Raw genomic sequence first — 72,089 nt, forward strand, 5'->3', positions numbered from 1 at the left:
CAGACAAATTGCGCAAGAATCGGGAATCTCAAAAACGTCGGTGTTGAAAATGCTACGTCAACATCGATTGCACGCGTACCATATTTCTATGCACCAGGAATTGCATGGCGACGACTTTGAACGTCGTGTACAGTTCTGCCACTGGGCACAAGAGAAATTACGGGACGATGACAGATTTTTTGCACGCGTTCTATTTAGCGACGAAGCGTCATTCACCAACGGTAACGTAAACCGGCATAATATGCACTATTGGGCAACAGAAAATCCACGATGGCTGCGACAAGTGGAACATCAGCGATCTTGGCGGGTTAATATACGGTGCGGCATTATGAAAGGAAGGATAATTGGCCCCCATTTTATCGATTTCAATCCAAATGGTGCAAAGTATGCTGATTTCCTACGTAATGTTCTACCGATGTTACTACAAGATGTTCCACTGCATGACAGAATGGCGATGTACTTCCAATATGATAGATGTCCGGCACATAGCTTGCGTGCGGTTTAAGTGGTATTGAATAGCATATTTCATGATAGGTGGATTGGTTGTCGAAGCACCATACCATGGCACGCACGTTCACCTGATCTGACGTCCCTGGATTTCTTTCTGTGGGGAAAGTTGAAGGATATTTGCTATCGTGATCCACCGACAACGCCTGACAACATGCGTCAGCGCATTGTCAATGCATGTGCAAACATTACGGAAGGCGAACTACTCGCTGTTGAGAGGAATGTTGTTACACGTATTGCCAAATGCATTGAGGTTGACGGACATCATTTTGAACATTTATTGCATTAATGTGGTATTTACAGGCAATCACGCTGTAACAGCATGCGTTATCAGAAATGATAAGTTCACAAAGGTACATGTATCACATTAGAACAAACGAAATAAAATTTTCAAATGTACCTACGTTCTGTATTCTAATTTAAAAAACCTACCTGTTACCAACTGTTCGTCTAAAATTGTGAGCCATATGTTTGTGACTATTACAGCACCATCTATCACAAAGCGAAAAACGTCCAACTGAAACATTCATACTTTTTTATGTACTACACGAATATGTAATAAAAATGGGGTTCCCTATTTTAAAAAAACGCAGTTGATATCCGTTTGCCCAATGGCAGCGACACCTAGCGGGCCAACCATAGCGCCATCTGGTTTCCCCCTTCAATCTAGACAAGTTTCATTCTTTGTAGTTTTTTCGTTTGACGCTTATTTCGTGAGATATTTGGCCTGGTCACGATAAATGGACCACCATATATATATATATATATATATATATATATATATATATATATATATATATATGTGTGTGTGTGTGTGTGTGTGTGTGTGAGAGAGAGAGAGAGAGAGAGAGAGAGAGAGAGGAGGGTGGGAGTGGGGCGTGGGGAGAGGGGGAGGGAGGGACGTTCATTAATTATTTATTCATTTCGGATTTCTGTTTGTTATTGTTTTGGTGGCTGGCATGATCAGAGAGTTATTGCCTATATATGTTTTGTGACTGAATACCGTCTTTTCCACTGCAATGGCTCTTTGTATGTGAAACTTTTCTTGCAGTGTCAGGAGCTTTTTTGTTGTGATTATTCACTCTTATAATTGTCACATCACGTTTCAAGTTGGATGGTTCGTGTCCATGTTTTATCAGGCGTTCGGCGAAGGTAGATTGCCAATTTTCATATTTCCAGCTTCTTATATGTTCTTTATATCTAGTTTTGAAGTCGTTGCTCTTGTCAGCCCCAGGTATACTGATTTACATTCTTGGCACTCTAGCTGGTATATACCTGCTCCTTGGTAACTACCTGGTTTGTCTGTAAATGTGATTGGAGTGTGTTTGTTGTTCTGTAAGCTATGTGGAATCCCTGTTTCTTTTGTATGTCTGCTGTCTTGTGTGTTGCTTTGTGTCTGTATGTAAGAGTCTACCTTTTCTCTGTTATTCATGTCATGAGTGTTACTGTTTCCGTGGGGTGCTTTGGTGTTTGTGTTCTCTGCTTGTTTTCATTTTTATTTAGTTGTGTTTTAATGTTTCGACTGGGTTTTGTACTATATGAGTGTTGTAGCCCTTGTTGGTGACTATGAGTTGTATTGTTTGTAATTCTTTTTCATGGTTTTCTTTGCTAACCGGGATGTTATTTAGTCTGTGTAACATGTGTCGTAAGGCCACTAATGTTTGGTTTTGTAGGTGGTTGGATGAAGAATGTATAATTATGTCTCTGGCTGTTGGCTTTCTGAAGATGTCACATGTGTGTTTATTGCTGTCAGTCTTTATTGTCATGTCCAAGTAATGTATCTGCTTTTGTGTTTGTTTTTCTATGGTGAATTGAATATTTTTACGTGCGTTGTTTATATCTGCATGAAGTTTATCAATTTTCTCTGTTGGTTCATCTACCATACAGATTATGGTTCAAAAATGGTTCAAATGGCTCTGAGCACTATGGGACTCAACTGCTGTGGTTATCAGTCCCCTAGAACTTAGAACTACTTAAACCTAACTAACCTAAGGACATCACACACATCCATGCCCGAGGCAGGATTCGAACCTGCGACCGTAGCAGTCGCACGGTTCCGGACTGCGCGCCTAGAACCGCGAGACCACCGCGGCCGGCTACAGATTATGTCATTCACATATCTGTACGAGTAAACACTTTTGTATCCTTTCTTTGTGATGACTGTATCAAAGATTGTGTTGTCTATGTGGCTGATGAATATGTCTGCCAGTGTTCCTGACACTGGGTATCCCATTGGAAGCCCATCTTCTTGTAAGTAAAATTTCTTTTCAAAGTGGAAGTAATTTTTGGATGTGATTGCTTTGAGGGTTCTAGTTATTTCATTAATATTGTCTGCAGGTAGTTTGGTGTATGTCAGTAAGTCTTCTTCAATTGGTTTTATTGTGTCTACAGTGGGTATTGAAGTGTACATGTTCTCTATGTTTATTTCCATTCATAGCTAAAAGATCCCTCCTCCCACAAATGTATCTATGTGAGTGATGTGGTGCCCATTTGTTTCATGTTTATTGGGGCCACATTTTATCTTGATTTAAAAAAGACGTTTTCTATTGTGCGATTGTATACTTGTTTTGAGCTGTTTTGCATGTTCATTTGGGGCGGTTCCTCATTCTGTTGGCACTAGAATTAGGTTTTGTGCATCCTAGAGATATACTGCTACCACAACAGATAGCCCACAACAGTGCTGTGCAAAACTTAGGGACGAAAGCCTCTCTCACATGACGTGTCGCTATCTTGTAACATAGCTCGGTGAGAAGTTCTGCCATATGTAGAAAGAACTCCTACAATATAGTACAGATGGAAACTGAAGGAAATGCTCAATGAGACGAACATAAACGACACTTTCGTTCAACGGCAATAATTGGACTGAAGTCACCGCGACTTATGAAGGCTCCCTGGACGTCACAAAAGGTGGGACATGATCCTTAATTGTGTGAGTGTTCACCAGTGACGTCAGCGCGTGCTCTGGCCTCGATGCTGGTAAGGAGTCCTTGCGGCAGGGTGTCCCACCCCTCCACCGTCGCGGCAGACGACTGCTGGGCGGTCGTTGTTACGTTTGGCCGTATTGCTGTTTGCCTCCCCACTTTATCTCATCTGCTCGACGGGATTTAAGTCTGAGGAGCAGGCAGTCCATTCGCCGAATATCCTCTAGTTCCAAGAGCTCATCCGCCTCTGAAATTAAACGTGGTCGCGCATAGTCATCCATGAAAATGAAGTCAGCCTGTACTGATAGTTCATCTACAGATTTTGATGAGTGAGTCTGCGAGTGTCAAAATACGTGATACATATGACCATATCTTTTGATTTACTGACTTAGAAGCTTCAGTTATTTACACCGACAAGACAGAGCAGATCACAGTAATTGACCTAAATTTCAACTCGATACCTCTACCCGCTTCTGAACAAAAGTTGTCTCTACGCAGGTGCAGACAGAGAGATGTACATCAAACGCCAGAATAATTCTTTTATTTGATATAATAAAAATTAACAATTTTCGATTTTTTTCCATTACTTTTACTGTGAAATCTTCCTTCTTACCAGATTTATAACTACGTTTCGATGTGCGAGTTTGCGAATTTCGAAATATGTGACAGAAATAGCCGTAGCCTTTGACTGTATTCATTTAGATGCTTAAATTGTTTTAACGCCAAGGGACCTTAGACATTAGTGCTTGACTTACATTTCAGCTCGATACCCCTACGCTTTTGTGCGGAAAGGTCTTAACACAAGAACAGACAGACATATGAGCAACAAATGCCAAAAACAATATTTTTTATGTGGTATAATTTGCAAATTAAAGATTTTCGAATTTTTCCTTTTACTTGTACTGCAAAACCTTTCTTCTTGTTAGATTTCATGAATCTAGGTCAACGGGCAGTGCCTACACGTTTTGATGAGTGAGACTGCGAGTATCAAATATTCGATGTATACTGAAGCACCAAAGAAACTGGTATTGGCATGGGTATTCAAATACAGAGATATGTGAACAGGCAGAATACGGCGCTGCGGTAGGGAACGCCTCTATAAGACAAGCGTCTGGCGCAGTTGTTACACGGGTTACTGCTGCTACAATGGCAGGTTATCAAAGGTTAAGTGAGTGTGAACGTTGTGTTATAGTCGGCGCACGAGCTATGGGACACAGCATCTCCGAGGTAGCGATGAAGTCCGGACCCGTATGACCATTTCATGGGTGTACAGTGATTATCAGGTATCCGGTAAAACATCAAATGTCCGACACCACTACGGCCGGAGAAAGAGCCTGCAAGAACGGGAGCAAGGACGACTGAAGAGAGTCGCGCAACGTCACAGAACTGGAACGCATCCGCAAACTGCTGCAGATTTCAATGCTGGGCCATCAACAAGTATCAGCGTGCGAAACATTCAACAAAACATCATCGATATGGGGTTTCAGAGCCGAAGGCCCATTACTGTACACTCGATGACTGCACGACACAAAGCTTTACACCTCACCTGGGCCCGTCAACATCGACATTGGACTGTTGATGACTGGAAACATGGTGCCTGGTCGGACGAGTCTCGTTTCAAATTGTATTGAGCGGATGGAAGCGTACGAGTACCTCGAGACAACCTCATGAATCCACGGACCCTTCATGTCAGCAGGGGGCAGTTCAAGCTGGTGGAGGTTCTGTAATGGTATGGGGCGGGTGCAGTTGGAGTGATATGGCACCCCTGATACGTCTAGATACGACTTTGACAGGTGACACGTACGTAAGCACCCCGTCTGATCACGCGCATCCATTCATGTCCATTGTGCATTCCGACGGACTTGGCAATTGCAACAGGGCAATGCGACATTCCACACGTCCAGAATTGTTACAGAGATGCTGCAGGAACACTCTTCTGAGTTTAAACACTTCTGCTGGCCACCAAACTCCCCTGACGTGAATGTTATTGAGCATATCATGGATGGCTTGCAACGTGCTGTTCAGAAGAGACTCCACCTCCTCGTACTCTTACTGATTTGTGGACAGCCCTGCAGGACTCACGGTGTCCTTTCCCTCCGGCACTACTTTAGACTTTAGTCGAGTCGATGCCACGTCGTGTTGCAGTACTTTTGCGTGCTCACTGGGGGCCTACACGATATTAGGCAGGTGTACCAGTTTCTTCGGCTCTTCGGTGTAAATGACTGCGTTTTTTAACTGCACTCACCTAGAATCTTAAATTTTTCATACCGCCAAGGACCCTACATCTGAGTATGTGACGTAAGTTTCAATTTAATATCTGTACGGTACCCGTTCCTGAGAAAAAAGGCCTTAACAGTCGGACAGACAGACAGAACAAACTGAGCCTATAAGGCTTCCGTTTTTACCAAATTATACACGGAGCTCTAAATATGAAGTCATGACCGAATGCACCTCTGGAAAGACACACAAGGGAGAGGAGTAGAGTGCCACAATAACGCTGGTCAGTGAGTCAGTACACCCGTGCAACATTATGCCATCCCGCATCATAGTACTTGGACCACCAAAATGATCGTGCTCGGCAATGTTCCTGGGTGCATTACGCGTTCCCACCAGTCGCCATATGAGGCCACGTCCAGCATCACTACTCAGACTGAATCTGCTCTCATCTGAGAAGAGCACGTGACTCACTCGTCGTTGGTCCAGTCCTGATGGTGTTGTGACCATCAGAAACTGTGCCACCGATGTGCCGGTGTCGTCGGAAAACAACGTACTGGTCGTCGGACAAGGGGATCCCCCCCCCATGTAGTCGCCACGCCACTGTGGAGAGTGAGACTGTCTTCTTGCAATTAAACACGCGCTGTCTGACCTGGATCCCTTCTTGGCTGCTGTTAAGCGTAGCTGTCGTCCGCTACTGTAGTCGACCGCGGTCGACCACTTCCTCTCCTTCGGGCAGCAGTGACGTAGTTCAAAACGCTTCAAATGTACGTGAAACAGTATTGTAAGTAATGCCAAACTCTCGTACTACACTCGTCACACTTCGCCCCTCCAGTTGCCCGATGATTCTTTCCCTGTGAAGCCATCCAAATGTTGTCCGTTATGCCTTTGTATGGTCCTTCCAAGAACGTCGTTCACTTCTGCCAGGTGGTTTCCATTCACAAATTTCTTGAGTCGCCGATTATCTGACAATCTCAAACGATTTTTTTTCCCTCCTGCCTGTCACAGCTTTACTGTATGATTAAATGATGATGGCGTCCTCTTGGGTAAAATATTCCGGAGGTAAAATAGTCCCCCATTCGGATCTCCGGGCGGGGACTACTCAAGAGGATGTCGTTATCAGGAGAAAGAAAACTGGCGTTCTACGGGTCGGAGCGTGGAATGTCAGATCCCTTAATCGGGCAGGTAGGTTAGAAAATTTAAAAAGGGAAATGGATAGGTTAAAGTTAGATATAGTGGGAATTAGTGAAGTTCGGTGGCAGGAGGAACAAGACTTCTGGTCAGGTGACTACAGGGTTATAAACACAAAATCAAATAGGGGTAATGCAGGAGTAGGTTTAATAATGAATAGGAACATAGGAATGCGGGTAAGCTACTACAAACAGCATAGTGAACGCATTATTGTGGCCAAGATAGATACGAAGCCCACACCTACTACAGTAGTACAAGTTTATATGCCAACTAGCTCTGCAGATGACGAAGAAATTGATGAAATGTATGATGAAATAAAAGAAATTATTCAGATAGTGAAGGGAGACGAAAATTTAATAGTCATGGGTGACTGGAATTCGAGTGTAGGAAAAGGGAGAGAAGGAAACATAGTAGGTGAATATGGATTGGGGCTAAGAAATGAAAGAGGAAGCCGCCTGGTAGAATTTTGCACAGAGCATAACATAATCATAGCTAACACTTTGTTTAAGAATCATGAAAGAAGGTTGTATACATGGAAGAACCCTGGAGATACTAAAAGGTATCAGATAGATTATATAATGGTAAGAAAGAGATTTAGGAACCAGGTTTTAAATTGTAAGACATTTCCAGGGGCAGATGTGGACTCTGACCACAATCTATTGGTTATGATCTGTAGATTAAAACTGAAGAAACTGCAAAAAGGTGGGAATTTAAGGAGATGGGACCTGGATAAACTGACAAAACCAGAGGTTGTACGGGGTTGCAGGGAGAGCATAAGGGAACAATTGACAGGAATGGGGGAAAGAAATACAGTAGAAGAAGAATGGGTAGCTTTGAGGGACGAAGTAGTGAAGGCAGCAGAGGATCAAGTAGGTAAAAAGACGAGGTCTAGTAGAAATACTTGGGTAACAGAAGAAATATTGAATTTAATTGATGAAAGGAGAAAATATAAAAATGCAGTAAATGAAGCAGGCAAAAAGGAATACAAACGTCTCAAAAATGAGATCGACAGGAAATGCAAAATGGCTAAGCAGTGATGGCTAGAGGACAAATGTAAGGATGTAGAGGCTTATCTCACTAGGGGTAAGATAGATACTGCCTATAGGAAATTTAAAGAGACCTTTGGAGATAAGAGAACGACTTGCATGAATATCAAGAGCTCAGATGGAAACCCAGTTCTAAGCAAGGAAGGGAAAGCAGAAAGGTGGAAGGAGTATATAGAGGGTCTATACAAGGGCGATGTACTTGAGGACAATATTATGGAAATGGAAGAGGATGTAGATGAAGATGAAATGGGAGATACGATACTGCGTGAAGAGTTTGACAGAGCACTGAAAGACCTGAGTCGAAACAAGGCCCCCGGAGTAGACAACATTCCATTGGAACTACTGACGGCCTTGGGAGAGCGAGTCCTGACAAAACTCTACCATCTGGTGAGCAAGATGTATGAAACAGGCGAAATACCCTCAGACTTCAAGAAGAATATAATAATTCCAATCCCAAAGAAAGCAGGTGTTGACAGATGTGAAAATTACCGAACCATCAGTTTAATAAGTCACAGCTGCAAAATACTAACACGAATTGTTTACAGACGAATGGAAAAACTAATAGAAGCCAACCTCGGGGAAGATCAGTTTGGATTCCGTAGAAATACTGGAACACGTGAGGCAATACTGACCTTACGACTTATCTTAGAAGAAAGATTAAGGAAAGGCAAACCTACGTTTCTAGCATTTGTAGACTTAGTGAAAGCTTTTGACAATGTTGACTGGAATACTCTCTTTCAAATTCTAAAGGTGGCAGGGGTAAAATACAGGGAGCGAAAGGCTATTTACAATTTGTACAGAAACCAGATGGCAGTTATAAGAGTCGAGGGGCATGAAAGGGAAGCAGTGGTTGGGAAGGGAGTGAGACAGGGTTGTAGCCTCTCCCCGATGTTATTCAATCTGTATATTGAGCAAGCAGTAAAGGAAACAAAAGAAAAATTCGGAGTAGGTATTAAAATCCATGGAGAAGAAATAAAAACTTTGAGGTTCGCCGATGACATTGTAATTCTGTCAGAGACAGCAAAGGACTTGGAAGAGCAGTTGAATGGAATGGACAGTGTCTTGAAAGGAGGATATAAGATGAACATCAACAAAAGCAAAACGAGGATAATGGAATGTAGTCGAATTAAGTCGGGTGATGCTGATGGAATTAGATTAGGAAATGAGACACTTAAAGTAGTAAAGGAGTTTTGCTATTTGGGGAGCAAAATAACTGATGATGGTCGAAGTAGAGAGGATATAAAATGTAGACTGGCAATGGCAAGGAAATCGTTTCCGAAGAAGAGAAATTTGTTAACATCGAGTATAGATTTAAGTGTCAGGAAGTCGTTTCTGAAAGTATTTGTATGGAGTGTAGCCATGTATGGAAGTGAAACATGGACGATAACCAGTTTGGACAAGAAGAGAATAGAAGCTTTCGAAATGTGGTGCTACAGAAGAATGCTGAAGATAAGGTGGGTAGATCACGTAACTAATGAGGAGGTACTGAATAGGATTGGGGAGAAGTTTGTGGCACAACTTGACTAGAAGAAGGGATCGGTTGGTAGGACATGTTTTGAGGCATCAAGGGATCACAAATTTAGCATTGGAGGGCAGCGTGGAGGGTAAAAATCGTAGAGGGAGACCAAGAGATGAATACACTAAGCAGATTCAGAAGGATGTAGGTTGCAGTAGGTACTGGGAGATGAAGAAGCTTGCACAGGATAGAGTAGCATGGAGAGCTGCATCAAACCAGTCTCAGGACTGATGACCACAACAACAACAACTGCCTGTCACTGCTTCGTGTGTCCTCATTCTAGCTCTTACTTCATCATTATTTTTATCTCGATTCTTGACATTCTGTAAGAAGTAAGAAAAATACACACCTAAAATGCATGTTGTAGAATTTTGCATATAGCACTCCTTTGATGCTTGTTAGTTGTTAAAATCCGCAATATACAGTAAAACCTTTTAACAACTGACAAGCATCGAAGGAGTGCTAAATTTGTAGACGTGCCAAATTCCATGCGGTAAATTTAGTTGTGTATATTTTTACTTGTGAAAAACCTGGTCGTAATATTATTTTTGACAAATCTGTGTCGAATGTGCAATATACTCTCCACAAAAATCTTAACATGGCATAAGAAATGAATGCACAGTGAAACATGACATACAATAAAGAAAAATTTTTTTTGAAGAGCTGAAGATGAGAGTCTGTGTATCGAAAACGCCCAGTAAAAAAAATAAAAAAGTTCTGAGCGCGATCATGGCTATATAAATTTTCTTCAAATGCCCTCTTATCGTAATTTCTAGTTGTTTGTTCCGTTTTAGTTTCTCCCTCTTTTGTGTGCCAGTAAGAAGATCTACCTAACGCTTTTTTTCCGTTCCTTAAATGAAGCCAGCCAGTGTGGCCGAGCGGTTCTAGGCGCTTCAGTCTGGAACCGCGCTACCGCTATGGTCGCAGGTTCGAGTCCTGCCTCGGGCATGGATGTGTGTTAGGTCCTTAGGTTAGTTAGGTTTAAGTAGTTCTAAGTTCTAGCGGACTGATGACCTCAGATGTTAAGTCCCATAGAGCTCTGTGCCATTTGAACCATTTCAACCTTAAATGAATTGTGTTGTCTACTACTTTGTTTACTGGTGTTATTTTCATAAAATTAAATTTTACCAGGAGTGTTCTTGTGTGTGACTGGCAACGCGCCCTCGCGTTCTGTACAATTACGTTATCGGGTGCTAAGGAAGAGTGAAGACGGCTGAAACACGACAGAAAATACTGAAATATCCGATCAGTTTTTAAGACAATGGCGTTCATATACATACAAATGTCAATAGGTAAAAGGCAAAGTCCTGACTTACTGACTGTCTCATCATCGCCCTGCCATAAACGCTAAGGGTAGAAACGTGGAATTTGGAGAAGGTGTGGATCTTACACTTGTAAGCGTCGTCTAAGAAGGGATTTTACGAAATTCCAACGCTAAAGGAGTGAAGTAGAGGATGAAGGATTATTTTGAAAAGTGTCGCAATTAAGGCACTTTTGAAGCTAGAACAACGAAAATAGGTATTGGTTTCTTGGTGAGAAATAAAGAAATAAGTGACATCTTGGGTTGTCGGGTGTTCTGCCGGATATCAGCGTCGTACTTGCACGATATTTCGGTCACGTAGCTCGTAACCTTCATCAGGTGCGACCTGAGACTGCTCCTCGAGTTTTTTTTTTTTTTTTTTTTTTGGATGGGGCCCCTCCACGCCCGCACCAACGTGGTGACCAACACAAAAGTTTTACTGTCACCTCCGTAAGCATGTTAGTTTTGAATCAGGCGTCACAGGATGCAGGCTGTGATGTTATCCATGCGTCTGGGTAAGACTACTCATTAACATGGTCCATCAGGAGATAGTAGTGGTCGAAAACGATCGAAGGGTAGCGGTTTTAAGAGCAGAGGAAAAAAAGTGCCATGGCCAGCGCCAAGGGAAAAAAACCTCTGCGACAGTAGGACGGGTGGTAAGGGCAGTAGCGGCTTGCTAGCTGCGACAGAGCATGCAAGGTGAGGGGTGGTTAGCGTGAGGTATCGTGCAACGTTACCTATGTACTGCGTGGTCGTTAGCTGGGTCAGGCCGGTGCTGCGGCTGGGCTCGCTTGTATTCTCCTGGGCCGGCCGCAATGGCTTCCTCTCTGTAACATAAAAGTTCGGCGCGGCAACGCATGCGCTGCTGTTAGGCCCTCTGCTGCGCCTTGTCGTCAGTGACTTGGTGCAGCTTCATCAGGCTGGCGCAGAACGACGGCGATCGGCTACAGCGTCCTCCTCTACTGCACGGCGCAGCCCTTCTGCACTGCAGCTGTGAACTGGTCCGCTGTTCCAGTGATCTGCGCCGCTTCAGCGTCGGAGAGATGCAAGCCGCTCGCTCGCGCTTGCGCGATGACGGCTGCCTTCCTCTCTTCTCGGCCCCTTGAGGGGTCGAATCCCGCAGCGGGCGGCGTCGCCACCGGCTCCTCTGGGGCGGCGGTTGTCTTCCCTGCGCCTCTCACCTGCGGTGCTGCTGGAACAAAAGCAGGGATAGGGGCGCGAACTTCCTTCTGCGAGGTCGCAGGAGTGTTCGCGGGTACGACTGCACTGAGGCCTTGGGCGAAAACTGCTCGCAGTTGCCTCAAGGCCTCTTCCTTCTCTGCAGCCACGGCGGCTGCGAAGGCAGCCCTCTCCGCCGCCATTACGGCTTTGAGGGCTGCTGTGGCCTCCTTCACGGCGGTGCCGAGTTCGAGGTCACATCTCTTCGCAGGAAGGCGAGCTGCGTCCTGGCTGTCCGTTTCCGAGCGGCCGTCCCTGCCCCTGGCAGGTGGATCTGCTGCTGCGCCGTCCCTCAGCTGCGCCGGGCTGTTCTGCGCCCTACGTCGTTTCCGACGTCGTCTTCTCTTCTGCTGCTGCGTCGGTGCGGCCGCGGCCGCTTCGCCGCCCCCGGCACGGCTGCGGCTTGAGAAAGCCGCACAGCCGCGCCAACTGGCGACGTGCGGGCCGCCACACCGGACACATGTCGGCAGAGCGTTGCTGCCGCGGTCGCAGGCGCGGCTGTCGTGCTCACCTGAGCACTTGACGCACCGCGCCGCGTTGCGGCAATACTTCGGAACATGGCCCTCGCCCTGGCACCTGAAGCACTGGGGCTGAGGATCCGTGGCGGTCGGGAGAGCCTCCGTCGTAACCGGGAAGCCCAGCAACTTCCGCAAGTCGAAGATGTCACTCCCGCCGTCGACCGTTTGCACGGTCACGGCATAGAGCGGCGCCCTCTTCTTGTTGGTTCGGTTGTGCAACCTTGCGGCTGCACTTCCAAACCCGGCTCGCAGCAGCCCTTCCCGGACCGCTGCCTCGTCACAGCACCAAGGCAACCCCCTGAGGAGTGCCTTAGTCGTCTTCACCCTTCCTACGGAAGGTGCCTTCTCTCGCGCCGGCGGCGCGTCGACGATGTGGTCGGCCACTGCGACCTTGATCGCCCTGTGGTCGGCCACGTTTGCGGCTCGAACGCAGATCAGCGAGTCTGTATCGACAGACTCGTAGACCACCTCGTTCCGAGCGCAGCTCGTCATGGTGTCGAACAGCGCTGTCCACCCGCCTTTGCACTTGACATACAAAGGGGGGACAGGCCGCGACTCGTCTTCTCTAGAGTTCCTTGCACGGTCGGCAGACTCAGTGAGTTGCACAACCGAAGGACCCTTCGTAGCGGCAGGTTTCCCTTGCGCACGCTTCTTCCCCACACTGCGAGGCGCGGAACACGACAATTTGCACGCGTTGTCAAAACAACGCACGACAATTTGCTCTCCGCAGCGCCCACAGCACAGAAAACCTCTTCACGAGCTCTCAACGGCCGAGTAAGCGAAGCGCGCAACACCAGCGATGCGCTCACCTCGCCAGCTCAGGCCGCTCTCTGCTCCTCGAGTGGACCTGGTCCAGTATTTATGCCTATGACCTTCCCCCTCCACCAACGGCTGCAGGCGCTTCCTCTGTGGTCCGCGCCCATTCCCTGCGACCTGCTGGAGCGTTGCTGCTCCGTTTTCCGTCCGCTGCGGTTCTAGGTGTTCCCTCTGCGGTCCGCGCCCACCAACCCCGCTCCTGGGGTTTCATCTACGGTCTGGGGTACCAAGCGTTCCCCCTGCGGTCCGCGCCCGCTCACCACGACCTGTTGGAGCGTTGCCGCTCCGTTTTTCGTCCACTGCGGCTCTGGATGTTCCCTCTGCGGTCCGCGCCCACCAGTCCCACTTCTGGGTGTTCCATCTTCGGTCTGGTGCTCCTGGCAGTCCGTCAGGGGCTCGTTTTCCATCTCCATGTCTCTGGTTCTTCTGTTTGTGCAGTGTTGCAGCTGGCCCCGTTGCTCCTTTAACAATTCCAGAGCCGGATCCCAGGCTCTGCTTAGCTGGTACCCTGTGTCACGGTTCATAAGATCGTCAGCCGGTTACAAATAAAAAACTCTGTTCTGTGTTTTTGGAAATTGAATCATTAAGGGGTGAAATAGGAGATGAGATATTTTATGAAAATATTTTATTATGGAAGTATTTTTAAAGCCAGATCTACGAAAATCTCCTGAGTTAGAAGTTTCACTGTTTTTGGACATTCAACCCTTATAGGGGTGAATCGGGCGATGAAAGTTTTCAAGAAAAAATTTGAACCTAAAGCTATAAAAACTTGTATTTGGCTTCTCTGTTAGAAATAAAACATGCGGATGTCACTGTTTTTGGAAATTCAACCCCAAGGCGATGAATTAGGGAGGGAAACGTTTTATGAAAATATTTCATTGCCAAAGCATTTTTAAAGTTAAATCTTTGAAAATTGGTATTTGGCTTCTCGGTTAGAGATGAAAAATGCGTGTTTCGTTTTTGGTAATTGAACCTCTAAGGGGATGAAATAGGGTGAGACTGATTCACTGTTTCATCGTAGCCCAGACCAAACCTCTAAGGATAGAAACTTTAAGTTTGGAGAGAGTGTGGATCTGATACTGTAGGCATAGTTTAAGAAGGGACTATCCGAAACTCCACTCGCTTTTTGAAAGTATGTCGCTTTTAAGGGATTTTCTGAAGCTAGAACTACGAGCAATTTTGGAAATTCAACCATCAAGGGGGAAAATAATGGATCAAAGTTATTTTTAAATAAATAATTAGTAAAGAACTACCAAAGAATTTTTCAGGCTACATCTATGATTACTGGTATTCGATTTATGGGACAGTAATAAAAAAAAAAGTGTGTTTCTGAAACTTAAAACCCTAAGGGGGTGCAATAGGGGATGAACATTTTCAAGAAAATATTTCGCTACTCTGAAAAAAATTTACAGCTAAATTTATGAAAATTGGTATATTACTTGACCGTTAGCCATAAAGAAATATTTGTTAGGAGATGAAAGCTGCTATGGAAATATCTCCACAAGACCGCAAGAGGCATGATTAACAAAAACTGGACTACAGCTACCAGAATCGCGTTTTGGCCAGAAGTACCTTCGGAAAACTCCTTACTTAAATGGCCTTAATTAGTGTGAAAAGCTTAGGTGTTGCGATTTGTGAAGAACATAAAAATTCGATTGAATAAAAACAAAAACATCTCTTCAGGCCTTACAGTCTACGCGAGCGAAGCAGGGGTGCTAAGCTAGTGATGCTATAAATGTACTAGTAGACTGGCCTTGCTGTGCAGAAGCTATAGGGCTGGTGTGGCTCCAACATAAACCACGTGACTCTTGGCAAAACGTGGCGGGATTTCAAATCAGCGGTCTGCCATCATATGTTTGTATTGTATTTTACCCACATTTCTCAATTGACTGTCAAACGCTTCCAACAAAAATTACTTTTTTATTTGCGAAAAATTATGTCAGAACTACATTTGACCTAGGTTTGTACACAGTACCATTTATAAAATCTAACAAATACATCGAACGCCCCTCTGGTGGGCAGCGGGACGAAATTACTATAAACTATCAATTAAAGTAAAATGTCGTTCAAATTCTTTTAAACAGTAAGAGTGGGCTCGTGTCTAAACTTTAAACATTGGATTCGCCGCGTTTTGAGCTCTAGTCACTTATAAAAGAAAATGGGGTATGGGAGTTATGTCAACTATAGGTGCCAAAATTGTCGACTTTAGGAGCAGGTCCATTTAAGAGTATCAATTTTAGGTTCACTTCAAAGGTTCAGTTCCTACTATTTTTACAAAAAAAATGATATTTTAGATGAAAGGTGAGACTTTGAAGTTTCAGAAAATAATTTTGGAGCCTACATTTATTTAATAGTTTTAGAAGTTAGAAAAAAATTTTCTTCATGTGTCGACTATAGGCGCTCTTACCTTATTATAATCTCACTTGTATATACAAAAAGGCGCGTATGTGCAGATGGCTTAAAGTTTTTCCGTTTCAGGGCCTGTATCGAAAGCTGCCTTCGGTTTTCATCCTTAGGAAACCTATGAATATGAACGAGAAACAGTTATACTTACTTCTGTAACCGAATTATCACAGATACTTTCCAAAATGTAATATGAGTCTGACTTAACAGGCATCACTTTCAACACTTTAATTTACGTGGTACTCTATTTCAAGTGTAAAAAACATATAAAAGTCACGTCAGCAGATTTCAATAAAAGCATGTGCACTATCATAGAAACACTTACACGTGAAATGTAATGTCATTTCCCCCGAAAAAACGCTGAGTACAGCCATAAGCGCAACACGAAACAACCATGTTTTGCCAACACTCACGTGACTTAATTTAGCCCAGAGATGTTGGAGCCACGAAAATGACGCCTGGGACAGTCTATTATATTTATGGTCGAAGGTTGAGGCTGCTTGGCTGCTACAAACTGCATACAGTTGTTGTTTCTCTGTACGTACGGATAAATCGAAAATTTTCTTCGGCTTCTCATTTGTGAGCTTGAACGCGTACTCGGCGTGGTGAGTGAAACAGAAAGACGAACAACGGCGCCTCTCTTGCACCCTAGCGGGCAGTAACTGCGGTTGCACCGCGTACTGTGCTGTACCGTGCTGCGAGGGACTGCGTTGCCAGCCAGTCCGCAACCAGTCGCCAATTCAGATCGGCCAGCCGTTCCGTTCCTTCTTAGTCGCTCCGTGTCCGGGCGGCCTAACTGACATTCACGGCGACAGAAAGGCATCAGGACGCGTAATTAAAAAAAACAAAAAAGCAGTCTAATAGGCTACTGGCCGTCGCGTGCTGAGTCTGCGATAGTCGAGGCAAAAGCTCAACAAAAGCAGGTTTTATTTACGCAGACACGTATGTCGGACATGACAGCCTTTGAACAGTTACCTGGACCGTTGTTGTATAGAGGAGACAAGGCCAGTATTCGTTCGGATCGGTTTCGGGACTCTGGACTCCCTGAACCTTGTCCCGCCTGCTTGCAATTCTTCTGCATTTATGAAAACATGCGGACGGAGTTCGGTATCGCTTCTCAGCTGATATCGAGCACGATGGTCAAGAAACACTAGTCCGTTCGATAAGATAACGTGAAAGTACGAGCGTAGACGACTTGCTGAAGAGGTGATGCAGAAAGTGTGCTCGGAGACTACAGGATATTCTGAAACAGAGTTGAAGGAAGAAATAAACTACTTGCACAGCAATATTAAAAAAAAAAAGACGTATGTAAAACGGCATAGTATACCGCGAAGAACTGATAAACATATCTTTGTTACGAACAGTCCTCAATAAGATATTTAAAACAGCTCACATCGCGACATAAATCTTATGGCGCCAATTAGCGTAAAATCCGTCATAAGACACTGTTGTCATGTACTAAAATGTACTGCACTGTCAATAATAAAATGTACCAGTCAATGTCGATCTTATTTCGATACGCACGCTGTTTCACCATTCCTGTTACAGGATTCTAAACGGTTGTACAGCGGACTTAGTAGATGAAGTTTTGATAAGAATCTACTGTTTGGATGTACAGCGAGTTTGAAGGCCGGGTCACATACAAACGTCGTGCTCCACACTACGAACTCGACAGAGTCCATGAGCTCGGGTCTAGTGCAGCAGGGGATACAACCCGTCGGCTTTGAACAATGACGTCATTCCTTAGTCATAGATCGTAATGTCTTCACTTCGAGGCATAGATAATAAAGCAGTTCTGTGTTCTAATAAGCACTATCATTAAAATAATTGAATGTTAATCTAAAAGCGATCGCTTGATATTCGGTGCATCATTAAATGTGTGATTTAATTAACTTAATTGTTTGTTTTTTATTCGTCCGGTACTTAATATTTTTCATAATGATATTGAGGTAATGTGGATTGTGTTTTTTGGCTTTTTTTTTTTTAAATCTCACGAGATAGAATAAACTGATCCTACTTTATTATCAATCAATAAAAAAAACTAAACTAAAACATAACAGCTTTCGCTGTTATCTTTCCATTTCGTTTTTTTACTGATTGCTTAATAAAGTAGGATCAGTTTATTCTATCTCGTGAGATTTTTTTCTTTTTAAAGCCAAAAAACACTTATCAGCTACTGAAGGCAGCTACAACACTACGAAGAATCGCTTCTCGGCTTCTGACAAGATATTGCTTAATAAAGTAGGATCAGTTTATTCTACCTCGTGAGATTTTTTTTTAAAAAGCCAAAAAACACTATTGCTTAATAAAGTAGGATCAGTTTATTCTATATCGTGAGATTTTTTTTAAAAAAGCCAAAAAACTCTTATTACGTACTGAAGGGAGCTAGAACACTAAGAAGAATCGCTTCTCGGCTTTTGACAAGATATTGCTTAATAAAGTAGGATCAGTTTATTCTATCTCGTGAGATTTTTTTTAAAGTCAAAAAACACTTATTACGTACTGAAGGGAGCTAGAACATTAAGAACAATCGCTTCTCGGCTTTTGACAAGATATTGCTTAATAAAGTAGGATCAGTTTATTCTATCTCGTGAGTTTTTTTTTTAAAGTCAAAAAACACTTATGCTTTTGACAAGATCAATGTTTATCTCTCTCGCATTCCTTTGTTTCTCAACATTCTCCTCAGCTGTTTCATCTCTGTAATACATGCTCTCTGGCGACTTGTGACGTCATTGTTCAAAGCCGACGGGTTGTATCCCCTGCTGCACTAGTCCCATGAGCTCTGACCCCTGTGGTCTAAGAAGGCCACAGCGTGGGCAATGTTTCGTGTGTTCGTCGCCGGGCTCTCTTCCACGTGATGGATGACATCCTCTTCGAAGTAGAGTGTGTGGCGCGATCGTGGAGCACCACAGTCACCCCTCCCCACTGCAAACGTATCAGTTTTTCGCAGCCGTTGTTGTAGTCGGTCGGGTCGTCATTACTACAGGGACTGAATGGTGTGCGTTGTCATCGTTACAAAATGGTTCAAATGGCTCTGAGCACTATGGGACTCAACTGCTGAGGTCATTAGTCCCCTAGAACTTAGAACTAGTTAAACCTAACTAACCTAAGGACATCACAAACATCCATGCCCGAGGCAGGATTCGAACCTGCGACCGTAGCGGTCTTGCGGTTCCAGACTGCAGCGCCTTTAACCGCACGGCCACTTCGGCCGGCGTGTCATCGTTACAACAGGGACTGAATGGTGTGCGTTGTCATCGTTACAACAGGGACTGAATGGTTTGCGTTGTTATCATTACAATAGGGGCTGACGGCGGTGGCCTCTTCCCAATCTGTGTGCGTACCGTCAAGCTAGGATTTCAAAGTGACCTGTCACAGACTAAAAAATTGCGCGTCACGAAGGAATCATCCGAACGGGACAGAAATCTGTAGATGTGATGAACGTATACAGACAAACAAATGATTACAATTTCAGAAAAAATGTATGATTGATTTTAGAGAAAGAGCTTCACAAACTGAGCAAGTCAATGAACGTTGATCAACCTCTGGCGCTCTCTGTCCTCAGTCACGTCATCGTAAGTCATCGGCGCTCATTTCGAAGCGCGTCTCGTCACTAAAGACAGTCCTACTCCAATCAGTGGAACTCCAGTCGTAAGATGTGTCTAGAGACGCCCTGGACAGCGATGAAATGCCAGCCTGACTGTCCCCACCACACGGCCTGACAACCAGGGCTGATATTCTGCCATTTCTTTACGTAGTAGGACCCCTGTGGTTGTCATCCTCGACACCCTTGCAGCAGAGCGGTACGTCACGCCCCGTTTGGTGTAGGGAGTGCCTATATTGTTGGCGACACCCCAAATCGATTTCGGCTTCCCGACCAGTGTTCGGTTTTTACTGCGGAGCTTTACGCTGTTCTCCAGGCTGTCCACTTGCTCCACTTGGGGGGGGGGGGGGGCGTCTCTGTGGTGTTCCTCTGGATCCCAGGACATGTTGGTATCTGTGGAAATGAGGTGGCTGATATAGCGGCCAAGGCTGCAGTCTCTCTTCTTCAGCCTACTGTTTGCATGGTGCCCTTCGCTGATCTACGGAGTGTTTTATGTCGTCGTCTTGCTCTTTTATGGCACGCACATTGGTCGACACTTCCCAATAATAAATTGCGGGATCTGAAAGCTCTTCCTTGTGCTTGGACCTCTTCCTCCCGAACTCGTCGTCGGGAGGAGGTAATTTTAACTAGACTCCGGATAGGGCACTGTCTTTTTAGCCATCGACATCTTTTATGTGGCGATACTCCCCCACTCTGTCCCCAATGCTCTCAGCTGTGGACGGTGAGACACCTTTTAATGGAGTGCCCCTATTTTACTCAGTTACGCGCCCGTCTACAGCTGTCGCCTGATATATCTTCCATTTTAGCAGATGACACGCGCTCAGCCGATCGCGTTCTCGAGTTTATTAGTGCCAGTGAGATGACGTCAGTCATTTGAAGCTCTTTTTGGGGACAAACAACCCCCCTTCTATAGTGGTTTTTTAAGCTTTCCTTCGTTTTTTGGTTTCCCCACTTTTTTGAGTTTTGCTCCCATTGCTGCTGGTTTCCAGTTTCGTTTTTTTAGCTTTTCCTAAGTCACAGACCGGGCGCTAATGACCGTAGCAGTTTTGCGCCCTACTACCATAACAAAAAAAACCGCCCCGTTTTGTTGCCCTTCACGGCGAGCCATCCTGGGCCAACATTTCAGCACGACAATACCTCGTGTTTGCCAAACCCTACCTTGACCACCAAGGTCGCCGGAGATCACATCTACGTGTTTCTGTGCCGTTCGAATAATTCTTTTCTGATGCGTCGTTTTTCTTTCTTTTTCTTTTTCTTGTAGTGTAATTGAGGCACTAAAACTCTACTCACTTTTGCTTTTCATCTTCCGACCGGCATCACGTAAGGATACATTTCCTTGTTACTTGTAACGTTAGTAATAATAATTGTGATATGTAAGTTCGACTACGATTTTATTTAGTGATATTTGTTTATAATCCGTTTACTAACGATATATTCGGAATTTGTTCACCTTACAGCTATCTTACTACGTTGGTTTCGTCTCTCGTCGTTTCCACGCCCTCAGCGAGCCTTATAAGCATGTCTGCGTTTTCTACAACCCGAACCTTACAATATAATGTAAGGTTATAGTATTTTAAACATAGCTGCGATACAGCAACGGTTCCACGTCAAAAGATTAAAAAACAGCCGACCAGTTGCAAAGGATAAAGTAATCTTTACCTAGGTTTCAATAGATATAAATCTATCTTCTTCAGAAGACGGCAATATTACAGTAACATGGAGTGAAGTATCTTAGTCATTTTTGCAAACATCAACTGAGTTATGTAAATGTTTGCAAAAATGACTAAGATACTTCACTCCATGTTACTGTAATATTGCCGTCTTTTTAAGAAGATAGATGTATATCTATTGAAACCTAGGTAAAGATTACTTTATCCTTTGCAACTGGTCGGCTGTTTTTTAATCTTTTAAGGTTATAGTGTTTTTGTGTTTTGCAAATCATTTGGATGCATTGCGTATCCCGGTCCGTCATCACGAACATTTTCTGATCCCTGATGACGTGACACGAAAAGAAATCTCAAAAAACTCTGGCAAAGGAGCTGTCTTTGGCTGAGTAGGAGTTATAACAATATTTAAAAGTGAAATTCTAATTATTTGGGTTCTTTAATGTGCTTCTGCTGTGGCCGTTATGATGTATCCCACTTCCGAACATTGGCTTTCGCAAAATTCAAGTTCAATCATTTTACCACACCATCATTCCGCACCCTTTTTAATGAGATACATTACAGATCCAGTCTTCAAAGTTTTATTGTGTCCAACCGGTTTATTTCCGCACATGAGTCCCTGCTCAAAATTTTATCTAGTAAGTCCCCGCTACAACCCATAGAAGCCTGTAATAGGACTTTTGAAACAACCTGCCCATAAAACTTCCTGACAGATTAAATCTGTGTGCCGGACCGAGACTCGAACTCGGGACCTTTGCCTTTCGCGGGCAAGTGCTCTACAACTGAGCTACCCAAGCACGACTCACGCCCCGTCCTCACAGCCTTACTTCTGCCAGTACCTCGTCTCCTACCTTCCAAACTTTACAGAAGCTCTCCTGCGAAACTTGCATAACATCATATCAGCACACACTCCGCTGCAGAGTAAAAATCTCATTCTGGAAACATCCCCCAGGCTGTGGTTAAGCCATGTCTCCGCAATATCCTTTCTTTCAGGAGTGCTAGTTCTGCAAGGTTCGCAGGAGAGCTTCTGTAAAGTTTGGAAGGTAGGAGACGAGGTACTGGCAGAAGTAAAGCTGTGAGGACGGGGCGTGAGTCGTGCTTGGGTAGCTCTGTTGTAGTGCACTTTTGCCCGCGAAAGGCAAAGGTCCCGAGTTCAAGTCTCGGTCCGGCACACAGTTTTAATCTGCCAGGAAGTTTCATATCAGCGCACACTCCGCTGCAGAGTGAAAATCTCATTCTGGAAACCTGCCTATAGTCTGGTTCTAACAACCTGCGTGCAGACACTCAGCACATGCCAGAAATCTGCACATAACTTTGCAGAATCTTTGAACGACATGTAAAACTGACTACCGCAATATATGCTGATTCCAAAGTCGCCGCAAAGCAGTCTGCAGACAGGACCAAAGCTACAGTGATTTTTTAAAATATGCTCACACCATACTCTTTGTCCGATTGCATAAAACAATTGGAAGAACTTTCATTTTATGGCATAGGCACCGATGACACCCTGTGTCCGAATGCGTAACACAGTTGGAAGAAGTTTTATTTTACGGCATAGGCACCGATGCATTGAACCACAAGGCTGAAAAGGTTTCCTTTAGTTGCTCAATACTTTACTGTAAATGACAGAATCCAACAAAACCTGTTGAAGTTTGATTCGTTGAATAGCGAAACATGGGAGACAGTTGAAAGTAGTGGGGCTAGGAGGCTTCCAGGACAGGTAATTTATTCAAAATGGCGGCTGATCCCTGCCACACCCTCTATGATGTCACACCCCCTCCACCCCTGGAAGTGGCAGTCTGCCCAGCACCACTAACCTAACTCCCCTCACCCCTCTGCCCCCCCCCCCACCAATCCTATGACATCACCATCACTCCGCCACCACCTGCCACTGGAAATGGTGGGAAATGGTCAGTCTCTGTTCAGCAGCTGGAGAGGAAGATTAGGTTAGTGTGCTTTATTCATTATTATTTTTGGCGCAAACCTGACTGCTGGACTATCCTCCACACTCAACTGGCCACACCCCCACTTTCTACCACCCCGGCCCCTCTTTTTCCGATCATGTATGTATATGTTCGCTTGGAGTTTGAAGCCTGACTGCCTTAGTTCACAATACAGCCACCAGAGTGAGTTCAAACAGTTCTACAACCACCCCCACAGTCCACCACCCCCTGCCCCTCCTTTCTACAAGCCCCACCCTCACATTTTATCAATCCCATGTGCGACTCAGGTAGCAATATCATTTGGAATTGTACTACATCCGCTCCACTGACAAAAAAAGCTCAGCTGTTGGTGCAGGTATTGCTACATTTGTGGGAAACGCTCTGTGTGTGTTCGCCTGAGATCACCTCCAAAATTTTGGCACTCAGTTCATTCATTTACAGTACTGGATCAACACTCCCTGCACTCATACATCGTTCAAGACACTTTGAGCCGTGCACGCCTCGTGTTCGTGCCATTTATTATTTTTTTTTTTCATCTTCTATAACTGTAGTGCCATCTCGTTTTCTTATTCCATTTACTGGCATCACTAATGTTGTGGTTGGCAGGAAAACCAATACCGTGTTACTAGAGGAAGCCGAAAAGCACGCGTTTTAGCTCACGCAGACTGGCGTGAGGTCTGGAACAGGACAAGGAAATTAGAATTTAGAAAAAACAGACGTAGCTGGTGGAATACTTAAATTTACTCCATTAATGGTGAACGTCGCTCTTGACGGTACATGATTCACAGTATCAATAGTAACTGGTAATGGCGCCTTCCTAGGTCGTAGCAAATGACGTAGCTGAAGGCTATGCTAAACTATCGTCTCGGCAAATGAGAGCGTATTTTGTCAGTGAACCATCGCTAGCAAAGTCGGCTGTACAACTGGGGCGAGTGCTAGGAAGTCTCTCTAGACCTGCCGTGTGGCGGCGCTCGGTCTGCAGTCACTGATAGTGGCGACACGCGGGTCCGACGTATACTAACGGACCGCGGCCGATTTAAAGGCTACCACCTAGCAAGTGTGGTGTCTGGCGGTGACACCACAACTAACTTCCTGCCTTACTTGCCTGTAAGTGGCAGCAGGAGCACGTATCGATAAGTGCACTGTCGTACCATCTCTGGAGCGGCCGATAGTATTTCCGGGTCGTCGTGTGTCTGACAGTCAGTTGGAGCAGCGGTGAAGTCGGGACGCAGCAGCAGTGAAGTCGGGGACGGAGCGCCGGTGAGGCACCGACAGCCCGCCCTCGCCAACTGCTGGCGACGCCCATTTACTATCCGATGGAGGTCGATTGGCGTGGAGCAGTGAGGAAATCTCCGCAGCGCGTAATTTGGCTGGGCCCACTGACGGCCTCTATGCAGTGTTGGAGTGTGTGGTGCTACAAGGACCGTGGCTCACAGATCCTGGACATGACAGTTGAGTTTTGACTTACTCTACCAGCAAGTCACGACTGTTCACATTGTGTCGTTTGGAGTTCTTTGTCGGCTGTTGGGATATTCCCGTGAGCATCAACGTGTGTTTTCAAGTCGTCAGATTTTAGCCCCCCCCCCCCCCCCCCCCGCCCCCCAGTGGAGTTTAACTGTACTTGGTTATTTGAACTGAAGTGCAGCAGCGGAATTTTCTGCCTTGTGGCAGTTAACATTCCGGTTACCTACCCTGGCCATTGACGTAAATTCAGGCAGTATATTTTCCTCATCATGTTGTCGGTTTCCAGCACGGTGTGTAGTTTGACAGCTCAACGTATGATTGGTTGTGGGCGCTAATACCTTGTACGTTGTTCCATTGAACTCCCTGTTGCACGCTGGTAGGGCGAAGCGGAGGTTATCTTTTCAGTGGGTCTGTTGACTGTCTGTCGTTTGGGTTGTCGTCAGAACGACAATGGTTGGGCTGACTGCCTGTCTCACCTAAGTGAGCGTTAGTGTTTGAATTCCAGGCCGACCCTCGGAACTTGTGAGTGCCCTTGGGTGTACTGCCTTTTCTTGTTTGTTCTTCTTGTTTGTATTTGTATGGCTTCTTGCCGATTTTTAGATTAAGGTTGTTTTGTCCTTAAGGCGTCAGATGGTTCGGGTCTTCAGCCTCATTTAAGAACTATTTTATATAAAGTCTTTGGCATTTTTTTAAAATTAATGTTATTGGTCTTAAGTGTTGGGCCTTCAGCCGATTTTGAATTTAAGTTGTTTGCTCTTAAAGTGTCCGATTCTTTGGGCCTTCAGCCTAATTAAGAAACTGTTTTAAGATAAGGCTCTACCTTTTAATTTTCTGATTTTGGTTGAGCTTTAAGTTATTGGCTTTCAGTCGTTTTTAAATTAAAGTGGTCTTGCCCTTAAGCCATGACACTGTACAATGCATTCAGCCACTAATTAAGTTCCAAAAAAAAGCTATGTTTTTCTTAAAAAAAAATTCTTGGCTCTTGTAAAGCTTGATCAAATAAAAGGTTGTATGTTCGAGTTTAACTGACAGCCGTTTATTTTGGCCCCTTTCCACAACTTAAACTTCCTGTTCTGTCCTGCGGGCTCAGCAGGGCGTCTTACACTTAGTATGAAAGAATGGGACAGCAAACTATCACAGATGCATTTTGCAACTCATGCAGATGGCTGTCTGTGCTGGAACTGTCTACCTTTTTGTGATGTCATCAGTCATACGACCACACCTCCGCCTGAGAGATCGATCCGCCGGATGCGATTCTCTCGATAAACGGAACAGAAGAACGGCTGTGTTAGCCAAAGAGTACACAACCAGTCGCAGTACTTATGCTCGCAGCGAGGCGCCGCTAGGCCACTTCATGTGCAGCAGGAGTGTAGTGCAGTTTGTAGCCTCCCCCTCACTTATCGACCTTAATGACAGTGAAAAATTAAACCGCGTGTACCTAATGGAAATTTGGGAAAAGCAATCGTCACCGAAGTCAATTTGTCGGTAAAGAGGGAGGAAAGGGTTACATCTAAATGAAAGGAAAAATGCAAATGTTATTGTTATTGTTGCCATTGTTGCGGTATGCATTATTCCCATGGTTATCGTTGTTTTGGTTGCTGTGGTACCCGTTGTTGTTACCACGGCCTCTACCAATATCGCTATTATTGCGCCAATTGTCCTCGTCCTCAACTCTTTCCAGGAAATCATTGATTGTCCTGTAATTGCTTCCTATGTAGCGTTTTGTATCATCTGGAAGCTTCTTGTAGAGTTCCCAGACTATTTCGGATTCCGTGCGGCGATCACGCAAATATTCCAACTTGCGAATCCAGCCCTCACAAAACTCCTTCATCTAGCCGCGCGAATTCGCATCGAAAGGCCTCGATACGACAAATTCGCGCCAGACACTTTGCTGTTTTTGCTCTGACCAGTATTCAGCCAGAAACAAATTTTTAAACTCGTCAAAAGTCAGGTTGGTAATGTTGAGGTTTAAGCCCCAACGCTTGGCATCACCAGCCAACACATCAATAACCGCATTAATTTTTCTCTCATTAGTCCATGATCTGGGTAAAACTCTTTCACAATTTTTAATGAAATCCGTCGGGTGCATACCGCCTTTTTTCAAGGGGTCGAACCGCTCCTCTTTCGTCAACAATTCCGAACTATGTGCACAGATTGGCACATAGCTCTGTTTATCGTCAAGTTTCTTTTCTACTTCCGACACTCTCGTAATTACTTGGCAAGTGGTTGTCGCAAGCGTTTCTACTTACCTTTTTTTTTCTTCGCAGGTATTAGCCTGCTTCGTCACTTTGGTATCTACTTCGGATACTACAGCCTTTAAAGTTTCCACCTTCTTTTGATCCTCTTTTTTCACTAATTGAATTTGTTCCGTCACCTTATTCTCGATGATCGGAGCAACTGCTTCTCCTACACTTTTCTCGATTCTGCTAATTTCGGAATAAAAACGAGTATTTATGCTCGCAACTTCCGCCTGAACGCCTATCATTTCCTGTTTAAGATTAGCGATTTCGGTGTTAATCACAACAATATCTTCTTTGATTTTATCAACTTTTGTGTTAACAACTCCAACATTGTTGTTAACAACATTAATAGCTTTGTTCTGATTGCCTAGCTTCCGTTCAATTTTTTCAGACTGACTCGTGATTTCGTTAATTAAAACATTCAATAAATCAGTTAAATTCCCGGAAACTACCGGTTTTACTTCCGTAGCGGCTTCCTCTTTAACTGTCCCCCCGTATTCGTCATCAAGGTATTCACATTTGATTTTCACTTCAGATTCCGAAACATTTTCTAAAGCTCGGAATTCCATTTCTGCTCTTTGTTGCGTTTCGGCGGTCGCGTCTTTCATGCTAGCCGCCTGCCCCTGAACAATGGGTTCCGCGGTGCGCGTTTCCCACTGTTCGACCGATTGTTCCGTATCCAAGTCTACCAAATTTTGGTAATTGTTGCCTTCACACATTTTAATAATTTTCGATATAAATGCCAAATCTCAAATCTAATTAGGATTCCTCACACTAATATTCTCGCTGACGTATCGACCATTTCGTAACCAGTACTTTGTTACGAGATTTGCACAATGCAAAATTCGTGTCCAGAACAACCCCAAATCTGAAGACTGTCCTGTCACCAGGTGGCCACGTGTAACCTCCCCCTCGCTTATGGACCTTAATGACAGTGAAAAATTAAACCGCGTGTACCTAATGGAAATTTGGGAAAAGCAATCGTCACCGAAGTCAATTTGTCGGTAAAGAGGGAGGAAAGGGTTACATCTAAATGAAAGGAAAAATGCAAATGAAACTGGTGGAAATTATTTTTGAAAAGGGGTAAAGTTAATAAAGAAATTAAATGTGCGGCCGTTATGTTAACAATTAACTAGCGGTAATTAGATATTTGAGATTTGGGGGAAATTACGGTCCCCAGTCCTAAGGACAGTTAATATAGTAACAGAAAAAAGAAAGGTTATTACACATATAATTAGCACTAGAAGCGTGGCAACTGAAGGTTGACACATGTAGTGTGAAAACTGAAAGTTTGTCAGAAGTAATAAATTTCGCTACACTGTGACTTAATTTAGCAAAAGAATTAATAAAACCGGAAAATCGAAAGTTAATTTAGTGACTGAAGTTAACAGTGATCTTCCTTTCTGAAGCACATCGAAATTCAGTAAAATACGGTTAGTCTTGGACTACCTCAACAATCATTTCAAAAGCTACTTGAATCTACGCAATTTAGAAATAAGAGATTTAACTTTGAACTTGAATTAAATGATTCTGAACAATTAGCAATAGCAAAATTTAGTACGTACCAAGCTGAGCTGCAGTCACAGGTAAGCTAAAATACGGTAACAAAACTCGCACTCTTAATTTGTGCTTGTGTAATCTAAATATTGTAGCCAGCTATGAATACCTTAACTGAACTTTGAAATTAAAGCAGTGAAATCGAATGATGCTGGCGTTTGAATTTCAACGACACTCGGGTTCATTCCGGAAAAGGAAGGGACCCTGCTTGGTAATGCAATTGGGACAATGAGCAACAACGGTTCATGCTACGTTGCTGTAATTTTGTGATTTGAATAGTTTGAAAAGCTGAGGTCTGCCATACAGTTCTAAAACTTTACGTGCTTCCAGTCTTCCTTGTTGGTTGATTGAAGGTTTGATGCCGTCGATCGAGGAGGTGGCGACAGTCACTCATTGTCGGCCGTCGCTGTTGCAGAAGCTGGATGTTGGCGCGCCTTCTTCTCGACACGGTCACCAGGCGAAACGGGCTCTTGATGTGCGCCAGCTAATGCTTCCCGTCCGCGACACCGTGTCAGAAACTATCATAGCAAGTCGAGCGCAATTACATGCTGCCCAACCCCGAAAGCGCGGCAACTCGCGGGAGCGTCACACAACACACCTGCTCCACTGCACCACCCCAGACAGACTCCCGCTGCTCTGCCCGCGCTCCACGCGGCAGAGTTAACACTACCAAAGATCCTACACACTTTGGTTCTCCACACGACCTATCGATGTAATCGTTCGATAGCATAGTTTTCCCTAGGCCAGACCCAGCGTAAAAATATAAATAATATTTACAAAACAAACCAATTATACATCGACATAAATGCATAAATAAATATATACAAATAGTAAAACAATTACAATATATAAAGACACAGAAATGTCATATCTTCGGGTAACAAAATAAGGATAAATCTATAGTACAATAGATGGAAATAGAAGGATATGCATTTCCGGCGTTACAAGTTGTGCCAGTCTGCAGTTCGTAGCCGCGCTCAGTTGTCAGCCAGCGCCGATGTTAGGCATCGCCTGCAGCTCAGTCACTGCTGACATCAAGTCTTTATAGCTCCGTTCCAAGTTAGTCTTCAAATTCACCAGATGCGACATTCGAGATTACGAGGGATTAATTCGTCACTGCAAGATTTGTGACTTGTAAATTACGTCATTCTAGAGACGCTTAGTCTAGTCGCGTCTTCTATAATTGTCAGCCAGTTAAGTGATAAATACTTTCTTATTTTGTACTCCTGCTAATTAATTGTGTTTTCCTGTTGTAGCTACCAAGCAGTCTTGGCATAGTAGAACCCACGTTTGCCACCTCCTTGGCTACCTTATATTTGCCACCTCATGTTGATGGACCCGATTATGGTGGAAGATCGAGAGCCATCACCTTTGTGAAACGCCCTGTCAATACGTCTAGGAGATGTGTGTGTGTTCACCTCAACATTCGGGGACAGCATAGCTAGTTCGCAAAACTGCCACAGAGGGTACTTGAAGTGGTACTTGCTGCTTCTCAGGGAGCCAATAGGAATGCAGCGTACCCCCCTCTTCACATGACAATTGGAGTGGGCCAGTGGGAATGCATGACTACTACATCTGGTCATGTGATCATGACAGCAGGGGTGATATAAGTCGAACGGGGCAGTCAACCAGTCTTAGTCCGTGGAGTAGTACTAGCCATGAAACGGCACGTAAAACTGGCCTATAAAGTCAACAAATGAACTTAAAATGAACTGTAATGTAATGTCTTGAATACGATTACTCACCTTCACATTAGGTGCTGAAAGTGTCCTCCACCGACTTCTGCACACATGTGAGCACGCTTGAGGAAATACATGTACACCCTTTTCAGTTCTTGTGCTGTGATGCTATTAATGACATCGTGGATCCTGGTCTTGAGTTCTTCAGTTGTGTGTGGATTTGTTTCGTATACTCTTCCCTTTAACAGTCCCACAAGTAAAAGTCATAAGAGGACGTGTCTGGCGACTGAGATAGCCACAAGGCTTTACTGACTGTCCTCTCTGGTGTAAACATCTCATGCACACGGGACAGTGATGCAGCTGATGTGTGGGCATGTCGCACCATCCTGCTGAAAGTAACTCAAGCTCCTCTTCTGTCAAGTTTGAGTAAGACTCCTCCGGGTTTCCAAATTACACGTCAGTGTCCGCTGTCGTCTCAAAGGATATAGACCCCTTAAGGCGAGTGGCGTAAATGGCACGCCAAACACCGATCTTCTAGTCATGCAATGGCACCCGGCGGAACGCGTGTGAATTTTCTATCGGTCAGTACTAGTTGTTTTGGGAATTTATGTACCCAGACAGGTGGAACCACGGCTCATCACTCATGATGAGCCTTAGTGGGTCCAAGACACCACTGCCAACATTTCCCAACAGCCACGAACAAACAGGTTTCTGCAGGTCAGGCTCCTTCAGTTATTGCACAACACTGATCTGGTACGGTTTTAACTTCAGTCCCGTTAAAATACACCTGGAACTCCTCTCGCTCGCACGAACCTACTGACTCATTCTTCTGGTTGACTTACGAGGAATTCTTGTATTATCTCCTGCACCTGCCTCTTTAATTTAGATGAGCAGGCAGATCAGGTGGTGGTCTGTTCCTGGGAGCATTTTGAACCGATGCTGTACGCCACCATTTGTCGATCAATTCGCGTACGGTGCTTTTTGCTGGCACAGAACGTCCTGGAAATTTCTCCTGAAACAAATTCTTTGCTTTCACGAAAGATCCAGTGCGAATGAACGCGTCAACAGAGGCATCACGCTCGGGTAACGAATCGGGCATTATCAAACATGAGCCGAGGCGGCCGGCGCTAGGGTGTTCCACTTGCATCGCTGATATCGACATTCGGCTGTCCTGCTATCTTTGACTGCTCCCCCCGGCGGTTTTCCGGGTGAACGTGTGACGAGGAAGTCTCCGGTCGGCGTTCAACGAGCCAACTTGTGTTGAAAACAAGACCGTGGCCCTAGCCGCGGTGCACGGGCCTCGCCGTGCTCGCCGCCCTTGTCTTTTGTCGTGTCGGATGTACGGTGCCGATCACTGGCTGCCTTGACGTGCAAAATTGTGGTCGGTTCGTCGTCTCACGCTGAACAGCTTTCCAGCTCGTAATTTGCAAGCTCCAAGTTCTACATCTACATATATACTCCGCTAGCCACCAAGCAGTGTGTGGCGGATGGCACAACTCGCGCCAAAGTCATATCGCCTCCCCCCCCCCTCCCTCCCTCTATTCTACTCGAAGATTGTGCGAGGGAAAAACGACTGTCTGAACGCCTCAGCACGAGCTCTTATTTCCCTTATCTTTGAATGGTGATCATTGCGCGATTTGAAAGTTGGTGGTAATAATATATGCTCTACATACTCGGTGGAGATCGAATTTCGGAATTTAGTGAGCAGCCCCTTCTATTTGGCGCGGCGTCTATCTGCAAGTGTGTCCCACTTCAAACTTTTTACGAGATTTGTAACGCTCTCGCGATGGCTAAATGTACCAGTCACGAATCTTGCCGCTCTTCTTTGGACCTTCTCAATCTCTTGGATCAGACCCAAGTGGTAAGGGTCCCAAACTTTTTACGAGATTTGTAACGCTCTCGCGATGGCTAAATGTACCAGTCACGAATCTTGCCGCTCTTCTTTGGACCTTCTCAATCTCTTGAATCAGACAATGTTAAGGGTCCCATACAGACGAACAATACTGCAAGACTGGACGAACTAACGTATTGTAAGCTATTTCCTTTGTTGAAAGACTGCATCGCTTCAGAATTCTACCAATAAACCGCAATCTAGAGTTCGCCTTACCCGTTACTTGTGTAATCTGATCATTCCATTTGAGATCATTTCGAATAGTCACACCCAGATACATGACGGACGTTACCGCTTCCAAAGACTGGGCATTTATTTTGTACTCGTACATTAATGGGGATTTTTCGCCTTGTTAGACGCAGTGGGTTACACTTATTAATATTGAGAGATAACTGCCAGTCATTACACGACTCATTTATTTTCTGGAAATCCTCATTGATTTATTCACAACTTTCGTGTGATACTACTTTCCTGTAGACTAATATTGAGAGATAACTGCCAATCATTACACCACGCATTTATTTTCTGCAAATACTCATTGATTTATTCTGTGCGGCTGGTCCCGGCGGAGGTTCGATTCCTCCCTCGGGCATAGGTGTGTGTGTGTTTGTCCTTAGGATAATTTAGGTTAAGTAGTGTGTAAGGTTAAGTCCCATAAGCTTAAGTCCCATAAGATTTCACACACATTTGACAATTTTCGTGTGATACTGCTTTCCTGTAGACTACAGCATCATCGGCAAACAGTCTCAGGCTGCTGTCAATACCATCAACCAGATCGTTTATGTAAATCGTAAAAGGTACGTATGACTTTTATTCTGTGTTTAACTAAGAAGATTGTTGAAACTTATTGTGGCATGGGTAGCTGCCGGAGATGGTTCTGAACTTGGTTCCACAGTGGCTATTTTAAGGTTCAAATGGCTCTGAGCACTATGGGACTCAACTGCTGTGGTCATAAGTCCCCTAGAACTTAGAGAACTACTTAAACCTAACTAACCTAAGGACAGCACACAACACCCAGCCATCACGAGGCAGAGAAACTATTTTAAGGAGGCTGATGTTCTTCATTTCGTTTCTCATCATCCGTGGAGTGTCTGTTTTAAGTAATTTTCATGCAAATTTCACCTTATTTTAGGACACATTGTCCGCTTTGGGACTGTTTGCGGTTGTGTACGTGCCCGGCAGCCGTAAAGTTAATGCTTTAATCATTTGTCACGGCACCATTTGGTACGTTTATTTAATGTTGAAAGTGCCTTAAGGCAACTGGAAGTGGTCTCTAAGTTTCCTGCTAATTTACTGGGAGACGGGTAATGTTAGAGTATTGCTCCATAAGAATTTGGGGGCGAGCTTATTACATTTTCCAGTGTGGCTGTGATTTGACCTCCTTTCCATTACAATCTATCTGTGCTGCAGGCCATTTGTTAAGACTGCTCGTTCCCTGGCGTCGGCGCGGTTATGGATTCTTGTCAGGACCGCTCGTTGTGGGGCCGGTCGGATTATATATAAATATATACCGCCTGGTAGTGAGCCTGTGCACAAGCCGTGGCGAGTGAATTCTCGTATTGCCTGCCGGCCGTAGCGTTATTGCTTCCAAACACTGCTATGGGCCTTAACGCTGTTCTCTACAGTTAAGTGCAATTTGGGAACATTCTAAGTCATTATGTCCGTTAGTTAAGTGAGGCCACTTTGTTAATATTAGCGTTTCTGTAGGTCATTTTACTGATTGAATTATTACTAGCCGCCGGCCGGAGTGGCCGTGCGGTTCTAGGCGCTACAGTCTGGAACCGGGCTACCGCTACGGTCGCAGGTTCGAATCCTGCCTCGCGCATGGATGTGTGTGATGTCCTTAGGTTAGTTAGGTTTAATTAGTTCTAAGTTCTAGGCGACTGATGACCTCAGAAGTTAAGTCGCATAGTGCTCAGAGCCATGAACCGTTTTTTTTATTACTAGCCATTCTTATTTTAACACTTATGTTAATCATTTGTGTATCTTTAATGAACGTGCAACTTGTTATTAATCCTGTGTGCAAGTTTTGCCACCTTGGTTGGCCCAATTTGTATTTTTAGTATAAGCATGTTTCACTGTGGACCTTTATGTGGGTAGTTCAGTTTTATTAAGCTTTAACATCTCTTTGTTTTTTTATGAAGCTGTGGTATTATGTGGCTGTGTAACTTTGGTTGGAAGTGTTTAGTGTTACTAGTCTCTTCAAATATGTTTAAACAAGAACGATTGTTCATGGTTGATTATTCACCGTGACTACTATCAATGATTTTGGTTGCGGTCGCAAAATAATATGATTCTTATTCGTGTTCATGTAATTAAATCAAAGTGAAGATTTGTATATTGCACCAGTAAAAAGGCAAATGTCCGAATTTAAGTTTATAATAAAGTCTGTTTTGAGTCAAATTGAAATTGTAAAACAATCACAATCTTGTGCATCACCAGTGATCCCGGGCTTCCTATGTCCTTTAAATACCTGTGGTGAGACTGTAATTTTGATTTTCTAATGAACTGAGTAGTGCCACGGTACAACACACTCGCACTAACCCGGTTTCACACAACGAGTCCCTTTCTCAATTGGTTTCGACAAGTTTCACTGGTTGTGGCTGCAGCTGCCTTACACAAAACAAAGTTCGTGCAGTGTCGTTACATCAGAGGAGACGGTTAGTTCGTGCGCGACTGTATGGACAGCATTTCTCGCATTCCATTATTACTGACGGGTGCGCACGCACTGGAACATCTTCGCTGGATACGACGGGCCGGTTTTACGTACAGCACCCTGCATATCAAGCGCTGCCAGATTTGAAATATATTTAATTATTTGTCAGTATGCACAGTAAGTCAGAGAAGCTGAAAGAGTTCTGCTTATATGCTGATGTCCATCACCAGACTCTTTCGTCTCACTCAAAAACCAAATGGCTGTCGTTAATGTTCGCAGTGGAGGGATTTCCTGAGCTGAATTACATTAAAGCAATTTTTTGATGCCGAAGACAGGCCATATAAAATAATTTCACATTTTTCAGTAGTCCCACCAGTGAAATTTACTTCATGTTTGTGCAGTGAAATTTGGCTCTCTTTGAGAAAATATACAATATGTGTGGAGAGGAATGAAGTCTTGATAATTGAAATAAGAAATATATTACTCGTCCTCAAAGATGTCTGAATGAAAAGATGTTTGCCAATTTTATTGGCATGCAAACGAAGATGAATTTGAGCAAATTAAAGATTGAGAACCCTATCCAAGAAATAATTAATTTGATTTCGAAAATTGAGGAAGAGACAATGGCTTTCTATAACATAGCATTTGATTACTTCGAGAAATGGGCTATTTCTTTTAATAAATGTCATGTATTTGATTGGATGACGCTACCTGAAACCCCACATTGGGCGATGATTGAAAACAATATTACAAATAGAACTATAGATGGTGTGAAGATTTCAAGCGACAATTTTTTCTATGAATATTTGTACCTGAAAATCCTTTTAGAAACTAATCGTGACTCGGAAGGGTTGACGTCTAAACACTTTGTGGAAGAAAGTTAATTTTCTTTCTTAAAGAAACCGAAAATGCCAACTGCTAAAATTATGCGAGTTTTCTAGTCCCGCACACAACGCCACTGTGGAAAGAGTATTTTCGATGATGTCGGCCCAGTGGACTGATCAAAGAAATCGACTGCTGCCGGGGAGTGTGAAATTACTCTTACAGTGTCAGTTAAATACAAACTGACCTATATGCAGTTTTATAAGTACGTAAAAGGAAAAAAAAACAATGAGGATAATGGTGAGCCGGCCGAAGTGGCCGTGCAGTTCTAGGCGCTGCAGTCTGGAACCGCGAGATCGCTACGGTCGCAGGTTCGAATCCTGCCTCGGGCATGGATGTGTGTGATGTCCTTAGGTTAGTTAGGTTTAAGTAGTTCTAAGTCCTAGGGGACTAATGACCTCAGAAGTTGAGTCCCATAGTGCTCAGAGCCATTTGAACCATTTGATAATGGTGAAATCTTCCGAGAAATGTTGTGTACCAACTACGGGTTGTTTGTTGTTGTTGTTTTTTGGGGAAGGAGACCAGACAGCGAGGTCATCGGTCTCATCGGATTAGGGAAGGATGGGGAAGGAAGTCGGCCGTGCCCTTTCAGAGGAACCATCCCGGCATTTGCCTGGAGTGATTTAGGGAACTCACGGAAAACCTAAATCAGGATGGCCGGACGCGGGATTGAACCGTCGTCCTCCCGAATGCGAGTCCAGTGTCTAACCACTGCGCCACCTCGCTCGGTTGTGTACCAACTACTTCTGCCGCAACAAGTTCCATGTAATTGTGTTGTAAATAAAAAGTAATTATATGAAATGAATTTTTTACTTCATTTGTACACTCCTATCTAAAAAAATGTCCCAAAGATGTTCCAGCTAGATATGGCAGCGCTATGTCTTTAGGTGCTGTCGTATGTCGGCTAGTAGAGTGTTCTGCTTAAATCGTTTAATTTATACAAATGCGCTAATACTCATTTACCTAACGCACTTCTCAGATTTTTATTCATAACTCTACGCAGTGCTCCGTAAACAAAACTATCAGACAAGTCGTCTGGCAATAGATACGTAGTGTAAAAAACGGCAGAGAACCGCGGGCCGCATGTGGCCCCCGTGCCGCAGTTTATCGCCCACTGTGTCACACAGTGCAGCATTGAGTCATCACCAATAATGTTAGTATAGTGTGTTATCTCTGACAGACACGACGGCGGGAATAAAGGACTGCCGGCCGCCCCCTGTCCACAGGTCACAGGCGGAGCGAACAATGGCTGCCTACCCACCCGATACAGATCGACAGCAGGAAGCGTGAAGACTGTCCCTGAAGAACACTTACCGTTCAGAGCAACTAAAGTCCTTCTAGGGGCCATCGCACCACTAACCATGTCCTCAAGTGAATGGTTCAGTTTGTCTGTGTCGGATTTGGTCCTGATGTCAGCTACAAATATTTCTTCCGGAAAGTATACGTGTAATATTTTTCTTGGAAGGTGAGCGTGGTTGCTTCGAAACGATACGAAACGATTTATAAATGATGTATATCTGTGTAAAACTCGAAAGAAGGGGCTGTTGGAAAATACGGTTCAACCGTGCTGTGGCTTCTAGCAGTTTTTATAGTTGTTAAGTTTGTGAACGACTGCAGAAATCTTCGGCCACATTGCTTAAAATAATTTACTTCTCGTTCTTACAATGGCCTATTGTACACTGAAGCGACGAAGAAACTGGTATAGGCATGCGTACTCAAATACAGAGGTATCCAAACAGGCAAAATATGGCGCTGCGTCAGCACCGCCTATGTAAGACAACAAGTGTCTGGCGCAGTTACTGCTGCTACAATGGCAGGTTATCAAGACTGAAGTGAGTTTGAACGTGCTTTCATAATCCGTGCACGAGCGATGTGTCACACCATCCCCGAGGTAGCGATTAAGTGGAGACTTTCCCCGTACGACCATTTCACGAGTGTACCGTGACTATCAGGAATCCGGTAAAACATCATATCTGCGACATCGCTGCAGCTGGAAGAAGATGCTGCGAGAACGGGACCAACGACGACTGAAGGGAATCGTTCAGCGTGACAGAAGTGCGACCCTTCCGTAGATTTCAGTGCTGGGCCATCAACAAGTGTCAGCGTGCGAACCATTCAACGAAACAACGTCGGTATGGGCTTTCTGAGCCGAAGGCCCACTCATCTACCCTCGATGACTGCACGACACAAAACCTGTACCCGTCAACACCGATATTGGACTGCAGATGCCTGGAAACATGGTGTGTGGTCGGACGAGTCTCGTTTCAAATTGTATGGAGCGGATGGACGTTTAGGGTTATGGAGACAACCTCATGAACCCACGATCCCTGTATGTCAGCAGGGGACTGTTCAAGCTGGTGGAGACTCTGTAATGGTGTGGAGCGTGTGCTGTTGGAGTGATATGAGACTCCTGCTACGTCTAGATACGATTCTGACAGGTGACTCGTACGTAAGCATACTGTCTGATCACCTGCATCCATTCGTGTCCATTGTGCATTCAGACGGACTTGGGCAATTCCAAAAGGATATGCGACACGCCACACGTCCAGAATTGCTACAGAGTGCTCATCTGAGCTTAAACACTTCCGCTGGCCACCAAACTCTCGATACATGAACACTATTGAGCATATCTGGGATGCCAGGCAACGTGCTGTTCAGAAGAGCTAACCATCCCCTCGTACTCTTACGGATTTATGGACAGCCCTGCGGGATTCATGGTGTCATTTCCCTCCAGCACTACTTCAGACATTAGTCGAGTCGATGCCCCGTCGTGTTGCTGCACTTCTGCGTGCTCACGGGGGCCCACACGATATTAGGCAGGTGTTCCAGTTTCTTTGGCTCTTCAGTATACAATATTTCAAGCACTGTGGAAACTTTAACTTCAACCTCAGGTTGTTTCATAACCAGTTTCGAGTCATAGTCAGATGATCTGCTCATAAACAAAGAAAATGGCAACAGTATAATACTGGGTCGCTAAATTACAAATCAAAATAAGTTCCACACATAACCTTACGCCTGGATACGGTACGCAGCGACTCGTCAATTTAGGAGGCCTTTCGGCTATCACGGGACAAACATATCAAGGCTTTGATTGTTGAAACTGAAGGCTGCCAGTTGACTACGCAACAGTATAGAGTTACAATTATCAACTTTCCATTATTGCGTTGTCCTGAATGTAGGCGCAAACGAATGAAAGAAACAGCGTTCTTTTCGTTTAAAACAGAGTTTTCCAAACTTTTTTCTCTCGTAGACACTGTGCCAATTCTTTCTGTTTTGCCTAGACCACCTGCTTTCCGTATACGCTTTTACAAATTCATCAACTTCAAAGGTGTTTTTAATCCGGTGGATAGGTTTAACTGTACAAGAGAAGAATGAAAAAGTTAAAAAAAGTTAAGCTTTATATATTTATTACATTACACGGTGCAAAATGCAAAACTAGTAACATTAATGCGTAAGTACTTTAAATAGGAGGATGAGCCTGATACTTTATTTTCAGTATTTGGCTTCAATTCAGTTAGGTTTAACCATAAACCTCCTCGGTCAGTGATTTCCAATACGTTTCTCGTTTTGTAAAAAGATTGGCAACAGCGTTGAAACCACTATCCGAGGAGGCATTAAGAAGGAAAAGCTATCAATAACTTTCTCGCGTTAACCCGTAATACAAGAAGTAGCAGGTACGTCTCTCTGTAGCCAGAATGCTGATATCCCTTTGTGAACTGTACCTTAAGTTCTTCGTCAGCACTTAGTCCTGCCAAATCTTCTTGTAATATAAGATCCGTTTCTTCAATACCGATGGTCTACTGTGGTATTTCGATAGTCAAGACTTCTTCAAACATAGTTTCAAACTCTTTGTGAAAGACATTTACATGTTGAACGCAGGTTTAAACTCACCACCCTGACAGTTTGTCTGTGATAAATTGGGAAACAGGGAAAATTCGCGCCGTCCACATAGGGGGCATCATTAATTTTTTGTTGTTGATCATCAGCCCGCCACAAATTATTCCCCTGTGCCAACCTCTTCATCTCAGAGTAGCACTTGCAACCTACGTCCTTATTTATTTGCTGGATGTATTCCAATTTCTGTCTTCCTCTACAGTTTCTGCCCTCTACAGCTCCCTCTAGAACCATGGAAGTCATTCATCATGACTTAACCGATGTCCTATCATCCTGTCCCTTCTTCTTATCAGTGCTTTCCTCATATTCCTTTCCTCTCCGATTCTGTGCAGAACCTCCTCATTCCTTACCTTATCAGTCCCCCTAGTTTTGAACATTGGTCTGCAGCATCACATCTCAAATGCTTCTATTCTCTTCTATTCCAGTTTTCCTACAGTCCATGTTTCACTATCATACAATTCTGTACTCCAGACGTACATTCGCAGCAATTTCTTCCTCGAATTAAGGCCTATGTTTGATACTAGTAGACTTCTCTTGGCCAGGAATGCCCTTCTTGCTACTGCTAGTCTGATGACCTCCTTGCTCCGTCCGTTCCTTAACTCCATCTAATACGTGACCATCAAGCCTGATGTTCGGTTTCTCGCCGTTCTCATTTCTGCTATTTCTCATTGCTTTCGTCTTTCTTCGATTTACTCTAAGTCCATATTCTGTACTCATTGGATTGTTCATTCCATTCAGCAATTCATGTAGTTCTTCTCCACTTTCACTCAGAATAGCAATGCCATCAGTGAATCCTATCATTGATACCCTTTCACCTAGAATTTTACTCCCACTCCTGAACCTTTGTTTTATTTCCGTCATTGCTTCTTCGATTTACAGAGTGAACAGTTTGGGCGAAAGACTACATCCCTTTTTAATCCGAGCACTTCGTTCTTGGCCGTCCACTCTTATTATTCCTTCTTGTCTCTTATACACATTGTACACTACTGGCCATTAAAATTGCTACACCACGAAGATAACGTGCTACAGACGCGAAATTTAACCGATAGGAAGAAGATTCTGTGATATGCAGATGATTAGCTTTTCAGAGCATTCACACAAAGTTGGCGCCGGTGGCGACACCTACAACGTGATGACATGAGGAAAGTTTCCAACCGATTTCTCTTACACAAACAGCAGTTGACCGGCGTTGCCTGGTGGAACGTTGTTGTGGAGGAGAAATGCGTACAATCACGTTCCCGACTTTGATAAAGGTCGGATTGTAGCCTATCGCGATTGCGGTTTATCGTATCGCGACATTGCTGTTCGCGTTGGTCGAGATCCAATGACTGTTAGCAGAATATGGAATCGGCGGGTTCAGGAGGGTAATACGGAACGCCATGCTGGATCCCAACGGCCTCGTATCACTAGCAGTCGATATGACAGGTATCTTATCCGCATGGCTGTAACGGATCGTACAGCCACGTCTCAATCCCTGAGTCAACAGATGGGGACGTTTGCAAGACAACAACCATCTGCACGAACAGTTCGACGACGTTTGCAGCGGCATGGACTATCAGCTCGGAGACCATGGCTGCGGTTGCCCTTGACGCTGCATCACAGACAGGAACGCCTGCGATGGTGTACTCAACGACGAACCTGGGTGCACGAATTGCAAAACGTCATTTTTTCGGATGAATCCAGGTTCTGATTGCAGCATCATGATGGTCGCATCCGTGATTGGCGACATCGCGGTGAACGCACATTGGAAGCGTGTATTCGTCATCGCCATACTGGTGTATCACCCGGCGTGATAGTATGGGATGTCATTGGTTACACGTCTCGGTCACCTCTTGTTCGCATTGACGGCACTTTGAACAGTTAGTACGACCCGTGGCTCTACTCTTCATTCGATCCCTGCGAAACCCTACATTTCAGCAGGATAATGCACGACCGAATGTTGCAGGTCCTGTACAGACCTTTCTGGATACAGAAAATGTTCGACTGCTGCCGTGGCCAGCACATTCTCCAGATCCCTCACCAATTGAAAACGTCTGGTCAACGGTGGCCGAGCAACTGGCTCGTCACAATACGCCAGTCACTACTCTTGATGAACTGTGGTATCGTGTTGAAGCTGCATGGGCAGCTGTACCTGTACACGCCATCCAAGCTCTGTTTGACTCAATGCCCAGGCGTATCAAGGCCGTTATTACGGCCAGAGGTGGTTGTTGTTCTGGGTACTGATTTCTCAGGACCCATCCACCCAAATTGCGTGAAAATGTAATCACATGTCAGTTCTAGTATAATAAATTTGTCCAGTGAATACCCGTTTATTATCTGCATTTCTTTTTGGTGTAGCAGTTTTAATGGCCAGTAGTGTGTATATTACCTATCTCTCTCTACAGCTTTCCCCGTATTTTTCTCAGAATTTCGAACATCTTGCACCAGTTGACATTGTCGAAAGCTTTTTCCAGATCGACAAATCCTATGAACATGTCTTCATTTTTCTTTAGTCTGGCTTCGATTAATTTAACTCTGGCAAAAAACAGAAATGATGGACTCCTTTTTTATCATATTTAGACTATCACCTTGTAGCTGCAAGTCATGTTCATTAAATATGGCAAACAAATCTGTTACATAAGAAACATCTGGTTTACACTTAAAGTTTCTTTTGAAAATGTATCTTCAGCATCAAAAAACTCTAAAATAATTTCAAAAAGTGAGAAAGATCTTGTTGAACATAAGCGTTTGACAGCCAGCTTACTTCAGTAAGAAGTAGTAATCGTTCAAAAGTTATATTCTTCAGATAACTTCTGAAATAATCAAGAATTCAGTCCATTGTTTCGAATTTTATGTACTGCGTTAATGACAAATGGAAGAGACTGATGCAATCTACCACACAGTTTTTCATCAACTAAATGTTGTCGATGGATGACGCAGTATAATGGAAAAACCCTAGATACATTTGTTTTAAAATGCTTATCCGCAATAGGCCCAAACATGGCAGGTGCTCCATCGTCTGCTGCTCATATTATGCAAGGAGCAGTAAAATGAAAACAAGACAAATACAGAACATGTAAGCGAGACAAATGGAAAAAAATGTGAGTAAGCCATCTATTAATCCAAAAGTAATCCCATAACTGTTAATACATTTTTTTCCACTGTGCGACAAGACCGTCAAAATGTAAGCGAGACAGATGGAAAAAATGTGAGTAAACTATCTATTGTTCCAAAAGTAATTACCAGAACTGTTAATACATCTTTTCCACTGTGGTACAAGACCGTCAATGACTTCACAGAAAAATTGCAAAATCCTGTGATGTGCGGCTGAGAAATCGTTCCACAATGGTGGAACTGTTCAGACTCCGTCACATACCCCTAAGAACCAATGTTAAATTTTAATTGCCGAACGGAATCGCTATCTCAAAACTCACCATAACGCGGAGTTCTTAGGTGGGGAACTGCTATCATATCGTACTGGATGACTATTTTTACTTAATCGATATATAATAACAGTAATGAATTTTTGGAAACTATAAATTACTTCAAATGAAATACAAGTAAAAATAAATTGATATTTTATTATAATGAAAGCAATGTCATAGCATAAGACTCAGTGACATGAGTATCAGAAAAAGTGATTGCAGAAAATGTTTGAAGAAGTTGGTGGAGAACTAACAAATAACTGTACATTCAATCACTAATACGAATGCAACCCACCAAATGTTTTAGTTACTCTAGTGGTTGATTGAGTAATAAATGAAAATGATACTATCACTCGAATGGTACTGTGACAACGGTACATCCACTTTGCACTATTTTCACCTGTCCCTGCTCCCAATACTACTGTTTGTGCCATTCCAGCCACAACCACCAATCAGGAAGTGTCACTGTTTTTCGGCAATAGCGTGAAAACTGCCACGTTTAATAAATACCCGCCACAGAATATCTCCAGTCACGAGCCAATCAGACCACATCTTCCTCGCCAGTTTGCTCTAGAAATTCCCGTCTGACGTCAGTAGGCGATGGCCGAATCAGAGTGTTGTTTATAAGCTTCTGAATTTCCAGAAGCCCAACCGACATGACGGGAACTCGTCCCATTGCAGTAGGCCCAGACATTTCCAGGCTCGTGGTTTCTCATCATAAGTTATAAGGTGGCAGCCAGCACAGTATTTGCTCCAGTAGATTAACTAGTACAACAATGACCACCGTAGGATTGTCCTGCTAGTATAGTTATTAACTGCTTACAGTTACAGTTGTGAGGTAGTTGTCCTATTTTCCATGAGGATTTTCAAGAAGTTTTGTTCATAAATGTAAATTAAGTTGATAAATGTACTGAACTTCTGAAGTATCGATATAACCATATTCTTTGCAAGTCTGTTTTTGAGATCACAGATATTAGTCGGAGAGGTTACTTCCTTTGAAGAGAGTATAAAACCATCTATTAATGTAATCCAGTATTTCGTATATATTTGTAACTGTGTCGTTTCTTATTGTTAGAATATTGCAGTGGAAATTTCATAGTGCAACATATGGTTTTGCCTTATGGGTGAAAAAAGTGTGAAGGAAAGTAACCGTACACAAGAAAGTCATCAGCAATAATTTGCCTAGGTGAGAAAACGTCATGAAAAGGTGTATTGTTGTCATAGCTTAATGAATCACAGTCAGACTTAGAGTCTTGCTATCATTTATCAGACGTTAAGGTTTGTCCCCATTTTCATTTACTTTCATGGCTGTATTTGCATACTCCCACTGGACATCGCGAGATGTTTTCTGAGAAGTATTTTTGTGAAAATTGGTAAGATACCGTCTTGCACTGGACATTGCAGTTACGGCAAAGGAAATTTGATTTTTGATAGTTACATTATTATTCCTAATGGTAACAGGGTTGCAGAGCGTTCCATGCGCATAGGTATGGCAATAAACTTAATCACTATCAAAATTCATGTCCATTGTAAGGCACAGTGAGCGCAGTGTGTTTTTGTGAAACTCTGTCCTGAGGCTTAATGCCAGTGACAGATTTCAGTAAAGTGCTACCTTGTAAGCTTACCAGGAACTCAGATGCATTAATTTTTATGTCCATTTGCCAGGTAATTACAATAACAGTTCTGGTACAGTGATTATTTACGAGACTAAGATAAAGATAAGCTACATTCATGGCCAACATTGTAATCTGAGTCATTTGTTTTGGCTGTCAGATGGCATATGTAAATTTCATTGGAAACAGACTGGTTTCTCACAGACGAATTGTTTGGTGTACCGGCTAGCCTGCATTTTGCATCGTGTAGCATATGCTCCACATACCGGTATTTCCGTTTAAAATTAAATTTTCTTGTGGATGTGTTGCCCTGCACCGAGATTTACATATTTCGATATCAAAATAAGTTGTACCAGTTTTTCAGATACCAACTTGAGACTCACAAACACAAGTTAAGAAATATAACAATAAACTTTGACAGTTTAATAGAAAGTTAGCAGCTAGGACTCTGGCATAACTGTATGGTTACTCAGTAACTAAAACTTCCGGGCTGAGAGGCCGTGGTCCAATAGTAGAAATACTTCTCCCTTTTATACATGAAATAAAATTTAGTGAGACGAGAGTGCTAGCTAAGACATCGCATTATTATGCACGTATGTATAGAGAGGCTGTAGAGATTTTTAAACACCACAATAATTTTAACAGGAAAGAAGAAGGCTTGAAGTCAGATAAGATATGGCGATCGACTTTGTACCAAAGATGTGACAATCGATTACCTTCAATCGAGAGTAATGACGCCAGCCAGAGATAGTTTTACTGTTGACAACACGTGACTAGTGGTGGCGCCCTCTACGCGCTCTATATAAACCATAGACTTACTAAATAAAAAAACAGGACCTGCACGGCCTAGCAGCCAGTCGTAGACTCACCGCAGCTGGCAACGAAACGTCAAATTAGGGAGAAGTATTTCTACTATTGGACCACGGCCTCTTAGCCCGGAAGTTTTAATTACTGAAGGCGCCGGCCGTGAAAGCCTACACGCTATGTATGGTTACTGTTTTGCAATTATGTGTGTATTATAGGATGGTGGCAGAACATCTGTTCATAAATGACTTTACAATCCAAATTATTCTTGCTTAATTAAGTTATAATTTCTGCCTTTTTCAAGTAAAAGTACGACCGAAAAATGTTCTGATAAGCTTTAAGATCTGTTGCTTACTGAAAGATGTAATACATATTATCTCATGCTATTGGAATGGTAGGCATAAAGAATGAGTTGCCAGCTGAACTTGTTACTGCAAACGTGATGAACAGTGAATCTTGGAAAATGAAGTTGCAGGTAAACAAAATGTGTTATTGTCAAGCGACTTATTGAGAAAAATATGACATAGTACACATCATGGAGGATTAAGTTGTAGACATACAAATGACTTTGTGCAATTATAGAGCATGTGACAGTGAAATACCGTGAGTTATTGTAATGCTGACTGATGTTGCACATATCATATGACTTAGGTGAATGAGACTTTATTAAACTAATATTGTAGAGATATTGAAGGTTACATGAAAAACATACAGAGAAAAGCACCAGACTAAAGCAAATTACTGGTTTACAATGTAGATGTGAAGTGGTCATGTTGTATTGATCATGACCATTGGTTAGAGATGACTGTGGCAAGAGTTTTGTTGTAGACATGGGCAAGTCCTGTTGTGCTACAGTTATCCACAGTATGCTGAAATCGATTTTAGTACTCTTAATAAAAGGGGTTTTGTACAGTTGTACAGTCTGCTGTAAGGAATATAACGAAAGTACTAATGTACATTGTCACTTTTGTAAGTGTATCAAGGAAATTAGAGCTACGTGTCAGTGTCAAACGATCACACTATGAGGCGTGGCTGACTATACTTAGGTCGGTGTACGGTGTATAGTGTAGGGCGTGTGGTGAGTCAGAGGGCTGTGCACTTGTGTGGACGGCGTCACAGTGAGGCCCATAATCTCCGTTAATTGTTGCATTATGTGCAAAGGACTGGCCAACTGTGGGTACATCCTAGACCAGCACTATCATGGATAGCAGTAGCAACAGCACAAATGTGTCCCCCAGCTGTGGCAGTCAGCACAGACATCAGGATTATCACATGGTCGCCGTCCTCTCAGTGTGGAGTCTAGCCCAGGTTAGCATCAGCTATGGGGTTAACTTGTGTGTACTGGCAGAGAACTGCTGAGAGCACACATGCAAGTCAAATACACTACTGGCCATTAAAATTGCTACACCAAGGAGAAATGCAGATGATAAACGGGTATTCATTGGACAAATATATTATACTAGGACTAACATGTGATTACATTTTCACGCAATTTGGGTGCATAGATCCTGAGAAATCAGCACCCAGAACAACCATCTCTGGCCGTAATAACGGCCTTGATACGCCTGGGCATTGACTCAAACAGAGCTTGGATGGCGTGTACAGGTACAGCTGCCCATGCAGCTTCAACACGATACCACAGTTCATCAAGAGTAGTGACTGGCGTATTATGATGAGCCATTTGCTCGGCCACCAGTGACCAGACGTTTTCAATTGGTGAGAGATCTGGGGAATGTGCTGGCCAGGGCAGCAGTCGAACAGTTTTTGTATCCAGAAAGGCCCGTACAGGACCTGCAACATGCGGACGTGCATTACCCTGCTGAAATGTAGGGTTTCGCAGGGATCGAATGAAGGGTAGAGCCACGGGACGTAACAGATCTGAAATGTAACGTCCACTGTTCAAAGTGCCGTCAATACGAACAAGAGGTGACTGAGACGAGTAACCAATGGCACCCTATACCATCACGCCGGGTGATACGCCAGTATGGCGATGATGAATACACGCTTCCAATGTGCGTTCACCGCGATGTCGCCAAACACGGATGCGACCATCGTGATGCTGTAAACAGAACCTGGATTCATCCGAAAAAATGACGTTTTGCCATTCGTGCACCCAGGTTCGTCGTTGAGTTCACCATCGCAGGCGCTCCTGCCTTTGATGCAGCGTCAAGGGTAACCGCAGCCATTGTCTCCAAGCTGGATAGTCCATGCTGTTGCAAACGTCGTCGAACTGTTCGTACAGATGGTTGTTGTCTTGAAAACGTCCCCGACTCAGGGATCGAGACGTGTCTGCACGATCCGTTACAGCCATGCGGATAAGACGCCTGTCATCTCGACTGCTAGTGATACGAGGCCGTTGGTATCCTGCACGGCGTTCCGTATTACCCTCCTGAACCCACCGATTCCATATTCTGCCAACAGTCATTGGATCCCGACCAACGCGAACAGCAATGTCGTGATGCGATAAACGGCAATCGCGATAGGCTGCAATCCGACCTTTATCAAAGTCGGAAACGTGATGGTACTCATTCCTCCTCGTGACACGAGGCATCACAACAACGTTTCACCAGGCAACTCCGGTCATCTGCTGTTTGTGTATGAGAAATCGGTTGGAAAATTTCCACATGTCAGCACCTAGTAGGAGTCGACACCGGCTCCAACCTTGTGTGAATGCTCTGAAAAGCTAATCATTTGCATATCACAGCATCTTCTTCCTGTCGGTTAAATTTCGCGTCTGTAGCACGTTATCTTCGTGGTGTAGCAATTTTAATGGCCAGTAGCGTATATTATGAATTAGACTGGGGTCCATAACATGTGTACCCTATCTAGGGGACTGTCATTGAAAGTATTCTTTCCAAGGGCAAAGAGACAAAATGTGTGGACATCTTTCAAAGCACAGAGGTGCAGGACCGCAGCTTGGCTAGTTTGATGCTTCCTAAGGGAGAAAGAAAATGCCGTCATCCCAGCATCATTTACCAGTGCCTGTGATCGAGTCACGCAGTCCTTGCTAGCACGTGACGTGGCCGTGAGGCCTCAAGTAGTCGGCTGCCATTGTCGCTGCCCACTGGTCAGCAACGCCCGTTGTTTGAGGGTGAGCGCAACCAGCGCGGTTTGACGGCCACTGCAGAGCGCCACCACCCACACACCGTAGCAGCCGGCCATGCGACTCCATCCCTTTGTCTGCTCGCTGTTCTGTGCTCGGGCTGCATTATTGTGAGTCACCTTTGCCAGCACAGCCGTTCGGCGCGCTGTTGTCTGGCCGAATCTGCACAGTACTCGTCTCGCCGAATTTGCAAAATTCTGAAGCTACGCGTTAAGATGTGGCAACGCTGTACAACGCATTATGTGACAGGCTAGCTGAGCAATAATAGAATTAACAAAGTGATAGAACTTACTCTTAACCTGCATAACTAATCAAAGCTATGTCTACATTAGAAATGTACGTGTTCACTCACATGTCATTCGTACCACTTGGATTGTTACTACAGTTATTATTCAGCTACCTACTACTTACACATTAGACATAACACAAAGATGGCCCTGCTAATAGAACGACATGTGAGTAAAGACGACACAACGGATGTGTCCTGTAACTTACTTCACCCTTGTAGTGACCTTGTCTTCCAGTTTGACATTACTGTGTGGGGCCCTGTATAGAACATATTTTAAAAATATCGTTAGTGAATATCTTAAGATGTTGTGCAAAACGGTGGACTCTTCCTGGAAATAACGCAGATGTAAACATTATTGTCTAATTTCTTCTCGTAGACCGCATTTCCTCACTTACAATACTGCGTACTCTGTCCATGTATCATAGGGATGAAACTCTTTCCTATTGTACGTGCTAATTGTCAGTGCTCCCTGGCATCACACTGTACAAAACAAAACAAAATTTACACTCTCCAAATGTGGACCATGCAGCGGTGTTGATTCGTCCCAAATCAGAATTCAACGTCCAAAGAATGCACTGCAGGTGTGGACATTGTAATCTTACCCTCCCCCACACCATTAAAGTGCTCATTCTTTGCACAAATTTTGAAAACTTAGAGAGGAGTACGATTACAAAAGAAGAACCTTTTTACTTATCTTGATTGTCTCGCTGTTGTTCTCGATGGCAGAAAGGGGCTCTAGGGGTACATGCTTGCAACTGAAATTTCGATTCCTTAGATTCTTGATGACTAAATAACTGATGAGGATTTGTCTGTATTATTCTTGAATTTTATTCTTTGTCACATCTTTCAACATCACACCGTTTTTCCACATTACAAAAAAAAAAAAAAAAAAAAAAAACAATGAGTATGTTTTTGGTGACAAACTTAGAAAACGTCTACTTCCATCAGACAAATGCCCATCACTCCTTAGAGTCTGCGGTACTCACAATTTCCAAAGAGTTTACAAAGCAAGAGGGTTTGCAAACTTTCTTGACAGGAGAAGAATCTTTACCAAATTATATCATTATTTCATAAATAAATCCAGAAACAAATTTAATAATTACCGTTAGATTTCGCAATTAATAATATGAATCATGTATGCCAAGTACATATCGATTGTAACACATTAATTTCTTTTTTATACATTTCAACCTGAAATATAATATATCATATACAAAATCATATGAATTTTTTTAGTGAAACAGCTGAGATAATTTTAACCTATGCAAGAGTCGATATATACATGGTATCGGTTATCTCTATAAAAAAGAAATGTTAGAGGAGGATGGTTCATTATAACGTCCGCAACAAATGACAACAAAATGAAAACCTACAACTTCTTATTCGCAGTAGGCACAGTTTTATCTACAGGAATGAGATGGTTCACGCCTCCATATGACAGATGATTTACAATTGCTTCACTGCATCAATAAACATAATGAAGACGTCGGACAGCATGTGTTCTCATCTCCACCATTCTTTATAGCCAAGACTGACGTTCCTTCCCGGCGTGTTCTAACGAGGAGACACATTACCTGGACCCCCACGTTTTACTGCTCACTACCACACGGGTTATAAACGTGTATCAGTATTAAACTAACATAAGATACATAACAGAGGTTGAAAGGAAAATATCATAAAATTACATAGTTAATACAATTGTACTCTATATACTATGGATTCCTATGATCTAATACTATGCTACTCAAATGAAGGATTCTAGGTGGCTGATGTGGTGAATGCCCACAGATTTCCGAATCTGCAACGTATCCAAATCGTATGCATTCAGATGCGCAACTGTTCTGAAACGTAATGTACCATTGTATGACGGAAGAAAATTGTGGCGTACTCGCGTCTGTTTACTGGAAAGATGGAAGGATCTCAGGGGTTCTTTCCGCCCCACCCGATGCTGCCGAATACTTGCGCTTTTGTCCCAGATTCTGTGCAATGCTCGGGATAGCGTCATTGCACTCTGGGTGAAAAAGCCACTCAGTTTATCCATTGCATGGTGGGTCTTGAGCACTATGGTGGGAGGCAGCAATGTCGTGCAATGTGGCGACTCTTTCATCACATCTTGGAAGTCATTTAGAGAAACATCCCAAGTCGTGTGCTGTTACTCACAGTAGAGCTGGCATAAGATACCTGGTTTCTGCATGATCCGTTCCGCGCAGTCTGACGATGGCTGACAGGCTGATATAAAGACTGTTTTGAGTTTTTGGAGCCTCAACTTTCCTTCCACTTCCTGGATCTGAATTGCAGGCCATTGTCAGATATCGGCTTGTCGACGTGACCGACCTATGGGAGGAAATCTTTCCATAATGATTTGGAGACTGTGTGTTCTGTTGCCTCTCGTGATGGCGTCAGTGTCGTAAAACTGACGTCAGCTCCATCACTACCATTATGAAGTAGAATCTACGGCTAGTTCTGGGAAGGGGTCCCATGAGGTCTGTGGCCCAGATTTGTCGCAGTTTGATGGTTTCGATTGGATAGGGAGGTGCCTGAGTACCCTGTTCGAAGGTTCGGCCTCTTGGCAATCCTTGCACATGGACAATACCTTCCTGATGCGCCGCTCCATCTTTTTAAAATAGAGCAACATCTTCAACTTGAGGTAAGCATTTACGTGGACCAAAATGCGCATAGCTATGTGTGTATACCAAAATTATTCTCCTTCTCAGAGCATTCGCGATACGCATAACCCACTCTGAGTCCACTGCCATCCTGCAGTAAAACAAAACACCGCTTCCCCGAATTTCTCCTGTCTTTCCACATAGTTTTTTAAACTTATGAGAGTTGGATCTTTATCCTGTTCTCTTGTAATGTCACTCATAGTCAGTGTAATGCAGTTTTCAAAGGCAACGTTATGCATGTAGCAAAGACTGAAGTGATTTTCTTTCATCGTGAACGTTACCCATGCCGGCCGAAGTGGCCGTGCGGTTAAAGGCGCTGCAGTCTGGAACCGCAAGACCGCTACGGTCGCAGGTTCGAATCCTGCCTCGGGCATGGATGTTTGTGATGTCCTTAGGTTAGTTAGGTTTAACTAGTTCTAAGTTCTAGGGGACTAATGACCTCAGCAGTTGAGTCCCATAGTACTCAGAGCCATTTTTGAACGTTACCCATGAGACCTATTGGTGAACGTGACCGTGCATCTGAATGATGTTGGTACCTCCTGGAACATATGTATCATGAAGTCGAACTCCTGCAAAGATAACGCCCATCTAATAAACCATTCGCTGCTCAAACTGCCATTCAAGAGAAATTCCAGGACTTTATAATCAGTGAAGATCCTTGTCCCCTGACTGTGCAGGAAATATGTATACACCTTAAAGTCCTAGACGACGGCCAGAACCTCCAATTCAGTGACTGAGTAGTTTTTTGGTCAAAACTCGACTACTGAGAGCTATGGTTTTGTGAACCAGGATCAAAACCCCCATGTCCGATCTGGAGCTATTAGTTGCCGTACACAACTCTTGTGAGTGATAAGGATGTGATCATTGCAGCAAGACTGTTCATAAATGTGGCTGTAGTTTCTACTTCATCTGGACACGGAACACTGCCTTCACCAGAGATCACGTGGCCGAGGAATTCTACTTCCGATGTGTCGGATCGTAAGTTGTCCTCATTGACAGTGACTCCATGGACCCATAATACGGAGAGCAATTTTTAGAGCAGTTTCTTATATTCCCCCCACATGCTCTCAGCAGCTGAAATGTCGTCCACGTAACACGCAATTCTCTCTTTCAGTGTGTGAGTAAGGATCCCATCAAATCCCTGTATATATATGGCCACGGAAATGCTGTGTACCGGCTACATGCAGGATGCAATTGAATCTGACAGAAACCCCGACAGAGGTCATTGGATGAGAATACTTACACCCCATGAAATTTCTGTGCAACTCTGGGCGATCTGTCTAACGCGACGATCGTACTGATCTCTCGCGAATCGAGTAAAAGTCGTTTCGACCTGTCTTTCTTTTCGACAACGCAGAGGGGTCTGTTATATGTAGATACAGCCTGTTCAGTCACTCCGTCATTGAGCATCGGTTGTATTTCGAGTGCTACTCTTTTCTTATGCACCAGTGGTATCGAATCAGGTGGAACGAAAAATTTATTTTCTTTGGTTTTAAACGAATACTGTAAATTCTTAATGACCCCATCTTTCAGGCCGAATACCGTCGTGTTGGAATGTAGAATGTCATGCAGCTGTTCCTTATCGTGGTAGTTGATGTGATTGATTTGCTCCACCCTGTCCTCAATTTTGCTCGCAACCTGGTGTGTAATCTCGCCTTCCTGTACTAGCTGTCGATGGTGATCATAAAGATCCTCTTTCGTCCTTGTAGGGCGTTCAAAATGTTCAAATGTGTGTGAATTCCTAAGGGACTAAACTGCTTAGGTCATCGGTCTCTAGACTTACACACTACTTAAACTTATGCTAAGAACGACACACACAACCATGCCCGAGGGAGGACTCGAACCTCCGGCGGGAAGGCCCGCGCAGTCCGTGACAGGACGCCTCAAACCGCGCGGCCACTCCACCCGGCGGAGAACGTTCCTGAACATAGTCAAGTTTCATGACGTTTGCTGGAAAGTCTGCAGAATCTCCTTGCCCTTTTTTAATATGACGACGCCCTTTCAAGATCGAGTGCAGCCTTTTAGGAAATTAACCCCAATGACAAGGTCAGCTGCCAGTTTCGGCACTACTGGCAAGTTTGTTAGTAATACGTGTTCTTAACATTTGACGTTTTACTTCCCGTTTGTGTAGCTTCGGTTACCTTGCCTACAATGGCGCCATATACTCTCGCTCTCTTCACGGAGAGGACTGGCCAACTGAATTCGGAAGCACACGTTTCAAAAACTGTGTCAGCAATAGCTGAAATTTCACTCCCACTGTCTAGAATAACTTTCAGTTCTGTCTTACTTATCGATACTTTAATGACTGGGTGCAGTTTCTGCGATCCGACAATGTTCTTTTCCTCTAATGTGAAGTCCACCGTGTCCTCATACTCGAGTGCGATGATGTGGCTTTTTCCAGTTGACTCTGGGGGCATCTGCATAGCCCGTTCCACAGGTACCTCCAGTCATTACTTCATATGATTTCCTTGCCGACGATTGATGTTAGGGTTAGGCGGGCGATATTCAGTTACCTCCCCTTGTACTCTGTGTTGTTCAGGACCAAACCCATTGTACCTGAACTGTCCCCTATCATCATTTTGGTGTAGTACTGCTTGTTCCATTCTCCTGTTTGGCTGGGGCGGCTGCTGTTGTGTCCGTAGCCACCTAAGGTTCTATCTCCATTTGCGTGACCTTCTTGGTAATTGTTTCTCTTCTGACAAGTGTTGTCTTGGTGATCAGGCCCATGTCTCCTTTCCCTCGTGCTCTGTTCATCCAGCGTGAATTCTAATTCTCGCAGTTAAAGGATTCAATATCGTTACAGTATCTGCCAGTCAATATTTGTTGGGTTCAAATGGCTCTGAGCACTATGGGACTTAACATCTGAGCTCATCAGTCCCCTAGAACTTAGAACTACTTAAACCTAACTAACCTAAGGACATCACACATATCCATGCCCGAGACAGGATTCGAACATGCAACCGTAGCGGTCGCGCGGTTCCAGACTGAAGCGCCTAGAACCGCTCGGCCACTCCGGCCGGCAATATTTGTTGGGGTTGTGGTGGGAGCTTCATATGTTGGAAGTGGATTATTTCGGCATCCCTACATGATTCACACAGGTTCTACCTGACCAGAGCCTCAAGGAATGTGACAAGACTCTTAAATCCTGAGTTGACCAGATACCTGCAAAGCATGACTTCATGTTTGTTGCAGTCCTTCATCTCGGTCGACCAGTAGACCATCAAACATGTATTCCTGAATTCTTTGTATTACGTGCATGTTGCAGTAATTGAATACGTTCTTTCTGCGACACTGCCCTCGAGTTGCCCAGAGACAAAATGTTATTTACGCTCGATTGGCCAGTGTGAAGATAGCGAGAGGTTGAATTGTGAGATCGAGGTCTTTTGAGTGCGAGGTGATCCTATAATGTTTGTTAAGTCTGAAATTTTTTGGTAGACACAAAGTGTTTGAAGTAGAATGTGTCGTCCGTTCGTCCACGCGACGTCTCTCCTGAAAGGCTGTCACTTGTTGAATCCTGCCTAGTCAAATGTGGGGTGTCAAGGAAACCTGCTTTCCCGGATCGCTAGACAAACAATTCAAACAAATATGAGTTTATTACAAAAGAACAATGGCAGTACTTAACACTGACAACAACATAGAAGTGTCACAAGCAAAGTACGACAAGCAAATAAGAAATCTCTTCAGTATATAGAATTACTAACACTAGTGAAGAAATACAGTTGACTCTTCTATTCAGATCGCTAGTCGTTAAGCTTCTGAATGGGCCACGCGGCGCTTATGTTCTCTTCACATAGAGGCCTCTGCTGTCGCATTGTCGTCCTGGAGAGGGGTCAGTCAGCGTGCGATTGGCTGACGTCTTCTTCACAGCCCCCTCTGCTCTCTCGTTCCCCACTGGCGTGCCGGCGCTTGACTTTACGCCATAGCAGTTACTCCAGGACTCGCCACATTGTTCACGAGCTCGTCAGTTCTGTGTAGTGGTGTGCAGTTGTCTGCACCACACGTCGTTCGTTCGTCTCGCATCAGTTCCATGCACTCCTGTAGTTTTGTAAAACACTCCCAATTTCTCAACAACAGAGGATGCTTTGCCTGTTTCTTGCTTTAACACCACGGGCCCTACTCTCTTAGCTTCTCGATCTCCATGTGAGTCTTCTTCGCCTCTCTGTTCGTTATCATTGCTAACAGTTTAGCCTCCTATGCTTCCTCTGAGGCAAGTGCAGCTAGTGTTTGCGTCTTTTTGCCTTCCTCTTTCACTTCTTCTCTAATTTTGTCGATTACTGCTTGTGTCCTCTGTGCTGCCCTTCCTTCTGCTTCTTTCTCCCTCTGTGTTGCCCCTCCTTCTGTTTCTTTTACCTCATCTTTAATAATTTTTTTACCTTTCTTCCATTTTGTTCAGGAATGTTAACAGGTAATCCCCGTTCTGTTCGTTTTCAGTCCTATTGTTATGTGGGGATGTGTTTGAATTTGTTCGTGAAATTGATCGGCTAGGCATTCCAGAACTTGCTTTGTTCTGGGCCCCACTGTCCAGTCTCCCTTAAAATACGTAGATCATTCTCGTGTCTCGATGTAAGCTCGTCGTGGTCCTCATCTACGCTATCATAACCGTCAGGGGCATCAGCATCGCCTTGAATGTGCTCCCACTCAATCGTGTGATTGATCCCCTCATTTCAGACTAGCTGTGCTGCAGGAATGACGATCTGGTCTTCCTCTGTGTTCGCGAAAATGTTTGCATGACTCTACTCCATTTTCGCTATTGCATCAACTTCTACTAAAGCTGTCTGCCCCAGAGGTTTCTTATACGTGACCATAGACACTGAATACTACTATAGAGAAGATAGGGGGAAGATTTCCCACTTCAGGTTTGGAGGATCGAAACGTTAGTTAAAATTGGGTGTTTAGATTCGACGCTAAATTGGTGTTCACTGAAGAGCCTTGTCCGAATACAGGACAGTTGATGTTATATGCCATCTCGTTACTAATTACATGTATTTTGATCTTTTTTGTGGATAGTGTAGCTTAAGCATCTCACCCCGTGCATCGTGGTGAGATGGCAGTTGTATCGGAAATATACTGCAGCGCTAGTTTTGTGGATTGTAGCTAAATACGTAATTCGGAAAGCAAATTTAATACATTACAAAAGCGTAAATATAAAATAAGTATGTAAATGGGTTGAAGAAACTAGCAAATAACATGACTGCTTCCACAGTAAATCAGAGCTTTTTAGCACAATTATTGTGCACATTTTCTTCTTCTGTACAGGTTCCATGCAACCACTTTTTGCACATGACGCACTGAATGCAACCTGTCTGTGGTCCACTTTTATCGTAGTAGTTCACGGCACACTGTGCACAATAGTCACTCTCATTTTGTGACCTGCCTGCTTCGCTAATCCTAGATTGCCTTGTAGTGGATTTCTTGCTTTCAGACCTAATTCGCTGTGATCTAGCTGTTGCCTCTTCAATCCGACCGTGTCCTGTGACAATATCAGCTGCTTTCTTTCTGCACTTAGACGATAACGGATCTAAGACAGGCACAGAGTAATGTCTTCGAAGGAAGTCCATGGCACTGGGCCATTCTCGATCTCTTCTTCAGGCTGCTGTCGTCTGTCTGTGGGAGAAGAGCCCGAGCACATTCTCTGCTGTTGAGCTTACCTCATCTTGCTTCAACAGTAGCAGCCACGACAGAAATTTGAAATACCTTCTGTGGAATTCTCTCTGGGTTGTGAAAGTACAACCCACTAGCCTCACACCCAGATTGAGTATTGGATGGAGCTGCCACTTTCTTCCATACGTCACTCAGGAAGAGCGAAAACTGCGCTCTTGAGACTTTACATCCAGACTGAGACATTGCCCAGTTGGCATTATCCTGTAAAACGCTTGTTTCACTTATTTGAAAACACACATTTCAAGGGGATGAAGATGGTATGTTGAATGAAGAGGTAAACAAATCAAGTTTACATCATTATCTGCAGCAAGCTGTAGCTTTAACAAGATCAACAGAGTGTGAGGTACAGCCATCTAGAACCAGAGTCAATTTACCTTATTGCCTACCATCCATATCATGAATATATCAGAGTTGGCATACCCTGATTTCTCATTCATAAATACACTCCTGGAAATGGAAAAAAGAACACATTGACACCGGTGTGTCAGACCCACCATACTTGCTCCGGACACTGCGAGAGGGCTGTACAAGCAATGATCACACGCACGGCACAGCGGACACACCAGGAACCGCGGTGTTGGCCGTCGAATGGCGCTAGCTGCGCAGCATTTGTGCACCGCCGCCGTCAGTGTCAGCCAGTTTGCCGTGGCATACGGAGCTCCATCGCAGTCTTTAACACTGGTAGCATGCCGCGACAGCGTGGACGTGAACCGTATGTGCAGTTGACGGACTTTGAGCGAGGGCGTATAGTGTGCATGCGGGAGGCCGGGTGGACGTACCGCCGAATTGCTCAACACGTGGGGCGTGAGGTCTCCACAGTACATCGATGTTGTCGCCAGTGGTCGGCGGAAGGTGCACGTGCCCGTCGACCTGGGACCGGACCGCAGCGACGCACGGATGCACGCCAAGACCGTAGGATCCTACGCAGTGCCGTAGGGGACCGCACCGCCACTTCCCAGCAAATTAGGGACACTGTTGCTCCTGGGGTATCGGCGAGGACCATTCGCAACCGTCTCCATGAAGCTGGGCTACGGTCCCGCACACCGTTAGGCCGTCTTCCGCTCACGCCCCAACATCGTGCAGCCCGCCTCCAGTGGTGTCGCGACAGGCGTGAATGGAGGGACGAATGGAGACGTGTCGTCTTCAGCGATGAGAGTCGCTTCTGCCTTGGTGCCAATGATGGTCGTATGCGTGTTTGGCGCCGTGCAGGTGAGGACTGCATACGACCGAGGCACACAGGGCCAACACCCGGCATCATGGTGCGGGGAGCGATCTCCTACACTGGCCGTACACCACTGGTGATCGGCGAGGGGACACTGAATAGTGCACGGTACATCCAAACCGTCATCGAACCCATCGTTCTACCATTCCTAGACCGGCAAGGGAACTTGCTGTTCCAACAGGACAATGCACGTCCGCATGTATCCCGTGCCACCCAACGTGCTCTAGAAGGTGTAAGTCAACTACCCTGGCCAGCACGATCTCCGGATCTGTCCCCCATAGATCATGTTTTGGACTGGATGAAGCGTCGTCTCACGCGGTCTGCACGTCCAGCACGAACGCTGGTCCAACTGAGGCGCCAGGTGGAAATGGCATGGCAAGCCGTTCCACAGGACTACATCCAGCATCTCTACGATCGTCTCCATGGGAGAATAGCAGCCTGCATTGCTGCGAAAGGTGGATATACACTGTACTAGTGCCGACATTGTGCATGCTCTGTTGCCTGTGTCTATGTGCCTGTGGTTCTGTCAGTGTGATCATGTGATGTATCTGACCCCAGGAATGTGTCAATAAAGTTTCCCCTTCCTGGGACAATGAATTCACGGTGTTCTTATTTCAATTTCCAGGTGTACAATTGAGACATAGCACATCCTCGATTTCAGGCTTCTTTCTTTGACTTTTGTAACGGCGACTGGAATAGTCGCGGGGTGGAAGTGACGGAAAACGCGGCGGAACCCGCGGAGCGGCTCGTGAACGACAACACAACGGGAGAGGACGGACACGAACAACAAAGGGCCTTACGAGAACAACAAGTACGAAACAACAGAGCCAAGAAAACCTAAGTAGACAACCGCATCCACTCGTAAACAAAACACGAAAGTAAATACGCTGTCTAAGGCGAGGCGATATGTCTAGAGACGTGCACAAGGTTAGACTGGCTGGCTGAGCGGGAGGCAGGTGCTTAAGTACTCCATCAGGGACGCCACTATTGGCCGCTGCAACCACGTGTTCCACTGTGGCGCCCCCACTCTAAATGCGGGCCAAGAGGCGACCGCCGCCACAGCTTACGGCGCGATGGTGCAGAGACCTCTAGGGTCTCCGACGTCCATGACATCTGGTGGGGATTCCGCGGCACGCGGTACCAGATCCCTCCCCCCTGAAACTTGCGCATAGGGGCGGAAACGCCGCGGACGGTGCCGAGGTAGGCGGCAGTGGGAAGAGGAGCTGGGCTCATCAATCGCTATTTGTGGGGAGGAAGGGATGCCCAAGGTATCCATGACAGCTGATACAGAGTCCAGGGTGGGCGAGGGAGCCGCCGATCCACCCGGAGGTGGAGAGGGCCGGCAGCAGCCCCTCGAGGAGACGGCAACTTGGGGCAGGGATGGTGACTCGTTCGTACCTGAAGGAGGTAGGGAAAGAGGCGGCGGCGCGAGTCCCATGGTGGTACGTGGGCAGAGCTGATTATGATGGCAGCGCTCCAACCCTATCGACATCTGCACCGACGTTACACGCCGCCCATGGGCCGCTACGACCGTGGCGGGTGTCCTACCCGCCTTGCGCCAGTACTCGCGGGTCCACACGGCCGTGTCAGGGTCATACCGCTGCAAGGGCCGGGAGTGGGGGTGGAAGAGGATGGCATCAGCAAATGGAGTAGGGTCCGCGGCTGTCGCCCATGAAGTAGCTCTGCTGGACGGTGTCCGCCAATTGGCATAGTGCGATAGGTGCTCAAAAACAGGGTGAGGGCCAACATGGTTGGAGACGTGTCGACCGCCTTAGTCAACTGTTGTTTAAAAGTGCGGACAAGCCTCTCCACTGTGCCATTGGACGAAGGGTGGAACTGGGGTCTACGGATATGTTTGATCCCGTTGGCCTGACAGAAGTCGTGCAAGGAGGACGCCGTGAATTGGGGACCGTTATTGGAGACCAATGTGTGTGGCAGACCCTCGATGTCGAGAACATGGGCCAGGGCTGTGAGTGTAGCCTCTGTGGTGGTGGATGTCATCCGAACAACATATGGCTCTTTAGAGTAGGCACCAATGATGAGTAACCACATGGACCACAAAAATGGGCCCGCGAAATTGATATGGATGCGATCCCAGGGCCGGCGAAGCACAGGCCAGGGTGCAAATGACTGAGGGGGACTCGCCTGGTGACGCACACAGACAGTGCACCCACGGACCAGGTGCTCAATATCGCCATCGATGCCGGGCCAGTACACATGCCGGCAAACCAAAACTTTCATACGGGACATACCCCAGTGCTCGCGGTGTAACAAACCGGGTGCCCGAAGCTGCAATTCCGGAGGGATGACCACCCGATGGGCATCCATCTATGTGGCCAACAGAACGACATCATCGACCACGGAGAGCCTGTGGGACAGGTGGCGCCAGGGGCTGAAATCGGACTGCATCTGACGAGTATTGTAGGACAGCCACAGATGGACCACGTAGTTGAGAACCTGCTGCAAGACAGGGTCGCGGCGGGTAGCCACAGCAATGTGAGCAGCCATAAGAGGCAGACCGTCCAGCGCATCCCGGTGGGTGGAATCAATGTGAAAGCAGAGGCCCTCCTGTTGGTCAAAGGCAGGATCGGGGCCCGCTGGGAGATGTGACAAAGCGTCCGCATTAGCATGGTGGGCGGTGGGCTTATAACGGATGGTGTAAGCGTAATTATGTAAAAACAATGCCCAGTGCTGGAGACGTTGAGCTGTATGCTATGGAAGGTGAGAGTGGGGTCCGAAAAGTGTAACCAAGGGTTTATGGTCCGTCAGCAGGGTGAACTTTTCCCCACAGAGATAGGCATGAAATTTTTGGACAGCAAACACGATCGCCAGAGCCTCCTTTTCAATCTGGTAGTAGTTCCGTTGTGCTGGGGTCGACGTCTTAGAGGCATAAGCGATGGGCTGTTCGGAGCCATCGGCATCCCTGTGCGCAAGGACGGCCCCAATGACGTATGCCGACGCATCAGCCGCCACAACCAAGGGGCGGTCCGGAGAAAAGGGAGTAAGGCAAGGGGTGGATTTCAGCATCGCCTTTATAGGGAGAAAAGCCTGGTCAGAGGCAGGAGTCCAATCAAAAGGTACCCCTTTGCGACGCAAGTGATCGAGGGGTTGAGGCAGCCTGTGGCAAGAACTTTAAGTAATAAGTAACTCTGCACGAAAACACCTGGAGTTCAGATAAATCCTTGGGACGAGGAAGGGCCTCAATGGCCACAAAATTATGACCCAAAGGGCTAATGCCATCTTTGCTAAGCTAGTGGCCTAAGTATTCCACTTCCGGCTGAAAAAAACAACACTTGTCCAGCCGACAGTGTAAACCAGCAGACTGCAGAGCGTGAAATAAGGCACTGAGTTTTTGCAAATGTTCCTGGCGGGAACGTCCGGTGACCAAGATGTCATCCAGATAATTCACACAGGCAGGGATAGGCTGTGTAAGCTGCTCCAGGAATCGCTGGAAAATAGCCGGCGCCGAAGAGACACCAAAGGGAAGGCGCTTGTACTTGTTGTTGTTGTGGTCTTCAGTCCTGAGACTGGTTTGATGCAGCTCTCCATGCTACTCTATCCTGTGCAAGCTCTTTCATCTCCCAGTACCTACTGCAACCTACATCCTTCTGAATCTGCTTAGTGTATGCATCTCTTGGTCTCCCCCTACGACTTTTACCCTCCACGCTGCCCTCCAATACTAAATTGGTGATCCCTTGATGCCTCAGAACATGTCCTACCAACCGATCCCTTCTTCTGGTCAAGTTGTGCCACAAACTCCTCTTCTCCCCAAACCGATTCAGTACCTCCTCATTAGTTATATGATCTACCCATCTAATCTTCAGCATTCTTCTGTAGCACCACATTTCGAAAGCTTCTATTCTCTTCTTGTCCAAACTATTTATCGTCCATGTTTCACTTCCATACATGGCTACACTCCATACAAATACTTTCAGAAAAGACTTCCTGACACTTAAATCTATACTCGATGTTAACAAATTTCTCTTCTTCAGAAACGCTTTCCTTGCCATTGCCAGTCTACATTTTATATCCTCTCTACTTCGACCATCATCGGTTATTTTGCTCCCCAAATAGCAAAACTCCTTTACTACTTTAAGTGTCTCATTTCCTAATCTAATACCCTCAACATCACCCGACTTACTTCGACTACATTCCATTATCCTCGTTTTGCTTTTGTTGATGTTCATCTTATATCCTCCCTTCAAGACACCATCCATTCCGTTCAACTGCTCTTCCAAGTCCTTTGCTGTCTCTGACAGAATTACAATGTCATCGGCGAACCTCAAAGTTTTTATTTCTTCTCCATGGATTTTAATACCTACTCCGAATTTTTCTTTTGTTTCCTTCACTGCTTGCTCAAGATACAGATTGAATAACATCGGGGAGAGGCTACAACCCTGTCTTACTCCCTTCCCAACCACTGCTTCCCTTTCGTGTCCCTCGACTCTTATAACTGCCATCTGCTTTCTGTACAAATTGTAAATAGCCTTTCGCTCCCTGTATTTTACCCCTGCCACCTTAAGAATTTGAAAGAGAGTATTCCAGTCAACATTGTCAAAAGCTTTCTCTAAGTCTACAAATGCTAGAAACGTAGGTTTGCCTTTCCTTAATCTTTCTTCTAAGATAAGTCGTAAGGTCAGTATTGCCTCACGTGTTCCAGTATTTCTACGGAATCCAAACTGATCTTCCCCGAGGTCGGCTTCTACCAGTTTTTCCATTCGTCTGTAAAGAATTCGTGTTAGTATTTTGCAGCTGTGGCTTATTAAACTGATTGTTCGGTAATTCTCACATCTGTCAACACCTGCTTTCTTTGGGATTGGAATTATTATATTCTTCTTGAAGTCTGAGGGTATTTCGCCTGTTTCATACATCTTGCTCACCAGATGGTAGAGTTTTGTCAGGACTGGCTCTCCCAAGGCCGTCAGTAGTTCCAATGGAATGTTGTCTACTCCGGGGGCCTTGTTTCGACTCAGGTCTTTCAGTGCTCTGTCAAATTCTTCACGCAGTATAGTATCTCCCATTTGATCTTCATCTACATCCTCTTCCATTTCCATAATATTGTCCTCAAGTACATCGCCCTTGTATAGACCCTCTATATACTCCTTCCACCTTTCTGCTTTCCCTTCTTTGCTTAGAACTGGGTTTCCATCTGAGCTCTTGATGTTCATAGAAGTGGTTCTCTTATCTCCAAAGGTCTCTTTAATTTTCCTGTAGGCAGTATCTATCTTACCCCTAGTGAGATAAGCCTCTACATCCTTACATTTGTCCTCTAGCCATCCCTGCTTAGCCATTTTGCACTTCCTGTCAATCTCATTTTTGAGACGTTTGTATTCCTTTTTGCCTGCTTCATTTACTGCATTTTTATATTTTCTCCTTTCATCAATTAAAGTCAATATTTCTTCTGTTACCCAAGGATTTCTACTAGCCCTCGTCTTTTTACCTACTTTATCCTCTGCTGCCTTCACTACTTCATCCCTCAAAGCTACCCATTCTTCTTCTACTGTATTTCTTTCCCCCATTCCTGTCAATTGTTCCCTTATGCTCTCCCTGAAACTCTGTACAACGTCTGGTTCTTTCAGTTTATCCAGGTCCCATCTCATTAAAGTCCCACCTTTTTGCAGTTTCTTCAGTTTTAATCTACAGGTCATAACCAATAGATTGTGGTCAGAGTCCACATCTGCCCCTGGAAATGTCTTACAATTTAAAACCTGGTTCCTAAATCTTACCATTATATAATCTATCTGAAACCTGTCAGTATCTGCAGGCTTCTTCCATGTATACAACCTTCTTTCATGATTCTTGAACCAAGTGTTTGCTATGTTTAAGTTGTGTTCTGTGCAAAATTCTACCAGGCGGCTTCCTCTTTCATTTCTTAGCCCCAATCCGTATTCACCTACTACGTTTCCTTCTCTCCATTTTCCTACTACCGAATTCCAGTCAGCCATGACTATTAAATTTTCTTCTCCCTTCACTATCTGAATAATTTCTTTTATTTCATCATACATTTCTTCAATTTCTTCGTCATCTGCAGAGCTAGTTGGCATATAAACTTGTACTACTGTAGTAGGTGTGGGCTTCGTATCTATCTTGGCCACAATAATGCGTTCACTAAGCTGTTTGTAGTAGCTTACCCGCGTTGCTATTTTCCTATTCATTATTAAACCTACTCCTGCATTACCCCTATTTGACTTTGTGTTTATAACCCTGTAGTCACCTGACCAGAAGTCTTGTTCCTCCCGCCACCGAACTTCACTAATTCCCACTATATCTAACTTTAACCTATCCATTTCCCTTTTCAAATTTTCTAACCTACCTGCCCGATTAAGGGACCTGACATTCCACGCTCCGATCCGTAGAACGCCAGTTTTCTTTCTCCTGATAACGACGTCCTCTTGAGTAGTCCCCGCCCGGAGATCCGAATGGGGGACTATTTTACCTCCGGAATATTTTACCCAAGAGGACGCCATCATCATTTAATCATACAGTAAAGCTGCATGCCCTCGGGAAAAATTACGGCCGTAGTTTCCCCTTGCTTTCAGCCGTTCGCAGTACCAGCACAGCAAGGCCGTTTTGGTTATTGTTACAAGGCCAGATCAGTCAATCATCCAGACTGTTGCCCTTGCAACTACTGAAAAGGCTGCTGCCCCTCTTCAGGAACCACACGTTTGTCTGGCCTCTCAACAGATACCCCTCCGTTGTGGTTGTACCTACGGTACGGCTATCTGTATCGCTGAGGCACGCAAGCCTCCCCACCAACGGCAAGGTCCATGGTTCATGGGGGGACGCTTGTACTTATACAATCCGAAAGGCGTGTTGATAACCATGATGTTCTGTGATTCAGCATCCAAGGGCAACTGGTGGTATGCCTCCGCCACGTCGATCTTGGAAAAATACTCTCCCCCGGCAAGCTTGGCAAGAAGGTCTTCCTGTCGGGGAATGGGATAAGTGTCAACGAGGGACTGAGCATTGACTGTAGTGCCGAAGTCCCCACAGAGCAGAAGGGACCCATTGGGTTTCCGTATAACCACCAGTGGTGTCGCCCATGCACTGTAAGTTACAGGCTCCAGCACGCCATTGGCGTGGAGCCGATGGAGTTCCTGCTTGACCGCTGGGCGTAAGGCCACTGGAAGGGGCCGGGCCTGGAAAAAGTGTGGCTGTGCATCCGGCCATAGGGTGATGTGCACCTGAAAGCTGGAAGCACATCCGAGATCCGGCGCAAACAACGACGCAAAAGCGAAGAACAGATCGTCCGAGCCCTGAAAGGGAACAGCCGTGGAAACGACCTTCATCGGAAATTGAAAAGCCAAACAGTTGAAACGCATCTAGGCCAAAAATATTCGATGCCGACGGATGGTCGACGACAAAGAGGGTAAAAAGCTCGGGAACAGGCTTGTACATCGCCTGGACGACGAGCTGCCCAGGAAGGGGAATGGAACCGTCTCCGTAGGCGGCCAAACGGCGAGAGGGAGGTGACAACTCAGGAGAGCCCAGCCGGATATATGTCGCCATATTAATCAGGGAGACAGTGGCCCCGGTGTCGACCTGAAAACTTACATACTCAGTGAAAGTGCGAAGCGTGAGGAAAAGCTTCCACGCTGAGGGGTCATCCTGTGGGACGACCGATTGCAGAGTATGGAATGTACCTTGAGGCCCAGGAGGGGCAGGACTGGAGCGAGTCGAGCGACTACGACAAACCGATCTGATGTGGCCCTCCTTGTTACACAGCGTGCACGTTTTCGAGTGGTGGGGACAGTCAGCCCGCGAACGGGCAGTAAAGCACTGTGGGCAAGGCGGAAGTGGGCCGCGCGACCGGTGGACAGGGGTGACCGAAGGCGCCGACGCCATAGAGACGTCGGACAACGAGGAGTCCCGACGGTGCTGGCCTCTGTCGGCCGGGCCACGTCGACGTCGCGAGGGCGGAACCCGCCGTGGCGCCGCAATCGCCGCCACCTGCGGTCGCGCCATACGACACTCATTAGCTGCTTGAGCAATTTCAAAGGAGTGGGCAATGCGAAGAATCTTTTCCAAGGAGGGGTTGTCGAGTTTCAAAGCAGCAGTACGGAGCTCAGGGTCGGGAGCCAGCTGAACCACCACATCCCGGGTCAGGGAGTCGGCATACGAAGCCTTACACTGCTGATTGGTGCACGTAAAATCGCATCGACGGCTGAGACCCTGCAAGTCCGTGACCCAGGAACGATACGATTGACCAGGCTGTTTATGGTACTGGTGGAACTCCAGCCGAGAGGCGACCACATGGTAGCGTTGGGAATAATAGTTTGTCAGCAAAAGGTAGGTCTCCTGGAAAGAGAGAGCCGCAAATTTGCTATAAGCAGCAAGATGTTGTTAAACGCCCCCAAACCAGCGTGTGACCTCTTTGGGGCATCGAAGCGAACGTAATGGCCATCACGGGTTTCTTTTTAAATTTTTCTTTAATTACCTCAAAGTACTTAAAATGTTTGCCTGTTTTGTCAGGATGACAACTTCTTAAGTGACCCTCCAGCGAGGGTGGTTTCTTGGTGTATGTACTGAACACTTTATTGTCTGACAATGATGGAATGGAGCCAATCTTCAAATACACAGCACTGTATAGTCGATATTTATCTTTAGATTCGGCCATGTTTAGTATCAGTTATCTGTAGATAAAAAGAAACCTGTTTAGGTAAATACGATGCGACGTAGCAATCAAAATCAGCCTCTCAATCTCAGGTCATAACTGGCGCCTCTCTGCACAATCGAAGAACCTACAAAAAGAAAACTTGATAAAAAGATACTTACTTACGTTTCTACGGTACTCCCGAACAACATGAAAATGAATCACTTTAACTTGTATGGCACCTTACTACAGTCTGTTTACAAAGAGATGAACGAGGACTCTCTAGAAGTCGGTCGGCTTCTATGGACTACTTTACGGAGTGGATCTAGAAAAATAATAATGTCGCTGAATGTTGCGAGCAGGAGAACGAAAATAGCGTTGCCCCACTTGCAGCTCCGTAAGAATTCAGAATTTTGACTGCGACCTGCCTAAATAGGATCGACTCTCGTGGACCCCCATGTACACGTAACGCGTAATCGTCGACCTCACGGTTCGTTGTCGATGGTCGATGGTTGACAGCTCCAGATGCAGGCTGCCTGTTTAGCGGCTTCCAGGTTCAACAGAAATTTTATTTTCATTATCTGATATGGTTATTTCACCGAATTTAAAAATTTAGAAGGCTCGCATAATCTATTCTTTAAGCAATATAATCTTATGTTAAAGGTTTAGTAGAGTAAGACAATCATCGTACTTAGAAGCTGTGTATACGTCTGGCGGCAGTGTGGATGACGTCGCGCAGACTCTATAAACCCCAACAAACTACACATACAAGGGTGGTTTGAGACGTTCTCGGAACGGAATAGGAAAAAAGTACTTACATCACTGAAACGTTTTTTATTTTTCAATGTAGTCTCCTAGTAGATTAATGCACTTGGTCCATTTATGTTCCAGTGCCTTGATCCCATCTCGAAAACGAATTTCTTCAAGGCCTGCAAAGTAGTTGTCAACTACCGGCTATCAATTCTTCGTTTGAAGTGAATCTTCGTCCACCAAGAAAAATTTTCAGTTTTGGGAAGAGATGGAAGTCTGACAGAGACATATCAGGTGAATAAGGCGGGTGTGGCAACAATTCGTACCTTAGTTCGTGTAATTCTGCCACAGCGACGTCACGTGTGTGCGAGCGCGCATTGTCTTGAGAGAAGATGAGTTTCTTCCTTGCTAAACCGGGCCTTTTTTCGCGCATCTTTTGTTGAAATTTGTCCAGTAGGTTAGCATATTAATTGTTTTTCCAGTGGGGATACAATCTACAAACACAATCCCCTTCGCATCCCAGAATACTGATTCCATGACCTTTCCCGCCGAAAGAATTGTCTTTGCTTCCTTTGGTGGCGGAGAATCAGCATGTTTCCACTGCTTTGACTGTTGTTTTGTCTCTGGGGTATAGTTGTGCACCCAAGTTCATCTGTGGTGACGAACAGAGCAAAAAAATCTTGTTCGTTTGTCCTAAAATGGGCCAAACGTTGTTGCGATATGTCCATTCTCGTACGTTTTTGACCCAGCGTCAAGAGTCGTGGCACCTATGTTGCAGATAATTTTTTTTAATTTCTAACTCTTCAGTTAAAATGTGATATACCCTTTCAGATGACATCTGACAAGCGTTAGCAATTTCACGCACTTTCAATCGGCGATCCTCCGTGACCATTTTGTGCACTTTTGCAATGATTTCTGTAGTAGTGACACATTTTGGGCGACCACTGCGCGGATCATCATTTAAGCTCTCTCGACCAAATTTAAGTTAAGTTGTCCACTTGGCAAAAGTTGAATATGACGGATCAGAGTCCCCCAGTGTATTCTGGAAATCAGCATGAATGTGCTTTGCTGTCATATCTTTCTTTACGAAGTACTTAATAACTGCTCGAATCTCGAATGTTTTGAATCTTCGCAAATCACTACGCGGGAACAACGGAGCCACGTCACCGCCTCAGCTCTCTTCCAAGAGCACTGGCATGGCACGTCTTTACAGGCAACAGTCCAATGAATATCAGATGAGCAACTCGTTGCGCTAGCGCTCACTTCTCGTGGTGATTCCGAGAACTTTTCAAACCACCCTCATAATTTCAAACCTTCATTGAGGTTTTCCTGACACCCCCAACCCGAAGAAAGGAAAAAAATATCACTTATTACACTTTTGCATTTATGCAGTAAAATTCAGCATTAAGCACGGCGCTTTCTTTTATTAGTACTTCTTTATTTCCAACTCTATTCGCAACACGTTTTACAGACAATTTCTGCATGTAGCAATGAATGTACATGCAAAATTATGTCCTCGTACGGGACATAGTTCTGAAGAAATGACGTTGTTAACATTGAGATGCGTGAAAACCTGGATTTTACTTAAAACGGAGTGGCAATAATTACTCAGACTATACTCATCCGGTGTTTTACAATTAGAGCACTTAGCCACTTCCAGCAAACTTTGAACATAGTTACAGATCTTTTCCAAACTTTTTCTCCCTTACGTGCTCTCTTACCCTCAAATATTTAGTAGAATAACTCATTTGTGAAATAATCAGAGGTTTGTAACTGTATTACACATTGCGGTTCGATTCCTTAAAGCATCTGGAGTTTCCTGGATTACATCGAATGCAGACCTTGCTTGTTTTCTTTTTTTTTCACTAACATGGGCCTCTTGCAGGCTTAAGTAGACCTATGGGGTCATTACAGACCGTTTTGGGAATTACCTGTTTAGAAGGTCGTATAGCAAATGTGAAATACCGATAACCGTCAGCGCACCGTTCTGTTTTACACCATGTAAATTATGAAGTTATCAGGGCTGTGAGACGTTGTTATAGTGCTTCGATTAATTCCGTAACATACCGGGTGATCAAAAAGTCTGTATAAATTTGAAAACTGAATAAATCACGGAATAATGTAGATAGAGAGGTACAAATTGACACACATGCTTGGAATGACATGGGGTTTTACTAGAACAAAAAAAAAAAAAAATACAAAAGTTCAAAAAATGTCCGACAGATGGCGCTTCATCTGATCAGAATAGCAATAATTAGTATAACAAAGTAAGACAAAGCAAATATGATGTTCTTTACAGGAAATGCTCAATATGTCTACCATCATTCCTCAACAATAGCTGTAGTCGAGGAATAATATTGTGAACAGCACTGTAAAGCATGTCCGGTGTTATGGTGAGGCATTGGCGTCGGATGTTGTCTTTCAGTATCCCTAGAGATGTTGGTCGATCACTTCAGGTAACCCCAAAGCCAATAATCGCTAATCGCACGGACTTGAGGTCTGAGGACCTGGTGGTGGTGGTGGTTAGTGTTTAACGTCCCGTCGACAACGAGGTCATTAGAGACGGAGCTCAAGCTCGGATTAGGGAAGGATTGGGAAGGAAATCGGCCGTGCCCTTTCAAAGGAACCATCCCGGCATTTGCCTGAAACGATTTAGGGAAATCACGGAAAACCTAAATCAGGATGGCTGGAGACGGGATTGAACCGTCGTCCTCCCGAATGCGAGTCCAGTGTGCTAACCACTGCGCCACCTCGCTCGGTGAGGACCTGGAAGGCCAAGCATGACGAAAGTGGCAGCTGAGCACACGATCATCACCAAACGAGGTCTGTCGGACGTTTTGTGAACTTGGTTTTTTTTTTGTTCTAATAAAACCCCATGTCATTCCAAGCATGTGTGTCAATTTTTACCCCTCTATCTATATTATTCCGTGGTTTATTAAGTTTTCAAATTTATACTGACTTTTTGATCACCCGGTATATACATCTGAAAATTTCACTCGTGTGTTTTTCAAAGGCTATTTTTTTTTCTAAATTGCTGTTTCTTGTGTCCTGTGCTAAAGCAATGACCTATTCACTCATGTAAGCGAATTTTACTATCAAAACTCGGCAAATTTGTCACAGCGTAGTTATCCGCGATTTTATTTATACAAAACAGACTAATTTTTCTGTCCGTCGATACCTGTTTTTTATTTCAAAATTACCGGTTATGGGGGTGTCACCCACCTTCAGGATTATTTATCATAGTTACAGAGTAACTTGTAATAACGAAACTGTCAATTCACTAAATGACACTGAACTGATAGTAACATTACAACAAAGTAACTACGACGTATGATATGAAGCTAGGCAACATTGTTCGAAACCGGTAATCAAAAGCGAATTTTGCTGCCCCCATCAATGAAGCATTTTTTTTTTTAACTGCAGGGGTTAGTTATGTAGATTAGATTGTCTAAAGAGGGCATTTGTTCTTGACGAGGGACACAGTAACACACTATGAAAAGCCCTCTCCTTATCCCCCTCCCCTCCCCCCCCCCTCCTTTCCTAGAGAACCGAACACTGGAGGCGCGCCTTCTTCGAATACTTAACAAGGGCTACTGACGCGGTAGTGCTAAAACGGGGACAACTGGCGCTTTGTGAAACGGCTGGACTCTGCTATGAGAGGATCGCGTGCGTGAAGCCAAGACGGACTCGCGTCTTCCGGTGTGACGTGTCGAGCTCCGCGCGCCGCCAGGTCGTCACACGCTAGCGTCAGCTGTTTGCATGGCGATAGCGGGAGCGGAGGGCCAAGGGCAGCCGTGGTGTCTGAACAAAGCTCGCCTCCTCCGCTCCGAGCCGCTGCAGGAGTGTGGTGGACAGAAATGCTGCTGTTGGACTCTGACATTTTATGCTCGCCAATGATGACTTATCAGTCCGCTTAAGACTGTGTTGATAAGATAAGAAATATGAATGTTCTCCGCAGAATCGGCGAGGAAAGGAATATAGGGAAAATATTGCCGAAAGAAAGAACTCACTGTATCAGAAAATATCTTTGTACAGCTATAAATCCTTACTATATCTGCCACTACCATTATAATTATTATTGTCATTAGTATTATTGTTTCATTATTGTCATCATTACTGGCAGCAGCAGCACAGCAGAAGTGCCTCTAGTATTACTGTTCATTCATATTGTCTCTAGAGACACTCAAATCATTTTATTGCTATTTATCATTTAAAAACGATTGTTATTTCTTAGGGAACTATGATGTAAAACAGGTACTGTATGTGTCAAACGACAGCACGATGTAAGGGAGGATCTGAAGGCCATTATCTGATCAGCTCGAATAAATAAGTAGTTGTCCACGTTACTAGGGCACATCTTAGGTGGTCGTAAAGTGCAGGGGAAAACACATTGGTACAATAAGGAGCCAAAACATTATGGTCAACGTCCTTAGAGCGTGTTGGTTCACCTCCGGAATGCAATACACAAGAGCTTGTCTGTGGCAAGGCACATTCCCGAAGGTACGCGGCCCCAGATGTCACGCAAAGGTCACGCAGTTCTCGTAAATTTAGGGACCAGCCATTTGTGGAGCGGAAGCTGGTGCCCAAAAGCGTCCGAGGTGTTTCGCATCGGGCTCAGATCGAGACATAAGACCACTGAAGCACAATATGGCTTTGTGGCACGAACAGTTGCCCTGCTGAAACAAGGATTGCAGGTGTAGCCCACACTTGTCACGGTGCCTTCTATTACTACCACAGGCCACATGAAGCCCAAGTGAAGGACACCCTTAGCGTAACACTGCCCCCACCTGGCACTTCTTTCTGTGGGGAAGGGAATCCGGAAGACGCTGTCTACAAGGACATACCAGCTGCACCCGATGA

This window comes from Schistocerca nitens, chromosome 9, assembly GCF_023898315.1.
Source record: "Schistocerca nitens isolate TAMUIC-IGC-003100 chromosome 9, iqSchNite1.1, whole genome shotgun sequence".
NCBI classification, from domain to species: Eukaryota; Metazoa; Arthropoda; class Insecta; order Orthoptera; family Acrididae; genus Schistocerca; species Schistocerca nitens.